At 36.7% G+C, this 60,948-nt stretch overlaps 5 protein-coding genes and 1 long non-coding RNA gene across 9 annotated transcripts; 1 reads left to right on the top strand and 5 right to left on the bottom strand.

Annotated features, from left to right (window-relative positions):
* Nucleotides 1-21,539: 21,539 nt before the first annotated feature.
* On the bottom strand, nt 21,540-22,335 carry LOC116140922 (UDP-arabinose 4-epimerase 1-like; the record flags this gene model as incomplete). Its single annotated transcript, XM_031426491.1, has 2 exons — nt 21,540-21,871; nt 21,960-22,335. Coding segments are annotated over 2 exons (477 nt in total), but the record flags the coding sequence as incomplete, so codon positions are not given.
* On the bottom strand, nt 22,335-23,803 carry LOC116140921 (putative UDP-arabinose 4-epimerase 2). Its single transcript, XM_031426489.1, has 5 exons — nt 23,610-23,803; nt 23,385-23,479; nt 22,809-22,962; nt 22,533-22,609; nt 22,335-22,401 (listed from the first exon to the last, which is right to left on the bottom strand). The coding sequence occupies exons 1-4, from the start codon at nt 23,760-23,762 to the stop codon at nt 22,580-22,582; spliced, it is 432 nt and encodes a 143-aa protein (XP_031282349.1). The 5' UTR covers nt 23,763-23,803; the 3' UTR covers nt 22,335-22,401; nt 22,533-22,579.
* A 139-nt stretch (nt 23,804-23,942) lies between these two features.
* Nucleotides 23,943-24,987, bottom strand: LOC116140923. Its single transcript, XR_004129715.1, has 3 exons — nt 24,562-24,987; nt 24,239-24,353; nt 23,943-24,136 (listed from the first exon to the last, which is right to left on the bottom strand). It is a non-coding gene; the product is annotated as an uncharacterized LOC116140923 (long non-coding RNA).
* Nucleotides 24,988-25,104: 117 nt separating this feature from the next.
* LOC116140926 (transcription factor bHLH91-like) lies at nt 25,105-27,050 on the bottom strand. 3 transcript variants are annotated; one of them, XM_031426495.1, is made up of 4 exons: nt 26,836-27,050; nt 25,947-26,746; nt 25,437-25,853; nt 25,105-25,350 (listed from the first exon to the last, which is right to left on the bottom strand). In XM_031426495.1, exons 1-4 carry the CDS (start codon nt 26,837-26,839, stop codon nt 25,249-25,251), a joined length of 1,323 nt encoding a protein of 440 aa, XP_031282355.1. In that variant the 5' UTR covers nt 26,840-27,050; the 3' UTR covers nt 25,105-25,248. The 3 variants fall into 3 exon arrangements, with proteins under 3 accessions (XP_031282355.1, XP_031282356.1, XP_031282354.1); XM_031426496.1 differs by having other exon boundaries at nt 25,947-26,710; XM_031426494.1 differs by having other exon boundaries at nt 25,947-27,050.
* A 2,013-nt stretch (nt 27,051-29,063) lies between these two features.
* Nucleotides 29,064-31,884, top strand: LOC116140927 (serine/arginine-rich SC35-like splicing factor SCL33). 2 transcript variants are annotated; one of them, XM_031426497.1, is made up of 6 exons: nt 29,064-29,175; nt 29,854-30,027; nt 30,468-30,545; nt 31,117-31,281; nt 31,379-31,501; nt 31,612-31,883. In XM_031426497.1, the coding sequence occupies exons 2-6, from the start codon at nt 29,879-29,881 to the stop codon at nt 31,709-31,711; spliced, it is 615 nt and encodes a 204-aa protein (XP_031282357.1). In that variant the 5' UTR covers nt 29,064-29,175; nt 29,854-29,878; the 3' UTR covers nt 31,712-31,883. The 2 variants fall into 2 exon arrangements, with proteins under 2 accessions (XP_031282357.1, XP_031282359.1); XM_031426499.1 differs by having other exon boundaries at nt 29,092-29,175; nt 29,860-30,027; nt 31,612-31,884.
* An 809-nt stretch (nt 31,885-32,693) lies between these two features.
* LOC116140925 (F-box/kelch-repeat protein At2g44130-like) lies at nt 32,694-33,846 on the bottom strand. The gene has a single exon (XM_031426493.1). It carries the CDS (start codon nt 33,795-33,797, stop codon nt 32,769-32,771), a length of 1,029 nt encoding a protein of 342 aa, XP_031282353.1. The 5' UTR covers nt 33,798-33,846; the 3' UTR covers nt 32,694-32,768.
* Between the last annotated feature and the right edge of the window lie 27,102 nt (nt 33,847-60,948).

The following is a 60,948-nucleotide window of genomic DNA, read 5'->3' as shown; positions in this document are numbered from 1 at the left end:
ATTCTATCGGATGGTGGAGAGATATGAACGAATAGAGAGTTCGTTAGCCGAACCAAGCAGCACAACCTCGACTAGTACCCTCGTTTAATAGCCCGACTAGACAAGAAATCATAAAAGGGATGACCATGATCAGGGATACCGGGACAGGCATCAACCTCTGAAGAGGCCGCGAATAGAGCCAAGGAAGGATCACAAGCGTGTTCCTTGCTTTGCTGACTACACACCCTTGGTTGCTCCTTTCGATGAGATTCTTGCAGTCACCAACGATGCAAACATGTTGCCACCACTGAGTAAACTGCAAGGACCACATAGCAAACGAGATCCCTAAAAATATTATAAGTACCACAAAGAAACTGGCCATAACACTAACAAATGTCGGGCCTTGAAGAACGCCATAGAAGAACTTATTCAAAAGGGACACTTGAAAGGATACGTGGAAAAACCGTGAGCCCACGAAGATCGAGAGGAGTGCGACGACCAGCAACCGAAGACCTTTAACCATAGGTTGTAAGTAAATTGACAGGTAAACGCAGTGGAAAACAAAAATTATTTCCCATCGATTTCTCTATTTAACCCAAGATCAAGGTCTGATATGTATATATTTTACATGCTTAAATTGAAAAGAACAAAGATAACATCAATCTAGACAAAGATTAGAGATCTTACGCACGTTTGGAGGCTCCTTCAAATATCTCTGGATTTACTTCGCTACCGATTCAATGTAGAACCGAACGAATGGTGATCCACACGAAGACAATCTGAAGAACCAAAGAGGGATTTGCTAGATCTTTTTTGGCTTCAAGAATCAACTTGAATAAAAGATTTAAGCACTGAGGGAAAACGTGAGGGAGAGAGAAAGGAGAGAGGGCTGCCTCTTTTTCAATTCAATGAATGAAAATGACTTGAGTTAATTCCTTCAACACACATGCACTTATATAATGCATGTGTCAAAACCCTAATCCTTTTAGGAATAGGAATGAGCTCCAACCCTAATTCACCCTTGTATCCAAACACTCTCCTTTTGGTATTTTATTTGAATTGATTATTATTATAATTAAAAATCAATAAATATATTTATAAAATATATTAACATTTAATTAGCAATAATAATTCATGCAAATATATGCGTACATATATTTAATCATAATCTCACTAATTTAATTTTAATATTAAATTAAATCTAGGCAACAACCTTAGCAAATTTAATTGCATAGTGAGATTACTAAAATACCCTTTCATCCTAAAAGACGAAAATACCCCTTGTACAAATTGATTCTTAAATTATCTATAAGTGTGTGACCCGTGAGCTCCTCATCATATCGGCAGTGAGTTGTATCGCGATTAATACCAATAAATTGTCTCACTTCACACAGACCAAGATTAGCCCATAGCAAGGCATCATGGCCACCCAATAGATTGAGATTCAGAGAAATAGCTACCTATCAACGATATGGTTATCGTGCAATCAAATCCTTTTATCATCTGTTATCTCATTGAGATTGAGGTACATAAATAGTGTCAACCTCAGTTATTCTTAATGTGTTTGTATTCAGTTATTAGACCAGTGGCCGAAATAATAAATTAGATTAGGCAACAACTCAATCCCACTGTGGCCACAGATTTGGTGTCATTGTCATTTACTAAATTGCACAATGAGATAACTTCTTCCTTACCCAAGAGTGATTAATCCTTTGTCGATCCACCATCATCCTGATACACTCCTTGATGCAGCCAATCACTACCGTATTGATAATTAGACCTGGCAAAGTGTTGCCCATACCTGTGGATAAATGGGTACTCGGTCCAAACGGGCGGGTACGGGTAACACCATTAATTACCCATCTGAAAATTACCCATACCTAGCCCGCCCATGAAAAAAAAGGGTGGGCTGGGCAATACCCGTTGGTGTCCGTGTGTACCCGCACTTATTTAAAAAAAAAAAGCTAAAAAATAGAAAATTTTAAAAGTAAAAACTTAACTCACTCAACTCTCACTCTCTCACCTCTGCTGAACTGTAGGCTGCAGTCTGTAGTAGCCTCACGTTGTCACGCATCATTTCTCCACCAACGTTTCTTCTTGGCCTTGTTGTGGAGGGTCTTCTTGACCTTGGACTCATCTTTTGAAATGGGTTTCTGAAGCTTGAAGTGCAATGAGTATATGGATCTTGATGACTCTTTCTTCTACTTCCTCGCTTCTTCTAACACCTTGTTTTCAAAAAATGAGTCAATAACACTACACTACAAAGCTTGTGCAACAAATAAGAAAAAGACAAAGACCAAGAAAACAAGTAAATGAGACCTGAAAGTAATCGATTTGGGGGTCAAAGCCATAGTCCGATTTGAGGGTCAAAGCCATAGTCATTGAAGTGTTGAGGCTTAGGCATAGGAAAAATGGGAGACTTGTTTGACATTTTTTCTTCAAAATCCTTTATGGTTCTGCTTGTCTCCTTTGCGTTGGTGATAGAAAATAAAAAAGGAATGAAAAAGAAGACTTTGGGGGCTCAAGATGCCATTGGTAATGGTAAACCCAGTAAACTAAATGAAAAACCTCATTTTTGCAGGTCGACCTGTACCCATACGGGCAGGTACAGGTCATACATTTTTCAACCTGAGAAATTTTTTTACCCATGGACCTGATAATCCTATTTTTCCCTATGATTTTGCATTGAATTTCAATAGGATTTAGCATACTTCTCATACAATTTGGGCCATAATTGCTACCTAATTCTATTAATTTTTCTTTACAGGCCTAAACAATGATTTTGAGCAAAAATGACAATTTTGAGCGTAAATTTCGTAACTTGAGCTTGGAAACTCGGAATGACCTGAATTTAGAAGCTTTAGAAAGCTAAGAAGCAGAGCTACAACTTTCATGTTTTTGGTTTTTCCTAATTCTGACTGAAAAAGGGTATAAACTAGGCTTTAAGTCGTGAATAGTACGTTGGGAACTGGAGAAAAACGTCTTTGGATGTTCTTCAGTATTTTGCATATAACTTGAGCTGTGGACCTTGTATTGGGCTTATTCTTGAACCAGTAGAAATATAATTGAAAGGGCTACAATTAATATGTTACCAACTTTCCAGATTCAGATTCTATCATGCTCAAATTTGGCCCGAAAGATCCTCGCCGCGGCAAAACTGCTTCAGATGTGAAAAATAAAACAACCCGTTTTGGCTTGCTAAGGCTTCATCCTTAAGTGAGAGAGGTATAAATTAGCATGAAAAGGAAGGGAAAAGGATCTTGGTTCATCATTTGGAAGGCAGCTCTTGGAAGGAGAACATTATTGAAGATTTGGGCTTCAAATTAGAGAAGATTTCTCTATCTTTTGCTTGTTTTTAAGTGATGAACCTTGATTCAGTTTGTTTTTGTTATTTTATTTTGTTTTTGAGTATGAACTGAGTTTTTTAGATAGGGTTTGTTAAAACTTGATCCAATAATTCAAATTTACGTGAATTGATTTACTTTGAGTTTTAATTTTATGATTGAGTGTTTATTTCTTTGCTTAATGACTTTTGGATGCTTGATCACCATTCAAATGTATGTTGTTCACAATGGGAATAAAAAGTGATTTGTGATTGTGCCTCTTGGGATAAATACTATAGATTGAGTGAAAACTAGAGATAGATAAACGCGATCTATGAAATCTAGATAGAATTCCTCAAAGCTTAAAAGACCTTGAACTATTAATCTTCATTCTGTTGGGTGCGGAAGCTTAATAGAGATAAGTAGGAAAATATAGCTTGAGAAGGTATGTTTTACAACTTAGGGAATTCGATTTTCAATCAAGGAATTAAAACTTGGATAATAGATTCTATGATTTGGGTTAGCGTATCTAGGTGAAATCAACACCCTAGCATTTTTTTTTATCATTGTTTAATTAGTTAAGTTGTTGGGTTTTGCTTTAATTTCATTATCATTCATTTATATTTTGTTAATTTGTATTTAGTTGTTAATTTTCTATCAATCCAATTTATTGTTGCTTCAATTAGGACTTAAACTAGAGAAATCAGTACTTAGTAACACTATCCTCATGGGAACGATACTCTACTTACCACTTTATTACTTTTTGCGACTAGTACACTTGCTACATATGCATGTTTGTCAGGACCCGTGCCCGTTTTACCCATAATTATTCGGTCCATACCCACCCGACCCACCCATTTGCCAAGTCTATTGATAACTCTAAATAGAACTATGTTAGGCTAGTGTCAGACTACACCAATCGGTGCACAAGGCGTTTTGATGATCTCAAGTCTAAGGATCACATGCACCACCATTCGTTAGAGGATTTGTTTTATAGACACTGGGGTTACCATATTTATGGAATCCTCTGGTGGGCCAGTCCAGTGAACTTGCCTACAGCAAGCACTCATGTGTCACACCAGGTTGTCGGCAAATAATGTTGACAAGTGAGATCAGTCACTATCTTTCGACAGGGTCGTTCAATGATGCGTGTTTACTACAACATGCAAAACTAGCAAGTGCACTATTCGTTCAAGTAATAGAGTGATGGGTAGGATATCGTTCCCACGAGGACTGGTAGCAAAGCACTAAGTTCCTAACGTTAACAAGTTGAAGCAACCGAAAATCTTGGATTTGTGGGAGCAATTTGTAATTAAACGAAAACAAAATAAAATTTAACAAAGAATTAATTCTTAAAAGGGAAGCAAATGAAACACAGAAATTCAATTTATAAATTCTAGGCAATTCTTGTGTTGAGTTTGAGTCTAATTTTTGTTTGTTCATTTTCAGTTTTGTTGTTTTGTGTTTTTGGTTGTTTGTTGCTTTTTTTTCTTTGAGTTTTTATTCCTTTTTGCTCGAGGACGAGCAAATCTTAAGTTTGGAGGTATTTGATAATCATATTTTATACTATGACTTTGCATTGAATTTTGATAGGATTTAGGATACTTTTCATACAATTTGGGTCATAATTGCTATCTAATTCTATTAATTTGTCTTTGTAGGCTTAAATGATGATTTTTAGCATAAATGACAGCTTTGAGCGTAAATTGTGTAACTTGAGCTTGGAAACTCGGAATGACCTGAATTTAGAAGCTTTGGAAAGCTAAGAAGAAGAGCTACAACTTTCATGTTTTAGGTTTTTCCTAATTCTTACTAGACCAGGTGAAAACGTGGCTTGAAGTCGTGAAAAGTACGCTGGGAACTAAAGAAAAACATCTTTGGACGTGCTTCAGTATTTCTGCCATAACTTGAGCTGTAGACCTCGGATTATGCTGATTCTTGAACAACCAGAAATATAATTAAAAGGGACACAATTCATATGTTTAACACTTTTCTAGATTCAGATTCTTTCATGCTCAAATTTGGCCCGAAATTCTTCACCACGGTGAGGAAAAAGCGTCGCTGCGGCGAAACCTGCATCAGATGTAAAAATAAAACGACGCGTTTTGGCTTGCTAGGGCTTGGTCCTTAAGTGAAAGAGGTATAAATTAGAGCGAAAAAGAAAGAAAAAGGGTCTTGGTTTGTCACTTCTCAATCGCGTTCCCGAATTTCCCATCTTAAACATCAACTTCAAACATTGACTCAAGGTACCAAATTTTGTAACGAGTATCTTGACAATGCCAAAAGTCTTGCAGATCAATTGGCAGTAGCTGGTAAGCCTGTTGACGATCAAGACTTGATCTCCTTTCTTCTTGGTGGCCTGCAATCATCCTACGCACTATTTGTCACCTCTTTTAATTTTGCATCCCATGAAACTGACTTCACATTCGAAGACTATGAAAATCTTCTAGATGTCAATCATTCTGTTCCTGGCACGGATAGTACTCACTTTGCATTTGCTGCAAACAAATCTAAGGCACCTACTTACGTGAAAAAGAAATGACCTCCACTCCCTCCCACCAAAATGCAGAATGCAACTTCCTCTAATTATCGGTCACACCAGTAGACTAGATCTACTCCTCCATAGTTCCCCAACAACCGCTCGGTTTGTCAAATATGTGGTAAATCTAGCCATACTGCTATTGATTGTTTTCACCGTTTTGATTATTCATATCAGGGTCGGTTTCCTCCTCAAGATCTCTCAGCAATGGTCGCTGAGACTAATGCCACATTTGATCATCAAGTTTGGTACATGGACAGCGGCGCTAATGCCCATATTACATCAGATACAACTAATCTCACTTATCAATAGCCCTTTTGTGAATCAGAAACTGTAACTGTCGAAAATGGTTCAGGTCTGCAAGTTCTAAATACTAGTTCTACCACCTTTAACTTCGGCCAATCCAATTTTCATCTAAACAAAATTCTCCATTGCCCACAAGTAGCTACCAATCTTATCTCTATCAATCAATTTTGTTTAGATAATAATTGTTACTTTATCTTAACTACTAATGATTTTATCGTGAAGGGGAACCTAACAGGCAGAACTCTACTTCAAGGTGTGGTTGAACATGGCCTATATCCACTAGCTGGGTGCAAGACTTCTCATAAGAGCCTCACATGTCTTTCAGCAACAATAGGGGTTCGAGCTAATGCAGACACTTGGCACTCAAGACTAGGACATCCCTCTAATGTCATTTTAGATAGTTTGTTTCATTTAAATGAACTCTCTGTCAAAAGTCCTTCAAATAAAATAGAGTTTTGCTTAGCTTGTCAACTTGGCAAAGCTAAGCAACTACCTTTCCCAGAGTCTAGTCATCAGTCTTCTGTTCCTCTTGCTTTAATCCACTCTGATGTATGGGTTTCCCTTGTACAATCAACTAGTGGTTGTTCCTACTATGTTTTGTTTATTGATGATTATTCGATATTCCTAGCTATATCCTTTGCACAAAAAATCTGATGTGTTTGCAACTTTTGTTAAATTTAAAACCATTGCAGAAAAAATTTTCTCAACATCAATAAAGCAAATACAAACAGATAACGGTGGAGAGTTTACTTCCAACCAATTTAAAAAAATTTTGATTGCACAAGGGATATTCCATAGGCTGACTTGCCCACACACTTCTCAACAAAATGGAATTGCCGAGCGGAAACATAGATACATCTAAGAAATGGGACTAACACTTCTAGCTCAATCAAGTTTGTCCCCCCAATATTGGGTTGATGCATTCCTTACTTCAGTGTTCTTAATAAACAGATTGCCTACCAAATTCTTAGATAATATGACACCTTATTTTTTACTTCATAAAACTGAGCCAACTTATATGGACTTACGTGTTTTTGGATGTGCTTGCTATCCATTCCTTCAACCATATAATGACCATAAGTTGGCATTCCGAAGTAAAAAGTGTCTCTTCTTAGGCTATTCCAACTGTCAAAAAGGATATAGGTGTCTTGACTTAGCCACTAAATGGGTATACATCTCACGACATGTCATCTTTGATGAGAAATCTTTCCCAGCTAAGGAACTAGCCGAGCACACCACATCTCAAAGAACAAATCCTATTGTAGGTGAACCACTGATAATTCCTAGTTCAGTTCTATCTAGTAACTTATTATCTAACATTTCTGCAGCCGTGCCATCTCCAAATGATATATTTGTGTGGATAATAATTAATTTTACAAGCCATATACACAATTCCGACATTTGTTATATATATTCTCGTTTGCTCTCAGTCTTACTATATAAAAAATAAAAATACTAATGTGACGTTTATTTACATTTTTGTTTTCAAAAATAAAATTGAGAATGAAAACAATAAGTTTGATTTTATATTTTCAAATTTTGAAAATACGTTTCTCATCATTTTCTAAAAGCAGTATTTGAAAATGAAAATAGTAAACATGTGTTTGTTAATATTTTCTTATGATACATATGGAACATTGTAGTAAATTAATAGAAAATGAAAGCATAGAAAACAACTTTTTTTATGTTTTACGTGTTTCCAATTTTTTTTAGTTATTTAATAATTTTTATGTTTTCCATGTTTTCTACTCTAGAAAACAGATATGATAAGTGAACAAGTATTACGTATTTTGCGAGATAAAATAGAAAATGAGAATATAAAAAATGAAAATAAAAATGAACAAATCCTTTATTTTAAATATATATACAATTAGTAACTAATCTCTGGTCTCAAGATTCTCAATTTTAATCATGTTAATTAAAGATTAACAATAAGCTCTTAGTTTCACAAAAGACAAAAATTAAAGCTAGAGACAACTGGATAACCTTTAATCTGTACATTAAAAACTTAAACCAAGTTTCGCCCTTCTCTTCAATATTCTGACACCAATGAACAACTCACATAGCTGTCTTCTCATCTTCCAGTTTTGATTTCTTAGATGAACGATACAATAAGAGTTGTCTCAACAAAAAATAGAAGTCTAAGGCAAAAATTTTTAATTTCTCACTTTCTGGCCACCATAGTTTCTAAAATTTACACTCTTGTCCCCATAATGTATGTTCATAATTCCTCACTAACAACATTTTGGCCGCCCTAGAATAAATTTTTGGACTCATTAAATGTGGATAGAAAAGAGAATCACACATAGTTAAACCCATGGCAGATGGAGCCAACGAAGTAGGTGGTGGAAGGGAGGAGGGTGAGGTGGTGCATCGAGGTTTGACCGGTGTGTATATGCATGGTTATCTTGATGAAGTGACCGGTGTGTATACGCATGGTTATCTTGATGAAGAAAACTATAAATTTGACTTAATTGCTTAGGGATCTTTCTAAATTTAAAGATATATTTGATCATTTTCTTAAAAAAAAAAACCTATGAAGATTTCAGTAGCTTCAAAAACAATTATGATTTGTTTCAAGACCTATAGAATTTCTCAAAAAAGCATTTTTTCAAATTAGTAACAATATATTTATAAAGTTTAAATCTCAACTTTGTTGAATCTCAAACCTTGTCAAAATACACGATTTAAGTTGGTAAATAATATTAGTAATTAACCACCCCTAGGTGGCCGGGTGAGACAATAGGAACTCTTGAATATATTACTTAAGAGATCTTGAGTTCATGGTTGTTGATTGGGGTGGCCACTGGATGATATACCCAGTCGTTAACTTCAGGATCTCGGGGGATTAGTCAAGGTGCTCTTGAGCTCCAATTGTGTTAACATTAACTCGTTCAAGATCAGACTTCAGAGTGTCCAGGATGTTGCCGAATGGACGGTCCGGGCTTCTATGAATGGGTCCTAGCTATTGCTGAATGCATGATCTATACTGCCTGCACTAATGAACCTGACATCAAGACTTCAGCTTTTGCTACTTCATTGAGACCTTGAATAAGGTGAAACACAACTTACCTTTACCCCAAACCCTCCCAGTTCAGCCACCAAGCTCTTCACCAACCCCAATATCCCTTAATTCAAAACTACATAGGTCAGAGTCGAAAGCCCCCACAATCAATGGACAAGCACTAGCAGTGAAAATTATGCGGCATTTGCGCTGTAGTGCCATGACTCTTGTTGCATGTTTTGCTGTAAGAAAAGCTCCAATGATGTTAGCATTAACTCGTTCAAGATCAAATTTGGGATTGTTAGGAAACGACCCGGTTGCGCAGCGAAAAACAAAAATTACAACCATGGATCGTTCCTTAGAACCCAAAATCAGGGCATAGAAAATTACAGTTTATTTTTATAAGAATCTGTAGAAAAATAAATCCAAAGGTTTAGATTCATACCCACGTTTGGAGGCTCCACCAATATTGTCTTTGAACGTGTTTGCTACCGATCCAAGTATAGGATCGAACCAAGAAGTCCACACGAAGACAACCACCAAGAACCAAGGAGGGATTTGCTAAATCCTCCTTGGCCTTAAGAAATCAAGAAGAACAAAAGGAAAAAGTTTGATTTTCAATCAAACAGTGAAAGTGGCGTGGGAGAGTCAAAATGAGGCTATTGTGTGTGTTTGTTTTTAATTGAAAAATGAACTAAAAGAAACTTGTTTTGTTCACACACACACATTTTCTTTTATAGGCAAACTAAGTTGCCCTATTCCCACATGGAATGGGCTTGGGCTCCAACCCAAACACCCCATGTTGCCAAACACTCCGAAATTAGATATTTTATTTATTTCATCATTATTTCAATTAAAAATCAATTAATATATATTTAATATATATATTAACATTTAACAATAATGATAATTTATTTAAATATGTGCGAACACACATTCAACCGTAATTTCACTTATTTAATTTTTTAACAAATTAAATAAAAGGCTACGACCTCAGCAAATTTAATTGCACTGTGAAATTACCAAAATACCCTTTCGCCTAAAAAGACGAAAACGCCCTTCTTTCTTCTTGGCTCTTAAATTATCTTCTATGTGTGTGACCCATAGGCTCCTCATCATACCGGTAGTGTATAGTATCGCGATTAACACCAATTAATCGTCTCACTAATACACAGACCAAGATTGGCCCCTAGCAAGGCATCATGGCCACCCGATAGATTCGGATTCAGCAAAGTAGCTACCTGTCAACGATATGGTTACCGTACAATTCGATCCTTTCATCATACGTTATCTCGACGAGACGAAGGCATAGAAATAGTGTCAACCTTCGGTTACTCTCGATATTATATATTCAGTTTCTGGACCAATGACCCGTATTATAATCTGGATAGAGCAACAACTCAATCCCACTGTGGCCACAGTTTTAGTGTCATTGCCATATACTGAATTGCGCCGTGAGATAACTTCTCCCGTACCCGGGAGTGATGAATCCTTTGTCAATCCACCATAGTCTTGATACACTTCTTGATATAGCCAATCACCACCGTACTGACAGCTCTGAATAGAACTGCGTTAGGCTAGTGTCAAACTGTACCAGTCGGTGCACAAGGCACTCCGGTGACCTCAAGTCTAAGGATCACATGCACCACCATTCGTTAGAGGATTTGTTCCATAGACACTGGGGTTACCATCCATATGGAATCCTCTGGTGGGTCAGTCCAGTGAACTTGCTGCGGTATATCCGCCTACAACAAGCACCCATGTGTTGCACCAGGTTGTCACCAAACAACCTTGACAAGTGAGATCAGTCACTGCCTTTCGACAGGGTCGTTCAACACTATGATAGCCTTACCGTATTATCTGTGCCCTTACTTCAGAATAATACTAGGGCTACGGACGTTTCTAGAATGGCCACCATATGTGCTCATAGGGTTCTCACTATCAAGATTTGAAACACAGATACCCTCGTCACGATTCTACCATTCTAAGGATATATATCAATACATATTGCAATAATAATGATTTACGCGATATAGAATAAAATGCCTTTTATTATTGATTAATGAACATTATTACAAAGAGTCAATTCTACAATAATTGATTGGCTCTAGGGCATCTACTCTAGCAGGGACGTCTAGTGATACGTTTACAAGTCCTAAAACACTTGCTAATTCGGTTGAATCAAAGAGTTTCATTCCAAGTCCTAAAGCACTTGGATTGTGGAATGTGGAAAGCAATGGAGGAAATTCGGCCCAAGCAAGTTCCAAGGGGAGAGAGAGCCCAAGCACTTCGGCCCAAACCATTCCAAGTCCAAGCCCAACAAAGGAAGCTCAAGTCCACCAAGAGAGAAGCCCAAGTGTTGAAGTAAACCTATTCGGCCCAATTCTCATTCCAAAGGGGAAAGCCTACTTGAACCCTTATTGGATTCATTTGCAAGATCTTCAAGGCCCAATCTCTTACACCCTTATTAGTAGACTTGATTAGGATCATTGATCAAGTTTTGAGCTAATAAAGTGAGTTTTTTCAACTAATGGGGTGGTTAAAGACATGAATCCTAGAATTAGGGAACCATGTCCCTTTTTGCATTAAATGGGTATGGCCTTATTTTTGAATGGAAGGCTTGTAATTATTTTGTGTAATATTTATTATTTTTCATTTTCTTGTATTCTATTTATTGATTACTCTTTTAACCTTGTAATTGCCTATATAAAGCCAACTATTCTCCTTGTAAAGTTGGTTCATGGAATATCAAAAACTTGGTTTAACCATTGAGGGAACTTTGTGTTCTTGTTGTGATTTCTTTATCCAAGTCTTGGCAAGGAGATTTGGTGGTGAATCAATTCAAGTTGGTGGAGAATTCCTTTATGCTTGAAGTGTTCATACTTGTCTTAACCCAAAATTGCAAGTAAGTGTGACATTGCCTCCTTAGTGTTTTGGCCGAATATAAGCTTGAGTTTAAGGCATATTTTATGTGTTTTGTTGTTGCAAATTGGTTGGAATTGGATCATCTAGGATGTTGCCGAATGGACGATCCGAGCTGCTGCGAATGGGTCGTGCATTAGGCAGCAACGCAGACCGTGCATTTGGTAGCAAATTTATTTGAATGTGTGATTGTGGGATGATTTGTTCATTGTAAAATTTTGTTTGATTTTATTTGAATTGATTGCAAGAAGATTGAATGAAGGTTTGAAAATTAATTTATTTGCGGCTTTATTTGTTATCCTTATATTGATATTTAATAAGATTTTCCTCTTTTTTTTTGTGTGTGTGTGTGTTTATGATTGAGTTTTGGGAATGATAGTTTCTTTGATTGAAACTAATTGAGTTTTGCGAATGAAAGTTTCATTTGATTGGACCGTGCATTCGGCAGTAGCTCGAACCCATTCGTAGCAGCTTGGACCGTCCATTCGCCAACATCCTAAAAGCTCCAATTATGGTAACATTAATTTGTTAAAGATCAAACGTCAAAGTTTCTAGGATGTTGCCGAATGGCCTGTCCAAGCTAGTGCGAATGGGTCCGAGCTGCTACCGTGCACGGTCCGCGTTGCTTGCATTAATGAATATGACATAAAGAATTCAGCTTTTGCTACTTCATTGAGACCTTGAATAAGGAAATCCAACTTACCCTTATCCTAGAGCCTCCTAGTTTAGCCGCAAAGCTCTTTGCCACCCAAAAATCACATAATTCAATACTGCATAAGCCAGAGTAGAAAGCCCCGCAATTGATGAACAAGCACTAGCAGTGAAAATTATGCAGCCTTTACGCTGCAAGGCCATGACTCTTGCTTTGTGTTTCGTTGTAAGAAAAGCTCCAATGATGTTAACATTAACTCGTTCAAGATCAGACTTGGAGTGTCCAAGATTTTGCCGAATGGACGGTCCGAGCTGCTATGAATGGGTCGTGCATTAGGCAGCAGCGTGGGTCGTGCAGTCAATGACGGCTTTATTTGAATGTTTGATTGTGGGATGATTTGTTCATTGTAGATTTTTGTTTGATTTTTATTTGAATGTCCTTCTAATAGAACGCAAATCATTTTTTGAAATGATTTTTACCCGAACAAAATATAATATTATGATTGATGTTATGCAATCAAATATTAATTAATTTAGTGAATAGTGCCCCTAGTTATGGGTTCTATAAGCTGCATGCAAGAGGTTCGATATGTATTAAAAGATTTCTCAGATACAAATGTCTTGTCACCTTTTAATTAAACTAGTTACACAGATTAACATGATCATGAAATGAATTCGTTTAAATTTAGCCCTAACTCACTTAAATGGTATCTTATTTCTATCAGTTTGACCACAATAGGTATAGACTTTAATTCAAAAAGGGCTTGGGCTTTGGGCCTTATTAAGAGATAGGTCGGGCTCTTCTATTAGAAAGCAAAAAACGCATGGGCCTCAATTAACGAATCCTCACCATACACTCACACTAGGAAAGCCACAAATCAACGACTAAGATAACGGAACTCAATAAAGAGCTTGGAAAAAAATGTTTGCTCCATCCATTGTGATATAACAAACGAAGAACACATTTGCAAAGTTGTAGCCACCACCACTGCGAAACACGAAAATCATGATGTCATGTTCATTACTGCAGGCAGCGTGGACCGTGCATTCGACAACAGCATTGACCATGCATTCAGCAGCATCCTGGACACTCCGAAGTCTAATCTTGAACGAGTTAATGTTGACATTATTAGAGCTTGTGTGATGCTGCTGTATGGACGGTCTAAGCTGCTATGAACGAAAATTTCTTTTATTGAAATTGATTGAACTCTGGGATCATTTGAAACCCTAAAGAAGAGTTGTACGGCTGGTGAATGGGCAAATTGTTAAATTTAATATAGTTTTGACAGGAAATTATTAGTTTAGTGCACTGGATTTATCATTGAATTTTATAAAGCATTAGGAATTTTATATGACTACTGACAAATAGAAATAAAGCCAACTGTATGTTTTATTTAGCATGTTAAGCAGTTTTTATTGTCAATATTTTTAATGGGTGTAATGTTGAATGAATTTCAATCTTATGAAAAGCAAAAACGAAATAAATGTGTGTTTTACTGAACACTTATAAGCTAATTTAAGTATTTTCTTTTGTCAGTTACAGGTTATTATATTGTGGGCAACTTAGGGGTTAAAGCTCTTGTTATAGACCTTCACCACCAAGGCATTATAGCAAGAGGCATCACAACCCTAGCCCTATGGGTCGTGGTAGGGACATGCCTACCAGTCTTCTGGTTCAGAACGTATACCCTGAATGCAGGTTTGTATATGTGATTTGTCCTGGTACTTGCTAGTCTTGGGATGTAGATATTGTGTTTTGGAGTTTCAGTTTTTTTTCAAAAAACAATATGAATTGTTAGAATGTAAGGTTGCGTTTGATACATTTTTCATACTCTATTATATTCTATTATCCTATCTAATCCAGTGAGAATTGTGTTTCTTTTAACATCATGAAATGTTATAGGTGTGTTCCTTAGAGTGATATAGGATAGGTTTATCACTTCTGTTAAATTTTGTATAATTATTTTTTAGTTTATTTCTTTTGCTTAACTCATTCAAATCCAAGAGTTGGCAGTTGAACTGGGTAGCTTGGCTATATGGTTTGTTTCTTATATAATGAATTATATTTTTATGTATAAAGCCAGATTTGTTTTTTATTGCTTATATAAGCCAAACACAATTGTTAATTGACGAATGTAAGTTTAATATATTATCTTTTGTCCATCAAACTAAAAAGCTTATATAATTATAGGTCTGAAGATCTACGTGGACCATTTGAGTGTTTGGTCCTCTAAAGGACATTTACTTGCCTCGGGACTTCTACACTAGGTAATTATGTCAGACTTCAAAGTATCCAGGATACAGCCAAATGGACGTTCCAGGTTACTGTAAATGGGTCCAAGCTGCTACCGTCCAGGGTCCGAGCTAGTGGCAAACCCAAGATGTTTGCCCATAGAGGGGCCTCTGCGGCTTCGCCATTATTTACCAAACAATTAATGAAAACTTTTAAAAAATCACCAAACTTTAAGTAAAAGAAATAATACAATATCAAGAACCTGAAAGAAAATAATATAATAACACAATACTTTTTTACTTGAATAAATCTATAAGAAGCAAATCCCTGAGCAAATATGTTGAAAATAACATCTAATTCACAAGAAACTTTTTATGTGGAAAAACTTCTTCAATATAAAGAGAATAAAAAACCACGAGAATCTAACAACCCACTTAAATCCAATATAATCAAAAGAGTTTATAGCAACCACAATCTACCAAAAATATTCCACATAAATTTCTAATTTCTCCTCTTTTTTCTTTTAATTTTTGTTTTGTTTGGCTTCCCAAGATTATACTATAAATTTTCATGACTTTGATCAAACTTACTCTAAGCTAAAATCAATCAAAACTTAAATCAAGTCAACGTTGCGTTGACTTTTAATATGAATTAATAAAAACATGGGGAATTTTCTTAGTATAAATATAGATGGTAACTCAAATTTCTTTAATAATATTAAGCAACTAAATGGTGACGTTTGAAATGTAGGAAAATAGTGGTGAAAGGTAAAGAATAACATCCAGTACAATATAGTTAATGTTTAATTTGGGAAAGCAGGAATATTCTTAGATACAAAACACAAAATAAACTCACAAGATCTATACATTTTTCCATCAAATTAGAATTAAAAAACCTCTAAAAAAAGCATGATTTAATCCTAAAATAAACTAAATTGAAACGAGTAATACACATATCTAAAACTGATAAAACGAAAAACGGAGCTAATTGTGGCACCTTGAGTAGTGAAAACTTCAATAATTTCAGTCTTCAAAAGTTTTAAGAACAAACAGCATGAGAAAAAAAAATGAGAGAGTAAATAGTTTTGTGAATAAAATCATAAAAAGCATGTTGAGCCATAGAGAAGAGTGGAGAGCATTTTAAACTTTTAATATGATGTGAGCCTCGAATATATATATATTAATAGCAAGTTTTTGTGGGCCTATATATATATAACTTACGAATAGATATATATATATTATATAGATATATATATATATATATATATATATATATATATATTTCTTATATTCTCATTTTAAAAAAATATAAGAATAGGTATGGATATATATATTAATAACAAAAATTTTGTGGGGTTATATAAACAATTTTTTTTAAATGTGAGGGTAGGCCCAAGGGGGTTGGGTCCGCACCTATCTGAGCTACTATTGTGCACAGTCCAAGCTGTCTGCATTAATGAACATGACATCAAGACTTCAGCTTTTGCTACTTCATTGAGACCTTGAATAAGGTGAAACACAACTTACCCTTACCCTAGACCCTCCCAGTTCAGCTGCCAAGCTCTTCGCCAGCCCCAATATCCCATAATTCAACACTGCATAAGCTAGAGTCGAGAGCCCCACAGTCGATGAACAAGCACTAGTAGTGAAAATTATGTGGCCTTTGCGTTGCAACGCCATGACTCCTGCGTGTTTCACTACAAGAAAAGCTCCAATGACGTTAACATTAACTCGTTCAAGATCAGACTTTGAGTGTCCAGGATGTTGCCGAATGGACAGTCCGAGCTACTGTGAACGGGCCATGCATTAGGCAGTAGCAGCTCGGAGCCTTTATGTACGGAGTTATTCTCGTAGTCTAGATTATTATTCCCCTTCTCTTAGGCAAAGGCGACATTCAAATTTGTGATGTTTTTTTTTTCTAACAAAACTGAAATTTTGATCATCTTCCAAAATCGTATCTAGTTCATATCTCCCCAGAGCAACCAGAGACTGCACGAACAATTTGTACATATCAGGCATATTTAACTTCTCAAATTTATCATTTTGCCCTTTCATTAAAAGAACTCTTGTGGCCCAAATTAACAACCCGACCCACAAACCAAGGCCCACTCATCCACATGTACCCCGCACGTCTCGATCTGGATCTCTGGCTCACACTTGGCCCAAGAAAACAACACCCACTTTGACTCAATTCCCATAAGCCCTCAACTCGCTTCCACTCACCTGTCCCGAGTTGATACTACTCAACACTTCTCTCGAAGATGCCTTGACTCTTTGTCTTGTACTCGCTGACGCTCAGTACCCAGAATACGGACTTGATTATGACCCCCTTGCACTCGTCTCGCTCTTGACTCATTGAGTCAACTCAGTCCACGGGGTCAAAAACCATCACTCCTATAAATATTATAGTTTTGCCTAATGAATATGGAGGGTTATATCAATGAATATCCAAAATTGAAATACCAAGTTTCGAAATATAACATATTATTATCAAATACCAACCTTTTTTTTTTTTTTTTTTTTGTGTGTGTGCGTTTTGAATTTTTTTGTTATTTAATAAATTTTATGTATTCCATGTTTTCTGCTCCAGAAAATATAAATGATAAATGAACAATGCATTTTACGTGATAAAATAGAGAATAAGAATAGAAAAAATGAAAATGAAAAAATATACTTAATCTCCGCTTTTGAGATTCTCAAATTTTATCGTGTTAACTAAAAAACAAAAATTAAAGCTAGAGACGAGTGGATAACTTTCAAGTTTCAATCTGTACATTAAAAACTTAAACCAAGCTTCTTCCTTCTCTTTAATCTTTTGACAACAAGGAACAACTCACACAGTTGTCTTGTCATCTTCAAGTTTTGATCTAATGAGTAATAGAGTGACAGCTGTCTCAACAAAATAGAAGTCTAAGGCAAAAAAATTTAATATAGGCATTCTCTTAATAATAATAAAAAAATTATCTAAAATTTAAATCTAAATTCACGAAATATACTGTATTACTTGATTAAAACAGTAGTACAAATTAAACTGAAAAGTAGGTTATGGAGAGCATTGTTATTTAATTCATGTATTTTTTGACTTAATTCAAGAAAGAAAGTTAATTAAATTTTAGCAGCTATTAAATATATATACAAATAGAGGCCTTAAACTCAAGGGGAGGCCGGGGAGGCCTAAGAGTCTGCTTGGGAGTTTTTTTTTTTTTTTTACTGGTTTTGGTGGGTTTTTAATTAGACTGGTTTTGAGGTATTTAAAAACCATTACTTGCCAGATTTTTTATGGACTGGCTTAAAAATCCCCCAAAACCAGTGTAGTGTATTTTTGAGGGGTTTATAAAACACCCCAAATCGGGGTGTTTTGGCTGATTTAAAAATTTTATCCCAAAAAACCCCTTTCCACTATTAATAATCCATTTGCTGCTAAAAAAAAAAGTCATAGAATAGAGGAGTCAGTCAGCCTCTTCATTTGATTCTTCCTTCTCCAGCTTCTTAATTCTCTCAACAAGGTTTGTTTCTCTCTTTCTCTCTCATTTTTTGTTTGGGTTTACCATGCCATGCTTAAATGAGGGAAGAATCCTTTGTTCTTCTTAATTGATTTGCCCTAGATTTGCAATAGGTTATTTTATTAATCACATTTGAGATGAATTGCCGCTTGTTTGAAAGGTTATACTTTTTTTAACTCGTATTACTTCATTCAATCTTTAACTTTTAGATGACTGTTACAATGCTTTTGAATATTTTATTTATAGAATAATACGTTAGAGTCCAATCATAAATCAGGCTCTTTATTTTTATTTTTTCAATTTGTTTTGTGCGAGCATAGGTGAGACTAAAACCTTTTATTATTTGAGTTCTCTTTTTTCCGTACTTGTGCTGGCTCTGGCTAATATAAGTTGCCAATTAATCACATTTTTATTTAAAAATACTACAACAGATGTTAATCCAAGTTGATGATGACGAAACATTTATGGAGAGAAACCCCCAAGCCTTCTACCATTTTTTATAATGCAATATGCTTCCAGTTAAGACAAGAACAGAAAGCCAAAGTACCATTTACATTGAAACAATGATGTCCCTTTTAATAGACCCACAACTTCCAAAACCAACGGCTGCGTTTGGTTTAAAATTTGGGGGTTTTGGGAAAAGTTTTTTGAAAAAGGTTAAAAAAAAGTTGAATTGGGCGGGTATTACGAGGTAAAATTTATAAATTAATAAAATCTCCTTTATGTTTGTTTTTTTACAAAATACCCCCTATAATAAAACATTAAAAGTTAACAAAAATACCCCTAACCCACCCTCAAACACCCCCAGCCGGCGACCACCACCGGAGGTGGCCGGAGTCGCCGTATGGGCGCATGACTGGTTGGATCTTGCCGGTCATGCGTCGCTATGGCCTTTTCCGGCCAGATCCACAGTGGATCTGGCCGGAAAAGGCCAGATCTATGGTCAGATCTGGCCGTCAACGGCCAGATCTGGCCGTATTTGCTCTCAACGACGGCCAACAAACGGTCGTCGTTGATGGTCAACGACGACCGTTTGTTGGCCGTCGTGACCGAGTGTTACGGCCAAAGATCTGGCCGTCAACGGCCAGATCTTTGGCCTTAGATCTGGCCTTTTCCGGCCAGATCCACCGTGGATCTGGCCGGAAAAGGCTAGATCGGCGCACTGCCGGCCAGATTCAGCCGGTAGTGCGCCATTCTACCAGATTCCGGCCATTTTCCGGTGGTGGTGGTGGCTGGAATCTGGTAAATGTGGATTATTGGGGTGTTTTTGTAATTTTAAAAAATATTTAGGGGTATTTAATTAAATTATCAAATTTAAGGGGTTTAAAAAAAGTTGAATAATTTTGGGAGTAGTATTCCCAAAAATCTGAATTTTTGGGTATTTTACTGTTTAACTTTTTTGGGAATACTAAAAGTAGTATTCCCAAATGTGAAACAAACGCAGCCAACATTTTTTAAGGTTGTATTTAAGTTGGTTTCACAATTAATTATTGATATTTTGCACATTTTGTTAGGCTTTTGTTATGGGCATATATGTAAATTTATCATTTTAAAAAACTATCAGAACCGCTGGAAAATAAACTCTCAAGCACAGGTTAGGTGTTTTAAAAACAGCTACTAAAAACCCCTCAAAACCGCTACGGTGATTTATCCTCAAAACCGCTACGGTGGTTTACCCTTAAAACCGCTACGATGATTTACCCTCATAACCGTTACCATAAAACTCCCAAGCAGACCCTAAGGCAATTGCAGTTAAACGCAAACCAGGCCCCACAATTTTTTTTTTTAAACTTTATATATAAAAAAAAAAAAAGGTATTTTTCAACCCTTTATTTAAGTTTTTAACATCTGGCACCCCCACTTTCTGAAATTCACACTCGGATCCCCATAATGGGTTTTCATATTTCCTCACCAACAACATTTTGCCCTCCAGAATGAATTTTTTGACTTTGCCTCTGGTTAAACATCGAATAGAAAAGAGAATCACACGCAGTTAAACCCATGGCAGATGAAGGAGCCGACGAAGTAGGTGGTGGTGGAAGGGAGGAGGGTGAGGTGGTGTATGAGGTGTGTCTAGTGTGTATATGCATGGTGATCTTGATGAAGAAAACTATAAATTTGACCTAATTGCTTAGGGATCTTTATAAATATATGAAATTTAAAGATATATTTGATCATTTTCTTAAAAATAATAATAAAAAATAAAATAAAAAAAATAAAAAACAACCTATGAAGATTTCCGTAGCTTCAAGAACAATTATGATTTGTTTTAAAATCTATAAAATCTATCAAAAAAGCATTTTTACGAATTAATAACGATATAATTATAAAGTTAAAATCTCAACTTTGTTGTATCTCAAACCATGCCAAAATACATGATTTAAGTTGGTAAATAATATCAGTAATTTCGTCACCCTATAAATATTATAGTTTGCCTAATAATATCAAAACACATGATTTAAGTTGGTTTCAGCATGACTGAAGTATATGGTATAGAACCTCTGGTAGAACACTATGCATGCTAGGTTGATTTGCTAGGCCGAGCTGGGAGATTACATGAAGCCTTTGGCATGATGAGGGGAATGAAGATGAAACCAAATGCTGGAATATGGGGACCTAGAGCTTGGTAAGATTGCTGCAGAGAAGCTTTTGGAACTTGAACCTCAGAAAACTCAACATTATGCACTCTTGCCAAACATGCATGCTGAGGCAGGCAGATGGTATGAGGTTGAGAAAGTGAGGGGCTTAATGGAAGGGAGTGAGATACAGAAACAACCAGTATACAGCTGGATTGAAATTAGAAATCAGATACTTTTCTCTCTGATGATCCAACACACTCTAGAACAGCAGAATCCGCAGTACATTGAAGACTTTAGCCGCACAGGTCAGATCTCTGGAAGTGAAAATCTACTCTATGAATAACATTGTATTGTAATGTACTAGGAACAGAGTCTTGTCATTTCAGTTATATGTGTACTATTAGGGTCCCGTTTATTGGAGCATACATAATGTACTTGTCAAATCTTTGCAAGTGTATATAATTGTAGGTATTTTTGAAATTTAAGCTGAATCCAGAACTATTACTCTTCCCCACTGCATTCACTTTATTAGATACTCATAAATAGTAGTGGATAAGTTTTCATATACTAGCATAAAACATCTGCTTTTTGGTAGACATGGCTAATAATCTAATACAATGAACTCTGCTATATAACGTTTAATCTGTGGCCGAGGAAGGACCATAGCCATTCACCTGTGACTTCTGGCATCTCCAAGGTCTGTATACCTGGCTGTCCAATTCAGCTCACACCTTATTTTTGTTGGATCACTATATACGTCCGGCAGCTCAGATATTCAACCTTTATATCCACCCCTGTTGCCTTCTTACATGCCTCCACAAATTCTTTCACTCCTGCAATTCATCCACACATGCATGCGTTTTTAAATTATTTTCGGATCAGAAATTCAAATGACTTATTAAAAAGACGAGCGTGAAGTACCTTTTCCTGTGCCAACATAGTAGATTCTAACTTTCCCAGGTTTTGCATTGGCAAGAGCAAGCACACGAGCACCAACCAAGTCGGTGACATCAATGTAGTCCCTTATACAAGTCCCATCAGCTGTTTTATAGTCTGTTCCTCTAAACTTGAGTCCAGGAATTATCCATTGAGCTACATTGAAACAAGCACCTGATATACAGCCACACTCTCTTGGCTCAGCACGAGGAGCTTCTCCTAGTCTTCCTTCTGGTTCTGATCCAATCACATTAAAGTATCTAAAATTATAGTCATATGTACAAAAACTCAGTCCCTTCCTATATATGTATACATGTGTCTTTTGAGATGAGGCGATTAAGGTACTGAAGGGAAATAATGATTAAACCTTGATTCCAACCACAAACATTTGAGACAGCGTGATTTGTGCTACATAAGTATATTTTGCCTGCTCATTCAAGAAGTTAAAAAGTAATAAAAGAACAATTATGTTAGTCAATAACATAACTAAGAAAAAGTGAATGGTGTACAACAGTTAATTATTAAATGCCTAAATAACATCAAATTCCAAGAAATCACCTCTGTTATGTGAACCCTCCCACGGAAACCAATTCCTAATTTCAATCTCAGTTCCAGAGGCTTAATTTCAGTAAAATCTGAAAACCAAAACATGAAAAAGAGTATACATATAAGCATCCTTTCTCCGTTCCAAACAGAATATTCTGATTCTTATTAAAAATCAAAGTACTCTAAGCAAACAAGCCATGCCTAGCAAAAGAAAATTAAAGCTCTTCCTACACAGTAACACAAAATATTAGGAGAGAAGAGCTCATAAAATATTTCAAATTTATCTACCTCTGCCTGAACCAAAGATCCAATGCTGTATGCAGATTTCTTTTTGGACCTCTTGGAACTGGAAGTCTCACTGACTTCACCAATAGATTTAAGAAGCAAAAGCAACCTGCCAGCAGTTGAAGGACTTGGAAGGGACATAATGGTAGCAATAACACTGCACAAAGTATCGGAAATTAGCAGAAAGAAAAAAAGCAATAATATTGAAAAACTTAGAAGGAAACAAATGATAGTTGTCAAAAAAAACTCCCCAGGGCCAAAGGAAAAAGCCCAAATTATTCAGAAGTTGTGTGCATTTATAATGTCAGGTTCCCTTTTTTCCACGAAATCAGAGAAACATGATGCAAGTGAGAACAAGAGAAGAGGGAACAATAAACATAATATCATTATCCTCAAAAAAAATTGAAGGAGTGTTGCCAATTTATGTGGCCATGTTTGCAGACAGGAAAAGAAGAATACAGCAGAAATCATTAATCATTATTTTCATTATTTTCACATATACAATTTGTGAATGGACAAAGGTGATCATTCATTTCAATGAAGAATAGAAAGACAACAGAAATTCATAACATCACCAACCTTAGGATCATGACAGCCATGTTGGTGGTTTTGAAGAAGTCGATTATGATATCTTCCGACATTTTCTTGGCTTTTCCATATGGGTTGATGGGCATCTGCATTGACAAATTGATGAGAAATACAGAAACTTGTCAAACTTAGCTGCAAGGTCGTTTTTTTTTTTAAACAAAGTCTTAACTTGTAAACTGAAATATACACAAAGGAAATTGTATGAAGAAATCTCACTTGAGGAGTTTGTTCTGTGATAGGCATCTTCAGAGGCTCTCCATAAGTTACACAAGTACTAGAATACATTATTGTCTTCACATGATGTTCTGCCATTGCCTCTAAAACTACCGATGTTATATTATGATAGTACCTGCAGAGAGAAATTCCCATGAAACTTAATGACCTGAAATCTTCAATGAATCGGTTCAGAGAATTGCATCACTTTAATCGAATTAATGCCTAAGAGGTTCAAGTGTACTTTCACCAACATAAGCAACAGCTGCAAAATGGATCACAGCATCAAACGCATTTTCTGCAAAGATTTTGTTGACCTGAAACATTTCTTAAAGAAAATAAAGTCAAATATGTATCTGTATACAGTTTCTTATAGGCACACTAAGCATTAACAGAAATGATACATTAATGTTGCTTAGTACTGATTTCGCATCTCCAAGATCAGCATAGATGAGCTGAAGATGTCCGGGCTCTGGAAATAGCTTTTGGAGAATTTTAGCAGCACCCATACTGCCTCTGGAAAGATTATCCTGTTGCAGTAAGCAAGAGTTTTCAAATTAATGAAACATAGTGACATATTTATAGAAATTGTTTTTAATGACTGAGAAAGCTTCTTCCAGAATGAAATATACCACTATAGTTACAGAGTATGAATCTTTGAGGAGTCGAAGCGCCCGCATGAGAGCCTATACAGCCAGCACCTCCAGTGACTAAGACATGTGTCACTCCTGTTTCATGGCAGGAGAACTGGAAAAGTAATGAAAAAGTTAATGTTACATTGCAAAGAAAACTGTGTCAAGATATAAAGAAAGGGTCATTTTCAGTACCCATAACAAAGAAAGCAGAATTCTTCTGAAGAAAAGCATTGGAAATAAATCAGTTGTAATACAGAATTTTTAACAGAAATTTGGGTGCTAAAAGATCAATGAATGATATTAAAGGATCAGAAACATACTGCATTGGTGGTGCTAAAATCAGATGAAGTTGTGAAGATAATAATGGAAACAGTTGCCGGAGGGCAGCCACAAGAATTCTGCCAGTAAAATTCTCTCCTAGTTATGCATTCACACTATCCATGCCTGTTTATTAAGAATAAACTCCATTAAGATGTGAAGAAATAAATCCTTAACAATCTAATAACGCCACACATCCATTGCCAGATATTCAACTTTCACTGCAAGCTTCTTCGCTCCATGGCCATGTTTACACAGAATTTTAAGCTAAGAATTTGAGATCCTACAAACAGTCGGCCATTTCCAACTTTTAATAGTTATGAGACACCACTTATCTCAAATTTCATTTTCAAAATGACATATATATATTTACTTGTTCAGCAATAATATAATGTGGAAATAATGAAAACTCACCTTTTGATACATGATCAAACAAAAACCAAAATTGAGTATATCCAAGATTAATCCCAAAAAAAATAAAACCAAAATCGTGCACAAGAAATGAGCAGTTATCTTAGACTGTTCATTGGTGTTACAACTTACAACCAGTTAGCTTGAAAAGCATGAAGCCTGGAACTTGGGAATAGCCATCCTCCAACCAATATTTTTAAATGTTAAGTACTACCAGTCTATGACATTCAAGAAAGCAAAAGATCTTAATATCCAGTAGAATCATATCTCGTTTAATCCTAATAGCTACTTGTGGTTGGAACAGCTGCATATTCTCTGTCCATAACCTCAATGACCTTATTGGCTATCGCGCCTGCATAAACAGAAGATCCTTCATATATCTGCAAAATTAGAAATAAATATAAATCTCTCAGAAAACACTCCATGGAGAAGATGGGTTTGGTAAAGAAGAGTAATCCACATCCACCTTTGTGTTGAACAGAAAGCTGTAGTAATCGCCAGTGTGGCCACCGGCAACATGGTGGAGATCCAACTGAAGCTCGTCAAGAATTTTGGAAACAAACAACAAGCAGTCGATCTTCTTTCTCTGAACGAGTTTGATGGTTACTTCGTCATCAATGATACGAACATCAACCTCGGTATCCTTGGATTTTCTCTGAAGCCAGGAACTCCTTAAAGAACCATTATAGGACTGCTCGGGATCACCAAGAGGCCTTATGTTACAATTCTCAACATCCCCTGCAGCATCGTCTTCTGTCTTGTGCCTCTTGCTTCTCTCTCTACCACATCTTTTTTTCTCTACTAGTAATTTGAGCTCGTTAACTGTCCTAAGAAGCTCGTTGATGTACTCGTTAGCATCTCCCACAATTGAGGCTCTATCGGACTTTGTTATATATGTGTAAAATTGTTATATTAGCAGCCGGTATGATATAATATAAACATTACCATGAAATTAAAGAGAAGCAGAAACGTGTACCTTGCTAGGGTTAGGAAGCAAATTCCTCAAGGCCGTGAACTTATCAGTCCAGTGTTCTCTCCTTTGCCGCTCCGTAGTAAGGGGCTTTTTCTTCTTGCCAGTTTCACTCCCTTTAACAATACAAGCCATGTCCCTTGTGAACTCCAGCATCCCTCCATCCCCATCTTGGTAAGCCGTTACTCCGCTTGAATCTCTCTCATCCCCGAACAAAGAATTAGCACCACTTCTTAAGGTTGGCAAACTGTACCCTTGGGGTATAGATTGGAATAATTCCCTGAACAAAGGAGGTTCTGGGGGCAGGTTGAGATGAAATAACGGATCATACAAAACGGATGTGCTATCTGAGGCTGGGAGGTTTCCAATAAAGCCCAAAGGAGTAGTGTCATGGTTTGAGTTTGCGAAGGAAATGGATGAATTTGGAAGCAAAGAGGATCCGGGCAAGTGAAAGAGATTGAGAAGGTCTTGTGTTTGGGGTAATGAATTGATATTGAAACTCCTATGGCCATTTTGTTGTGGGTCTTCTTGATTAAAACCTATATCACCGGTGTTCCAGTTGGAGTGATCAAATGAATGGAACTGATTTGGCTCGTCAACTACTTGTTGTATCATATGGGTATTGTTATCGCAGTTTTCCACATTGAAGGCCATATGCTTTTGAAGCTCCAGTTCCATAGCGCAGAGTTCCTCAGAAGAGAGCTTCAGATTCTCTTCAAACTGCTTCTGGCTGTTTGCCACAGCTCGACGGAACCCAGAATCTGCACCCTCTGCCATGGAGTTATTGGGATCGAATTCGAAGCATCCTGGTTCCTCATACATTGTAATAAACTAGTATTGGAAGCACAAAATTATTCCAAAAATGCCAGAGTGGAAACCAAGAATAAAAACGTACCCATTATTATGATCACAAACGAAATTCCAAAAGGAAGCGGACCTTTTCAAGAAAGGTTCATGAGACTTAAGGTTTAACTGCTATTCGGGAATATCTTTCTGTGTTAGCCGATCCAACACCAAGCGGCCACACCTCAATATGAAACAGAAAGATGACCCTCCGATTAAACTGAATGTCTTTTCTCTATTCTCTCACTGTTACAGAGAGAGGAGTGTTCGGAATAACGCAGACATATAAACAGGAAGGAAAGCCTGATGGATTTTGTTTCCTTTTGTAGAGTTAGTTACTGATATTCCAAGCTCTGGCCCCCACTTGATACAAGCCACGTGATTTACCGTTTTGCCTTTTTTTCTGCTGTTTCTTCAGAGAGAATAAAATTGAAGGAGGACAAAATGGTAAATTCAGTTTATTTTAATCTTTTTTTAATTAAAAATCAAGATTCCTGGGAAAAATTACTCAGGCAAAACCTTGGGTGGGAAATGTCATTCTCCCTAATTTTAAAAGAATGGCATACCTGTAATTTGAGTGTTCACACCATTTGTGTAGTCTGCCAATGTGTGTTAGTTTAGGTCGGAGAGATAAATCAGTGTGTTTTAATACGTGTGTATGGGCCCCACCTTCTCAAACTAACTACTATAACCGTTCAACCTTCAACACCCACAAAGACGTCCAAGTTGAAGTCATTTATAGGCAGAATAACATTTTCCCACTCAAGGTTTGGCGAAACGACATTTCCTCACCCATCAAGCTTTAAAATGATACTTTTTCACCCTTTATCAGGTTCTGTTACTGTTTTCTATTAATGTTAGATTAAAAAGATAAAAATACTCTTAAATAGTTTATTTCTTAATAGATTCTTGACTGTTTTTTTATAATCTATTAAGATTTTTTATATTAATTAGTAAAAATAAAAAACATTATATTATGAAAAATATTATAAATTTAATAGATTATTAAATAATAGTGATGAGATATTGATGACATTATAAATAAATAAATATTAAGGTCAATTAATTTTAAACAATTTCATAACATTATTCCTAACTTTTTAGTTAGGACTAACTATTTTTTCTTCTTAGACTTGTTAATATTTGACTTTTTGACTAATTAAAAAACATATGAAGTCAAATATTTAAGGGTATTTTTATCTTTTTAGTCAAATATTAATAAAAAAACATAACAAAACTTGCGAAGGGTTGGGAAAGTGTCATTTTGAAACTTGATGGGCGGGAAAGACAGCTTCACCAAACCTTGGGTGGGAAAATAATTCTCCCTCATTTATATTAAATTCATGTTATTTTACTATTCATGGAAAGTTTGTGTCACGCTAGCTACTCTCAATAATATTTATATTCACTTATACATACCGTTTTTCTTTGAAATCATTTTTCAACAGTAAGAGGATATTACGGTGTAATTTACTTAAATTACGGTTATTCTTCTAATAGGACATAAATTTTTATTTTTTTTTGAAGTGATTTTTACCCGAACAAAATACAATATTATAACTGATGTTATTATACAATCAAATATTAATTAATTTAGTGCCTAGTGCCCCTAGTTGTGTGTTGTATAAGCTGCATGTAAGAGGTTCACCCCTTTACTAAACTAGTTCCACAGATTGACATGATCACGAAATGAATCCGATTAAATTCAATCCCAACCTGTTTAAATGATATCGTATTTTTATTAGTTTGACCATAATTGGTATTAGAAGTATTCAAAACCGGTTAACCAATTTTGTGAATCGAACCGATTAAGGGAAAACTTGGTTTTTCGGTTAACCAGTTAACTGGTTTAGAACTTGTTTTAATTTAATATTTAATATTTTATATACTTTTATAATAAATCAAGTATTTTATTTTAATTTAATATTCTTATAATACTAATCGGTTTCAATATTTTCCCAAACTGGTAATCGAACCAAAAATTCGATTTTTTTTTTTTTTTGAACTGAAACCGAACCAGTTTTTCATATAACTGAAAATTCGGTTTGATTGGTGATTCTGTCCGATTCTTGCATTTTTTTTTTTTAACACCCCTAATTGGTATGGACTTTAATTCAAAAAGGGCTTGGGCTTTGGGCCTTATTAAAGAGATGGGCCAAGCTTTTTTATTAGAAAGCTAAAAACGCGTGGACCTCAATAAACGAATCCTGACCGTACACTCACTCTACTAGGCTACAAATCGACGGCTGAGATAACAGAATTCAATAAAGAGAGCATAGAGAGAAGCTTCTCGAAATAGTAGAAAACATATAAAGCAAATTCGAACCAAGCAGAAGAGAGAAAGAAACAAAAACAAAAATTCAGAGCAAACCCTAGGTCTCGTGATTCTGAGGTAATCTTATTAATTCTATATTTCTTGTTTAAATTCTTGATAATTAGTTGGTGATTTTTATTTTTATTTTCTCTTAGATTTTGAAACTTCGCGGTAAAAATTGGGAATTTTTTGGTAGATTTTTATTTTTGTTGTTTAAGTATCTTTTATTGAAATTAATCGAGTTTGATGGATGGAAGTTTCTTTGATTGAAACTGATTGATTTTTGTGAATGGAAGTTTCTTTTATTGAAATTAATTGAGTTTGATGGATGGAAGTTTCTTTGATTGAAACTGATTGATTTATGTGAATGGAAGTTTCTTTGATTGAAATTAATTGACTTTTGGGATCATTTGAAACCCGAGAGAGGAGTTGTATGGCTGGTAAATGGGCAAATCGTTAAATTTATTATAGTTTTTGATAGGTAAGTATCAGTTTTTGTGTTGGATTTATCATTGAATATTATAGAGCATTAAGAAGTAGTTATTTCATTGGGTTTGATGTGAGAAATTTATGCCTACTGACAAATAGAAATAAATCCAATTTTATGTTTTGTTTAGCATGTTAAGCAGTTTTTATTTTCAGTATCTTTAATGGGTGTAATGTTGAATAAATTTCAATCTTTTTGAAAACAAAAATGAAATAACTGTGCATTTTACTGAATGTTTATAAGCTGCTTCAAGTATTTTCTTTTGCCAGTTACAGGTTGTGATATTGTGGGCAAATGAGGGGTCGAAGCTACAGTTACAGTCCTTCACCACCAAGGCATTATGGCAGGAGGCATTGCAGCCCTAGCCCTAGGGGTCGTTATGGAGGTCGTGCTAGGGACATGCCTACCAGTCTCCTGGTTCGGAACCTACGCCATGACTGCAGGTTTGTATCTCTGATTTGTCCTTGTACTTGCCAATCTTGGGATGTAGATATTGCCTTTTGATGTTGCAGTTTTTTTTTTCCTCTCCAAAAAACAATCTGATTTGTTGGAATGTAAACTCTTTTTTAATTTTAACACCATGAAATGGTATAGGTGTGTTCCATAGAGTGACATAGGGTAGGTTTATCACTTCTGTTACATTCCCTATATAAAGATATTTTAGTTGTATTTCTTTTGCTTGGTTCATTCAAATCCAAGAGTTGGCAGCTGAACTGGGTAGCTTGGCTGTATGGTTTGTTTCATATATAATGTGTCTTTTTGTGCGTAAAGCCAGATTTGTTTTTAACTGCTTATATAAGCCAAGCATAATTGTTAATTAACAAATGTAAGTTCAATATATTATCTTTTGTCCATCAAACTGAAAAGCTTATATAATTTGTAGGCCTGAAGATCTACGTGGACCATTTGGGCAGTTTGGTCGTCTGAAGGACATTTACTTGCCACGGGACTATTACACTGGGTAATTATGTCTGTTGCGACTGTATAGTTTTCTTGTCTGTTAGTGAGTGAGTGCAGTGCTTTAAATAAGAGCGTCAACTGGTTTGTCTCCCTCCCATCTCACGCAAGTGTTTGGGGTGGGATTGTTTCTTTATTATCTATAATTGGTTTATGGGAATTTGGTTGTGTTTATTGGAAGTGTTGAAGACACCAATGAAGTAATAAAGAACTATGTTGAAGAGAACAATGAAGTAATAAGAGTACTCTGTTGAAGACACTTTCAAGTAATAAGAGTAGTGTTCAAGATGATCTTAATGTACATCAAGATGGGAAGAAAAGGTGGGTTTGAATACATTTTGAAGAAGTTCAAGTCTTGAAGAATTGTCAACTCATTAGATTTTTGGCTCTCACAAGGTTAGCTGCCACATGATTGTTTTGTTGAATAGTGTGGAGTATGGGCTTGTGCTTATCATGATATTTTCCATATTACCCTGTAGTCAGGATCATGTTTGTGATTTTGGCTATCAGCAATATATGTGGTTAAATGTCTTTGCACGTTTATTTTTGTGATGCTTAACATGTGTATGTTGCAGGGAACCTCGTGGTTTTGGTTTTGTCCAGTATCTAGATCCTGCTGACGCTGCTGATGCCAAATATCATATGGATGGTTATTTACTTCTTGGCAGAGAACTGACTGTTGTATTTGCGGAGGAAAACAGGAAAAAGCCTTCAGAAATGAGGGCAAGAGAACGTGTTAGGTAAGCATAGGTTCTTTGGCTTTATTGAAAAGAAAATAGCAAGTTGGTTGTTCTGTTATAATGACATTTATGGGTGATTTTGATGAATAAATATCAGGGGTCAATCATATGATCGTAGGCGGTCTCCTTTTGAATACTCGCGATCACCACGTTATGTACGGAGTTATTCTCGTAGTCCAGATTATTATTCCCCTTCTCCTAGGCGCAGGCGATATTCAAGGTATTTAAATTCTGTTTTATCTTTTTGGTTATTGTCTACTCTACAATTTCTAGTTCTTTATCACTTCCAATTTAAGTATTCACTTACAGAATTGCCGTGTGACAATTCAGGTCGATTTCACCCAGAGACAGAAAGTACAGAGGGCGATCTTACTCGAGGTCACCTTATGGGTCAAGGAGCAGGAGTGGAAGCATTGAATATTCTAGATGAGTTTGCTTTGATGATATGATAATAAGTTGAACCAAGGGATGATGAAGCTAATTTGTAGACATTGTGCTTTATGGAAACATTACATTTGCTAATTTTAGACATTGTATTTTGTTGAGTCAACACATGACATAATACGATATTATATGATATGTTATTTCCACTTTATCCAAATACTTTTGCCTCACGCTCGTTAGCTGAAACGACTACATCTTTAGTGGAACTTATGTAATCATATTTACCTGCACCAGTATATCATATAATGTTAGTAGGATTAGCCTATTGTTATTGGGTTAAGTAGAGCTGGAAGCAGTGGTTTAAAACCTAGCCCGGCCTAGTTGATTGAATCGAGACTTGAGGCCTTTACTGGGTTGGGTTATAAATTTTCTTATATACTAAAAGCTTTAGAAATTAAGATGACAATCAATGGACAATTAAAGGTTGAAATATGAGGGGTTTTGAAGAGGAAGGGTGGATGAGTGTACTGGTGACAAAGAAGTTAATTTCTGGTGAGTGAATCGATCGAAAATCGTAAAACTAAAGTTGTTGCTAACCCTTGGCGAGGCAATAGGGCAAAAGATTATATAAGTTTTGGTTAGGAGGCAGAGGGGTGTGTTTCCGTGATAACGAAGAGTGTTATCGTTGTAGAAAACAAGTCTTATATGTCCTGGTTTGTTGATGTCAGTCAAACCAGTTAAACTGGTTAACTCCAGACTCGACTATTTTGTCGTGTTTCACCGGTTGAATATTAAAAGATTGGCAAAAAAGTCATCTGGTTATTAAAACACTGGCAAAAAGTCACCGTTAAATTTTTTTATCAACCTAATGAATTAATTTCAATGTTAAATGATAAATATTTATTACCAGTAATAGTGTTATAATAGTGTAATTCTTAACACCTGTTATGTCACGTGACATGTAATTTTAACGTTATCCCATTTAAATCAACGTCAGTTAAACTTACTTTTCAACCATTAGATCATAATTTAGTAGTAAATAGTATTTATCTTGGTACTTTACAAAACTGAAATTTTGATCGTCTTCCAAAATCTTATACGGTTCAGATCTCCACAGAGCAACCAGACTGCACAAACAATTTGTATTCATCAGGCACGTTTAACTTCTCAAATTTACCATTTTGCCCTTCAATTGAATAGAACTCTTGCGGCCCACCTTGATAACCCGACCCACAAACCAAGGCCCATTCATCCATCTGGATCCCACACGTCCCCACCCCGATCGCAGGCTCACACTCGGCCCAAGAAAACAACTTCCCTTCTTTTCCCACCCCAACACACGACTTAGGACACCCACTCTGACTCGGTTCCCATACGCCCTCAACTCGTTTCCACTCACCCGTCCCGAGTTGATACGACTCAGCACTTCTCTCAAACACGCCTTGACTCTCGGTCTTGTACCCGCTAACTACGCAGAACATGGACCCGATTACGACCCCCTCGCACTCGTCTCGCTCTTGACTCATTTGAGTCAATTCACTCCACTCGTTGTTGGTTAAGTCATAAGCCCAAGCGGAACTCAACGCGTTCTTGTTCTCGTCATGGCCTCCGGCGATTATGACTCGCCCGTTTAACTCACCAGCTGCGAAAAAGGACCGAGTGTCTGGCATCTTCTTGCCCTGAGACCACCTCCGAGTGGTGAACTCGTACACCAACACGTCACTCACCGGCTGGTAACTCGCCGGGTCCCATCCTCCCATCACCACAAGCTTCCCTTGAGAGCTTGCGACTTGACAGAACAACGGAAGCCCATCTGGGTATTCAGGAGCCGGGTCAACTCGGTCCCAAGCCTGACTCACAGGGTCAAAAACCGTCACTCCATAACTCACAGAACAAGCCGGTTTCACCTCATCCAAACCGGGTTCACCCGGAAGCGACTGAACCAGGCAAACGGCTTTATGGGTATGGCCGGTTTTTTTTCTCTGATCGTAAAAAGCTCCGCTTTGAATGAGGTGTTGCCAGCGTTTGCAAACTCGGGCGGCTACTCGGTGAGCTGAGTAGTGCAGTCGAGTCAAGCACTCGAGAGCAAGTTCTTCGGGTAGACCCGGAATCAAATCGGGAAATTGAATCATTTGGTTTTGAGTTTTTTATTTTTTTTTTTTGGTTATGGAGTGGCTTTGTGAAGTGGGGCGGTTATTTATAGTTAAAAGATGGATGATTATGGCGGCAAATTGACGGTGATACGTAGCGTTTTGCTGACTTTTTGTGTAAAAAAAAGTAGGCAAGTGGATGTTGAGTGGGGTATCTATCTCCATTTGGGTAATGATTAAGTACGTCGGATCAGAATTCTCTCATTATATCAGTTGCGTCTGAGTCAGGATTCTATCATGATGTAAGCTTTGTATAATTATCTTACGATGATAGCTTTATGTCGGATCTGAATTTTCCCGTGATGTGAGCTTTTACACACTCTTGAAAATTAATATGAAAACCTCATACGTGGGTCCGTTTGCCACAATATTTCATATTTTATTTTTAGCTGTTTGTTTTATTATCTTCGTAATATTATTATATTTTATTAAACTTTATTGATTTAACTAAACATTTTTAAAAAATTTAAAAATTAATAAAAATATCCTTACCGCTTATATTTATCAGATTCCGACCACTTGAAAATTAATATAAAAACCCCGTATATGGGTCCGTTTGCCACAATATTTCATATTTTATTTTTAAGTGTTTGTTTTATTATATTCATAATATTATTATATTTTATTAAACTATTTTTAAATCCTTTAAGTTTATTGATTTAACTAAATACGTTTAAAAAAAGTTTAAAAATTAATAAAAATACCCTCACCCCCCATATTTGTCAGATTTCGACCATCACCGTTGAAAGGTGGCCGAAATCTAGTATAATGGCATACTACCAGCTGGATCTGACTGGTAGTATGCTGATCTATTATATTTCGATCAGATCTTTGGCCGTAACTAGTAGTCAACGATAGCCAAAATATGGCTGTCGTTGACCATCAATAACGACCAGAAATGACCGTAGATCTAACATTTTTCGACCAGATCCATTGTGAATCTGGCCGAAAAAGGTCATATCAGCACATGAATGGCCAGATCCCACCGGTCGTGCGCCGTAACACTAGATTCCTTTGGTGGTGGCTGGAATCTGGCGATTGTGGGTGGGGGTGTTTTGTTATTTTACAAAAAATTTATATATTGGGTATTTAGTAAATTAGCAAACCTAGAGGGGTGTTTTTGTTAATTTTTAAATTTTACCTCAGTTATTCTCACCCAATTCTAAAAATATCAAAAATCCTATCCATATTAACAAAACAAACGGACCCAAGTTATTACTGTTATATGTATATTTTATCACGTATTTTGTCTACATACGATGTTTGACTACGAGAAATTAATAGAAGACTGGTATGTTGCAATTTTAACTTGGATTAAAGAGAAAATCAAAATTTTGTTAGAGCACGATTTACACATGTTTATTAAACGTAAACCTTCTTAGACGTTTTAATCCTATTCTCAAAATTCTACTTAAAAAATGAAAAAAAACAAAAAAATAGTTTTTCACAAATCATTTTCGAACAATGGAATCCACAATAAGGTTAACTGCTAAAAAATGAACCTTCTATTATCATATTATTTTTATTATTATTATGTCTTAATCTTGGCGATTAGATTAGATGAAATCTCGAATGTCTTTTCTTTTTAGGTGTCTAATCTATTTAGAATATGTATCATAAAAATAATGGTATAAATTGAATCCCTTTATTTATATATTAAGATTATGTATGATCGAGAATTGTTATTTTTTTTTCAATCTTTATTTATTATTCATTGTTTATAATTATTTTTTCAAATATGTTTGACATATAATATTACTATTTTAACCTCCCACTGTGCTAGTTTTATAGTTAACATAATCACTTTCTGTTTAATTAATCTTTTAACATCAATATCATAAGAGTAATACTATGTGCACTAATTAAATTGTACCAATTTAAGTACTAACAATTGAAATTTTAAATTTTTTTTTTTTATTTTTGAGAAAATTGACGTGATAATAAGAAAAATTTATACTTGGATTATATAGATTTTAGTTAGTACACATAACATAATTCATATCGTAATCTACAAGTTGGCCATTGAATGAGGGCATATCTAATTCAGCCGTCACAGAACATGTTTTCTTGAAGAAGATATGACAAGTTGAGTAAATGTACACGTTTACACCTTAAGGGATGTGGATAAGTCCACGATAAGTGCTACTTTTAGGGCCACGATTGAGATGGGTATATGACATTTTGAAAATGAAATTGGAAGTGTCAAAACTTATTGGATAACTATTGAGGAATGAGGATTACTTGATAACTTCAATTTTTATTTTAACCAATTTGCATATACTACCATTCAACCAATGAATGATTTACACGTCAGTATCGCTATTGAGTCAAAGACAAAAACTATATATATATATATATATATATATATGGATTGAAACATTATCATATATATATGAAATTAAACTTTAAATTTAATTTTACTGAAATAAGAAGTTTAGAAGAATCGATAAATATCAATAATCGTCACATTCAAAAATCGATATTTTAATGGTATTTATTTGTAAGGGTGAAATGCTAAATTGTGAGATTACCACAAAAACTATGTAGAGTAGATGCCCTAGAGCCAATCAATTATTGTAGAAATTGCTCTGGTAATCATGTCATTAATCAATAATAAAAGGCATTTTATTCTATATCGCGTAAATCATTATTATTGCAATATGTATGATATTGTCCTTAGAATGGTAGAACCGTGACGAGGGTATCAAGGTTTCAATCTTGATAGTGAGAACCCTATGAGCACTATGTGGCCATTCTAGAAACTCCGTTACCCCAGTATTATTCTGAAGTAGGGCACAATAATACGGTAAGGCTATAAGTGTTGAACGACCGTCGAAAGCAGTGCTGATCTCATTGTCAGGTTGTTTAGTGACCAACCTGGTGCAACACAGGGGTGCTTGTTGTGAGGATATACGCAAGCAAGTTCACTGACTGACCCCCAGAGGATTCCATAGGATGGTACCCCAGTGTCTATGAACAAATCCTCTAACGCATGGTGGTGCATGTGATCCTAGACTTGAGATCACCGGAGTGCCTTGTGCACCGATTGGTACAGTTTGACACTAGTCCTAACGAGTTCTATTCAGAGCTGTCAATACGGTGGTGATGGCTATATCAGGAGTGTATCAAGACTATGGTGGATTGATAAGTATTCATCACTCCCAGGGGTACGGGAGGAAAGTTATCTCACGGCGCAATTCAGTATGAAATGGACAATACATAAACTGTGGCCACAGTGGGATTGAGGTTGTCTCTATCCAGATATATATGGGGTCTTGGTCCAGAAATGAATATATAATATCGAGAGTACCGAAGGTGACAGACATATTTCTATGCCTTCGTCTGTCGAGATACGTATGATGAAAGATCGTATTGTACAGTAACCATACGTTGACAGGTGCTACTTTCTGAATCCGAATCTATCGGGTGCCATGATGCCTTGCTAGGGGCAATCTTGGTCTGTGTATTGTGAGACGATTATTTGTGGTTAATCGCGATACTATACACTACCGGTATGATGAGGGAAGCCTATGGCCACACACATAGAAATAATTTAAAGAGCCAAGAAGAAAGAAGAGGCTTTTTCGTCTTTTTAGGCGAAAGGGTATTTTGGTAATTTCACGTGGCAATTAAATTTGCTGAGGTCGTAGCCTTTATTAAGTGTTAAAAAATTAAATAAGTGAAATTACGGTTAAATGTGTGTCGCACATATTTAATTAAATCATCTATTGATATAATGTATTAAATATTAATTGATTAATTAATTTTTAAATTAAATATCAAATTGGGAGTGTTTGGCAACATGGGGTGTTTGTGGGTTGGAGCCAAGCCCATTTCAGTGGGAATAGGCAATGGTTTGCCTTAAAAAGAATAGTGTGTGTGTGTTATTAAATTCAATTTTCTATTAAATATTAGAAAACAAAACCAGCCCCATTTTTACACTGATTCACCCCCTTTCACTGTTCAATTGTAAAACAAACATTTTGTTTTTCTGTGCTTGATTTCTTAAGCCAAGGAGGATCTAGCAAATCCCTCCTTGGTTCTTGTGATTTGTCTTCGTGTGGACCTGTACGGTTCGATCCATACACTTGATCGGTAGCAACACATAGAGACAACATGGTGGAGCCTCCAAACGTGTGTATACCTAAACCTTTGATTTATTTTTCTGCAATTCTTATATGCATAAACTTGTAAAATCTGTGCCTTGATTTTGGGTTCTAGGAACGTCGTGGTTAGTAAATTTATTTGTTTTTCGCTGCGTCAACCGGGGTCGTTTCCTACAGTGGTATCAAGCCTAGTACTAGATTCAGTTATTGAATGGTGTGATCATGTATGTTGTTGATAACTGCTGCCTTGATGAATCTGCCATGAAAACCCAGTTTTGAAAAATCTGTAATCACTGTTGATGATTGATTCAAATGGGAAACTGGTTTAACTGAGTTGATTAAAGTGTGATTATATTGGTGGTTAATATTCCTGGTTGTAACGTAGGCGTTTGTTGATTTGATGATTAGTGTTATATACACAAAAACTGCAAAAAACGAAACTGAGTACGAATTGGGATTTCCAGGTTTCGCCGCGGGCAAGAGTTGCCGTATAAAATAACCTTCGCCCGCGAAGTCTGAATGGGGAGGCTAGACCTAATTTAAATCCTGCCGCGGCGAAGATAAACTCTTCGCCACGGGCGAAAGTAGGCAACAAGGAATGCATACTGTAAGTCCTCGCCGGCGAAATCAAAACCGGTGCAATACGCGCGACGGCTAGTAGGTTATGGTCAATTTTGTATTGATTTCAAGGACTAATACTAAGCGAGTTTTATAACCTATAAAGCCAATGTACATTCTGCCACATTTAGAGGTAATTAATTAATTAACCACACCCAATTCAAAAAATGATTGTTGTTTGAAAGTGTGCTTGTACTGTGTTTGTATATTGCTTTGCGCGGTACATGAGCTCTTAGACCTAAGTGATGTTGTTTAAATAGTTTGGGTATGTATGGCTGTAATAAAAATGATAGGCCTCGGGTGTCCTGCCTCTCTCTTCGATCGAGAATAATACATTCTTTTCTCATCTCATTCCCCTCGAATGTAATCGTTTCTAATTGTGTTGAGTAAAATTCATTTATATGTTTTATTGTAAATTTGAATGAAATGTTATTTTGATAGTACCTGAGACGTAAGCTAAGGACGTGGCAACCAGTACGTTGAAGGACTCAAGATATTGTAAGTTACACAAGATCCCGATGTGACCCCCGATCCCTCTAGGCTCGAGGAGATCGGTTTTAGTTAGGCCATGTACCGGCACGTTTATATTTTGTTTAGAATGCATGCTAAGGTTGATGTTGAATACTGCAAACAATGTCATTCTAACAAATATAATATCTGAGTGAGCATTAAATAACAAACCCCTCACTAAGTATATTAAGTCACGAATGCCTTCCATCACCATGGTTTTAATCAAACCACGTTTCGTCGAAACCTTGTTCGCCAAGCGAAGGGTACACTTCTACCATGGGAGGTTAAAATTCATTGGAGTTTCCTTAATGGTGATGGGGTCGACTTAAATGACGTTTTGCTTGTTCGCCAAAGCAGGTTGTAAACGCTCATAGGCATAGTAGAGCAGTACACATATTATGTTGTACATGTGACATGTAGTGTCCACTACTGATACTGAAATCACACTTGAGACAATGGTTGGAGCCATTGAATTGTGTGATTGGCTTGTTGGCTTTTTCCACATTTGAGGTTGATAGTGGAGAGCTATCAATTGGTGTGGATTAGGTTTGTTGGCCTACCTAATCAACCCATTTTGGCTTGTCGCCAAAGCGAAGGTTTGAAAGGGGGCAGGATGGGATCTCAGTCCACTAGAAAGCCAACGGGCTTTCCCGAGTTAATAGTGGGGGCTATTGGCTTGATAAATAGTGGGAGCATCGTTTAATAAAAGACCTTATTAAATACATAACTTTATAACTTTATCTTTTCTGCAATTGTAGATTCAACGCAAATGCGCATTATGAACCTGCGACCGATAATCGAAAAAAAAAACAGGTTGGATGGATCCAATTTCTCGACTGGTATCGTAATCTTGCGATTATACTTAAGTCAAAAAGAAATTGTATATCCTTGAAAGCCATACATGGCTAGCCTGATCCTGATGCCACTCAGGAAGTTGGAAACTTATCCAAAGTTCCTTGATGATGCTGATAGCGTACAATGCTTGATGTTACATCGATGACACCTATGCTGCAAAAGAGCATGAGAATATGGATGCTTCTTCCATAATTCACCTACACCTCAGGCTTAATGAAACAATGCTCGACATGAGAGGTACAAGTGTCGAAAGCACTGTTTGGAGTGTGTCTGACTGGTGCCCAATTGTCCTCATGTCTCAAGATGATCGAGCACATGAGAGGCTTGAGACTTTGGGATGTGGCTTGGATGCAAATTCAAATGGATTTAATTCTGCAATCCTTGCCTGACTCATATGCTCCTTTCATAATGAACTTCAATATGAACACGATGGAGAAACCCTGTCAGAACTTCTGAACATGCTGAGGACTGCAGAGCAGACTTGAAAAAGTCCAAGCCTGTTTTACTGGTTGCTGCCAGTAAAGCAAAGGCAACGGCAAGGGTAAGGCCAAGGCCAAACCAACCCAAGCCCAAGGACAGGTTGCTCTTGGCCTGAGAGTGGCATAGGAAAGGGCAAGGTAGTCTGCTTCTTTTTTGGCAGCCTGGCCACTGAGGAAACACTGCAACTTTCCTCGCAAGCAGAAGAGTCAGAGGCTACGACTCAGTCTCATGATTGAGATTAACTTCTCTCCCTCAACATCTTGGGTCATGACACGGATGTGTACTCACATTTGTACTGATGTGCAGGCTAAGGCAAGTAGAGTGCTCGCCAAGGGAGAGGTGGACCTACGAGTTGGAAATGAGCACATGTGGCTGCATTAGCTGTAGGGACTATTGTTTATCTTTGCCTACGGCTTATTGTTGGAACTACATAACTGTTTCACGTACCTTCATTTCTAGAAATATTATCAGTATCCGTTGGGATAATATGGGGTATCATTTTGAGATATCTAATGGATTGTTGTCCTTTAGTTTGAATGGTATTCTATTTGAATTGCAAGTTTATATAATGGATTATATGTTCTTGATTAAACAATAAAGTATTCTCAATATTGAAACAAAAGCTAAACATAGCGATCAAACCAAACATACTCTGGCTTGTAGATTGTGTCATGTTAATAAGACCGCATTGCAAAACTTCAAAGGGATGGAGTTTTGGCCCTTTTGACTTCCAGTCATTTGAGGTATGCGAGTCATGCTTTTAGGCAAGATGACCAAGTCTCCTTTCACAGACAAAGTGAAAGGGCTACTGAACTGTTAGGCATCATCCATAGTGATGTATGTGGTCCACTAACAGTTGAAGCCAGAGTGGATATTCATACTTCATCACATTTACTGATGATTTCAGTAGATATGGTTATGTCTACCTTATGAGACATAAATCTGAAGCCTTTGATAAATTCAAGGAATTCAGAATGAAGTACGAATATGTTGGCAAAATTATTAAAGCTTTTCGGTCGGATCGAGGAGGTGAATACTTAAGCTCGGGGTTTTCTGAGTACCTGAAGGAATGTGGGATAGTATCACAACTCACCCCCTTATACACCCCAACACAATGGAGTGTCGAAAGGAGGAATAGGACCTACTTGACATGGTTAGGTCCATGATGAGTTTTATTGATTTACCTGCATCTTTCTGGGGTTATGCCCTAGAGACTGCGACTCTCACGTTTTAAACCTTGGTGCCGTCAAAGTCTGTAGATAAGACTCCATATGAGCTATGGAGTGGGCGAAAGCCCAACTTGTCTTATCTAAGGATTTGGGGTTCGAAGCTATGTTAAAAATTGACTTCGAACAAGCTGGGCCCAAAATCCTGTAAATGTATATTTGTGGGGTATCCAAAGAGACCAAGGATACTATTTCTACCACCCAGAAGAGCGCAAAATTTTTGTTGCTCGATCTGGTGTCTTCCTAGAAAAGGAACTTTTCTAAGAATTACTAGGGAAAAAAGTAGAACTCGATGAAGTTCTAGAACCACAAGATATACTAACGAAGGCCGGGATGATGTGTGCCACAAGGATGGTTGAGCATAAGGGGAGTTACTCCACAAATTGTGGTCAAGTGAACCACCTCAGGTAGCACAGGACTACGTATATTGGGAAGTACGCCATGAGCCCGAGAGATACGTTATCTCGTGACTCAACATGGTGACGTACTATCTATCAAGACATGAACCCAGACCTACGAAGACGCTATATCAGATCCATATTCCATTAATGGCTTGACCCATGAAATCTAGATGGACTCCATGTACCAGAACCAAGTGTGTCTCTGGTGGAACCACCTGAAGGGTAAAACCTATAGGTGTAAATGGTCTTCAAGAGAAATGCCATGGATGGCAACGTGCATACTTATAAAGCACGGCTGGTTCCAAGGTTTCAAACAAATTCATGGCATTGACTATGAAGAAACCTTTTCGCCGGATTGCCATGATTAAATCCATCCGGATTATGCTTGCAATTGCTGCATATCATGACTATGAGATTTGGCAATGATGTCAAAACTGCTTTCCTGAACGGAAACCTTGAGGAGATGTGTATATGACACAACCTGATGGTTTCTTCTTAATGTCAAGCTAATAGGTATGCAAGTTGCGAGATCCATTTATGGACTCAAGCAAGCTTCAAGGATTGGAACATTCGCTTTGATGAGCCGTAAAAAATCGGTTTTATCAAAAACGAAGATGAGCCCTGTGTTTAACAAGAAAGTGAGTGGGACGAGTGGCATTCCTAGTGTTGTATGTCGATGACATACTTCTGATCGGAATATACCGAACTTGCAGTCGTAAAGACTTGGTTATCCAAGTGCTTCTCCATGAAGACTAGGGGAAGCAGCCTACATCCTTGGTATAAAGATCTATCGTGATAGATCGGTAGGTTGCTTGGCCTAAGTCAGAGTGCATATATTGACAAAGTACTGAAACGTTCAGTATGAAGATTCCAAGAAAGGATTTCTTCCGATGTCACATGGTGTTTATCCTCTAAGGAATTGTGTCCTAAACACAAGATGAGAGAGATAGGATGAGAGGATCCCATATGCATCAGCAATTGGATCCATCATGTATGCCATGCTATTTCCTCGGATTGATGTCTCATGTGCTTTAGCACTTGTAGTAGATATCAATCGATCCAGTTGAGCTCACTGGATGGCTGTCAAGAATATTCTTAAGTACTGAAGAGACTAGGATAGTTTCTTGGTTTATGAGGGAAGATGAGCTCACTGTAAGAGGATACAGTGATGCTAGTTTCCAAACGGACAAAGACGATTATCGATCGCATCAGGTTTGTATTTTGTCCATTGCGGTGCAGTGAGCTGGAAGACTCCAAGCAAAGTACTGTAGCGGACTCTACAATGGAGGCTGAGTATATTGCATTGTCAGATGCGCCAAGGAGGCAGTCTGGATTAAGAAGTTCGTCATTGAACTTAGTGTGGTTCCTACTATTGTTGATCCTATAGACATCTATTGTGACAACAATGGAGCAATTGCAAGCTAGGGAACCACGGTCTCATCAGAAGTCCAGACACATACTCAGACGATTCCATCTCATGAGAGATAGTTGAGAGGAAAGTGCAGATTAGTAAGTCATACTGACAAAATCTCGCAGATCCACTGACAAAGCCTCTGTCGCAGCAGAAGCATGAAAGGCACTTGAAATCATTTGGTATAAATACATGAATGTTGGCTATAGTGCAAGTGGAGATTGTTAGAGTAGATGCCCTAGAGCCAATCATTTTGTAGAATTGACTCTTTGTAATAATGTTCATTAATCAATAATAAAAGGCTTTTATTCTATATCGCGTAAATCATTATTATTGCAATATGTATTGATATATGTCCTTAGAATGGTAGAACCGTGACGAGGGTATCAAGTGTTTCAAATCTGATAGTGAGAACCCTATGAGCACATATGGTGGCCATTCTAGAAACTTCCGTAGCCCCAGTATTATTGAAGTAAGGGCACAGATAATACGTAAGGCTATCATAGTGTTGAACGACCCTGTCGAAGGCAGACTGATCTCACTTGTCAAGGTTGTTTGTGACAACCTGGTGCAACACATGGGTGCTTGTTGTAGGCGGAATACCGCAGCAAGTTCACTGGACTGACCCACAAGGATTCCATATGGATGGTAACCCCAGTGTCTATGGAACAAATCCTCTAACGAATGGTGGTGCATGTGATCCTTAGACTTGAGATCACCGGAGTGCCTTGTGCACCGATTGGTACAGTTTGCACTAGCCTAACGCAGTTCTATTCAGAGCTGTCAATACGGTGGTGATTGGCTATATCAAGGAGTGTATCAAGACTATGGTGGATTGATAAGGATTCATCACTCCCGGGTACGGGAAGTTATCTCACCGCAATTCAGTATTGGCAATGACACTAAAACGTGGCCACAGTGGGATTGAGTTGTTGCTCTATCCAATTATAATACGGTCATGGTCCAGAAACGATATATAATATCGAGAGTAACCGAAGGTTGACACTATTTCTATGCCTTCGTCTCGTCGAGATAACGTATGATGAAAGGATCGTATTGTACAGTAACCATATCGTTGACAGGTAGCTACTTTGCTGAATCCGAATCTATCGGGTGGCCATGATGCCTTGCTAGGGCCAATCTTGGTCTGTGTATTAGTGAGACGATTAATTGGTGTTAATCGCGATACTAACACTACCGGTATGATGGGAGCCTATGGGTCACCACACATAGAAGATAATTTAGAGCCAAGAAGAAAGAAGGCGTTTTCGTCTTTTTAGCGAAAGGGTTTTTGGTATTTCACAGTGCAATTAAATTTGCTGAGGTCGTAGCCTTTATTTAATTTGTTAAAAAATTAAATAGTGAAATTACGGTTAAATGTGTGTTCGCACATATTTATTAAATCATCATTATTGATTAAATGTTATTAAATATTAATTGATTTAATTATTAAATTAAAATATCAAATTGGGAGTGTTTGGCAACATGGGTGTTTGGGTTGGAGCCCAAGCCCATTTCATGTGGAATAGGCGACTTGGTTTGCCTATAAAAGAATAGTGTTGTGTGTTATTAATTCAATTTTCTTTATTTTGAAAAAAACACACAGCCCCTTTTTACACTGATTCCCACGCCCCTTTCACTGTTCCATTGAAAAACAAACATTTTGTTTTCTTCTTGATTTCTTAAGGCCAAGGAGGATCTAGCAATCCCTCCTTGGTTCTTGTTGATTGTCTTCGTGTGACCCACGGTCGTCCTACACTTGGATCGGTAGCAAACACATTCAGAGACAACATTGGTGGAGCCTCCAAACGTGGGTATGAATCTAAACCTTTGGATTTATTTTTCTGCAGATTCTTATTATGCATAAACTGTAAAATCTGTGCCTTGATTTTGGGTTCTAAGGAACGATCCGTGGTTGTAAAATTTTTGTTTTCCGCTGCGCAACCGGGTCGTTTCCTAACAAGGCATTAATAGGTAAAGGAATTAGTTCAATGGGAGTGATAGGGTTCATACCATAAATGACATCAAATAGAGTGTGGCCAGTTGTTGCACTTGGTGACCGGTTGTAGGCAAATTCGGCATGTGCAAGCTTGATATCCTAATCCCTCATGTTCTTGTTTACCATGGTTCTAAGGAGAGTCCCCAAAGTTCGGTTGGTCACTTTGGTGTGGCTATCGGTTTGGGGATGGTGAGAGGTGCTAAACAACAATTTGGTCCCAAACTTGCTGCATAATGTTCTCTAAAAGTGAATAAGAAACTTAGTGTCTCAGTCAAACACATTACTCCTAGGAACCCCATGCAATCTCACTATCTCTCTAAAGAACAAATCAATCACACTTGAAACATCTTCGGTTTCGTGAGAAGGGATAAAGTGAGACATTTTAGAGAATTAGTCAACTACCACCATAATTGAATCCCTACCCCGTTGGGTTCTAGGTAAAGCCACCACAAAATCCATACTTAAATCTTCCCATGGTTGACAAGGGATGGGTAATGGAGTGTATAGGCCGAGTTCAAAGTGACTTTTAGCCCTTTGACAAGTACCACATCTAACAATAATGGCTTGGACATCTTTCACCATATTCAGCCAATAAAAAAGTTCCTTAAAAATCTCTAGGATTTTATGGACTCCAAAATGACCAACAAGAACTCCCCCACATGTGTTTCCCTCACAATCAACTCCCTAAAACTACCGTTAGGCACACACACCCGGTTGCCCTTGAAAAGGAACCCTTCTTGAATTGTATAATCCTCAAAACTACCCCTCTCACACTTGGCCATAATCAATTTCATATCATCATCATTTGCATAACACTCTTTCATCAATTGAAAACCAAGAATTCTTGCATCTAAAGTGACAAGTAAAACATGCCTCTAGACAAGGCATCCGCCACCACATTGTACACCCCTTGTTTGTAGTTGGACACAAAGGAGAAAGTGTAAGTAAATGATTAGATTCGTGCAACGGAAAAACACAATAAAATAATTTAAAATAAATCGATCATTACTCTAAATCCAAGATCCGAGCAACAATTATAATGTTTACATGATAAAAATAAAATCATTGTAAATACAAATCCATTCAAGATTAGAATACTAACATACGTTTGGAGGCTCCTTCAAATATCTCTGATTTGATCTCGCTTCCCGATTCAATGTAGAATTGCACTCACGTTGTCCACATGAAGATAATCCATAGAACCTTTGTATTGTTTTACTAGAACAATAAAAGGCTTCAAGAATTAAGGAAAAATCAAAGAAGAAAATCCTTTGATTCACTTTATGGTAAAACGCGAGAGAGAGAGAGAGAGAGAGAGAGAGAGAGAGAGAGAGAGAGAGAGAGAGAGAGTGTGGCTAGGGTTTTTCAATTAATGAATAATGTGTTATATGTTTTAATTTTAAGTTGCACTTATATAGTGCAATTTAATTAAAACACTATTCCACTAAGAAATAGCCATGGGCTCCAACCCTAATCCACCCTTGCAACCAAACACCCCTTAATTGGTATTTTAAATTTAATTATTATTATTATATTATTATTATTATTATTATTATCAATTAATATATTATATTAACATTTAATTAACAATAATAATACATTTAAATATATCCGCACATATATTTAAATATAATCTCACTAATTTTAATTTCAATATTAAAATTGAATATAGCCACAACCTCAGCAAATTTAATTGCACTGTGAGATTACAAAAATACATTTTCATCTTAAAAGATGAAAATACCCCTTTCACAAACTGATTCTTAAATTATCTTGTAAGTGTGTGACCCGTAGACTCCTTATCATATCAATAGTGAGTAGTATCGCGATTAACACCAATTAATTGTCTTACTATACATAGACCAAGATTGGTCCCTAGCAAGGCATCATGGCCACTCGATAGATTCGGGTTTAGCGAAATAGCTACCTATCAACAATATGGTTACCGTACAATCAAATCCTTTCATCATTCCTTATCCCATCAAGGATGAGGTACATAAATAGTGTCAACCTCAGATATCCTCTTTGTATTCAATTGCTGGACTAATGATCGGAATAATAAATTGGATTGAGCAACAACTCAATCTCATTGGGGCCACAGATTTAGTGTCATTGTCATTTACTAAATTGCACAGTGAGATAACTTCTCCCGTACCCGGGAGTGATGAATCCTTTGTTGATCCACCATAGTCTTGATACATTTCTCGATGTAGCCAATCACTACTGTTCTGATAGCTCTGAATAGAACTACGTTGGGCTAGTGTCAAACTACAACAATTATTGCACAAGGCGTTCCGATGATCTCAAGTCTAAGGATCACATGCACCACCATCTGTTTGAGGATTTATTCCATAGACACTGGGGTTACCATCCTTTGGAGGGCCTGTCCAGTGAACTTGCCTACAACAAGCACCCATGTGTTGCACTAGGTTGTCAGCAAACAACCTTGGCAAGTGATAGTAGTCACTATCTTTCGACAGGATCGTTCAACACTATGATAGTCTTACCGTATCATCTGTGTCCTTGGTCAGAATAATACTAGGACTACGAACATTTCTAAAATGGTCACCATATGTGATCATAGAGTTCTCACTATCAAGATTTGAAACACTTGATACCCTCGTCACGGTTTTACCATCTTAAGGGCATATATCAATACACACAATTATGATTTACACAATATAGAAGAATATGTCTTTAATTGATAAATATACGTTATTAGAAAGAGTCAATATTACAATAATTGATTGGCTCTATGGTACCTACTCTAACAATCTCCCACTTGTACTATAGCCAATAATTCATATATTTAATGCCAAATGACCTTAAGTGCTTTTCATACTTCTGCTGCAACAGAGGCTTCATTAATGGATCAACGAGATTGTCATTAGTATGTACTTTGCTAATCTGCACATCTCTCAACAATAGTGGAGACCACACCAAGTTCAATGATGAACTTCTTGATCCAGACTTCCTTTTTGGCCGCATCGGATAATGCAATATACTCAGCTTTCATTGTAGAATCCACTATAATGCTTTGCTTGGAGCTCTTCTAGTTCACCACACCCCCGTTGAGACAAAATACAAACCCGGATTGTGAGCGATAATCATCTTTATCCATTTGGAAACTAGCATCATTGTATCCTCTTATAGTGAGCTCATCTCCCCCTCAATAAACCAAGAACTATCCTTAGTCCTTTTCAGGTACTTAAGGATGTTCTTAACAGCTATCTAGTGCTGCTCACTTGGATCCGATTGATATCTATTACAAGTGCTTAACCCATATGAGACATCAATCTGAGTACACAACATGACATACATGATGGATCCAATTGTTGACACATATGGGATCCCCTTTATCCTATCTCTCTCATCGTGTGTTTTAGGATACATATCCTTAAAGAGATAGACACGATGTGACGTTGGAAGAAATCCCTCCTTAGATTCTTTCATATTGAATCTCTTCAGTACCTTGTCCATATATGTACTCTGACTTAGGCCAAGCAACGTACATGATTTATCATGATAGATCTTTATTCCAAGGATGTAGGCTACTTCTCCTAAGTCCTTCATGGAGAAGCACTTGGATAACCAAGTCTTTACCGACTGCAAGTTCGGTATATCATTCCCAATCAGAAGTATGTCATCGATATACAACACCAAGAATGCTATTGTGCTATCTCTTACTTTCTTGTAAACACAAGGCTCATCTTCATTCTTAATAGAACTAGATTCTTTTACGGCTTCATCAAAATGAATGTTTCAGCTCCTTGAAGCTTGCTTGAGTCCATAAATGGACCTCTGCAACTTGCATATCTTATCAGCTTGTCCATCAAGAATGAAACCATTGAGTTTTGTCATATACACATCTTCTTCAAGGTTTCCATTCAGGAAAGTTGTTTTGACAACCATCTGCCAAATTTCATAGTCGTGATACACATCAATCGCAAGCATAATCTGGATGGACTTAATCACGGCAACTAGAGAAAATGTTTCTTCATAGTCAATACCATGAATTTGTTTGAAAATTTTGGCAACCAATCATGCCAGTCTTCTTCTTGAAGACCTATTTACACCCTATGAGTTTTATCCCTTCATGTGGATCCACCAGAGATCATACTTGCATCTGGTACATGGAGTCCATCTTAGATTTCATGGCTTCGAGCCATTGAACAGAATCTAGTTCGGATATAGCATCTTCCTAGGTTCTGGGTTTATTGTCTTGGTAAACCAATACGTCACCATGTTAAGTCAAGAGAAAACCATATCTCTTGGGCTCATGGTGTACTCTTCCAGACCTACATAGCTCCTATACTACTTGAGGTGGTTCACTTTGATCCACAGATTATGGAGTAACCTCCTCACGATGTTCAACCAATTCTTGTGGCACATCTTCCTGTCCTTCGTCTAATGTATCTTGTGGTCTAGAACTTCATCGAGTTCTATTTTTCTCCCACTAGTACTTTTTAGGGAAAATTCATTTTCTAAGAAGACACCAGTATGAGCGAAAAAAATTTTGTGCTCTTCTAAATGGTAGAAATAGTACCTTTTGGTCTCCCTAGGATACCCCACAAAAATACATTTGTTAGATTTCGGGCCCAGCTTGTTCGAAGTCAATTTCTTGACATAGCTTCACAACCCCAAATCCTTAAATAAGACAAGTTAGGCTTTCGCCCACTTCATAGTTCATATGGAGTCTTATCTACAGACTTTAATGGCACATAATTAAGTACGTGAGTTGCAGTCTCTAGGGCATAACCCCGGAATGATGAGGGTAGATCACTAAAACTCATCATATACCTAACCATATCAAGTAAGGTTTTATTCCTTCTTTCAGACACCATTATGTTGGGGTGTATACGAAGGGGTGAGTTGTGATATTATCCCACACTCCTTCAGGTATTCAGAAAACCCTGAGCTCAAGTATTCACCTCCTCGATCCGACCGAAGAGTTTTAATAATTTTGCCCAACATATTATGTACTTCATTCCTGAATTCTTTGAATTTATCAAAGGCTTTAGATTTATGGCTCATAAGATAGACATAATCATATCTACTGAAGTCATTAGTAAATGTGATAAAGTATGAGTATCCACCTCTGGCCTAAACTGTTAGTGGACCACATACATCACCATGGATGATGTCTAATAGTTCAGTAGCCCTTTCACTTCTTCTTGTGAAAAGTGACTTATTCATCTCGCCTAAAAGGCATGACTCGCATACCTCAAATGATTGAAAGTCAAAAGAGTCTAAAACTCTATCCCTTTGAAGTTTTACAATGCGGGTCTAATTAAAATGATCCAATCTATAATACCAAAGATATGTTTGGGTTTGATCGTTATGTTTGGCTTTCTTAGTTTCAACGTTGAGAATATCCTTATTATTTAAATCAAGAACATATAATCCGTTATATAACCTTGCAATTCCAAATAGTTTACCATTCAAACTAAATGACAACAATCCATTAGAAATTTCAAAATGATATCCTATATTATCCAAAGCAGACGCTGAAATAATGTTTCTAGAAATTGCTGATACAAAATAACAATCCTTGAGTTCCAACAATAAGCCTATAGGCAAAGTCAAACAATAAGTCCCTACAGCTAATGCAGACACATGTGCTCCATTTCTAACTCGTAGGTCTACTTCTCCCTTAGCAAGCAATCTACTCTGCCTTAGTCGCTGCACATCATTACAAATGTGAGTACCACATCTTATGTCAATGACCCAAGATGTTGAAAGAGAGAAGCTAATCTCAATCATGTATATACTTGAAGTCGAAACGTCTGACTTCTTCTTGTTTGCGAGGAAAGCCTTGTAGTGCTTCCTCTAGTAACCAAACTTGCCACAATAGAAGCGGACTACCTTCCCACTTTTCCCAATGCCACCCTCAGGCTTGAGAGCATCCTGTCCCTTGGGCTTAGGCTTGGGATAGGCCTTGGCCTTTCCCTTGCCCTTGCCTTTGCCTTTTCCTTTACTAGCAGCAACTAGTAAAACAGACTTAGACTTTTTCATGTCTTACTTCGCAGTCCTAAGCATGTTTAGAAGCTCTAACAGGGATTTCACCATCGTGGTCATATTGAAATTCATTATGAATAGTGAAAAAGAATCAGGTAATGACTGCAGAATTAAATCCACTTGTAAGTCTACATCCACAGCAAACCCCAAAGTCTCAAGCCTCTTTATGTACCTAATCATCTTAAGTACATGAGGACCAACTTGGGCTCCCTCAGTCATACGACTCCTAAACAATATGCTCAACACCTTATATCTCTCATGACAAGCATTTCCTTAGAAAAGCTCCTTAAAGAGTAGAATTATGGTAGCAACGTCTATATTATCGTGCTGCTTTTACAACTCAGGTGTCATTGATGCTAGCATAATGCATTGAACACTATCAGCATCATCAAGGAAATTTTGGTAAGTATCCTTTATTTCCTGAGTGGCATCAGGATCAGACTCAGCCAGATAAGGCTTGTCAAGGATATACAATTTCTTTTCAGACTTTAGTACAATCTGGAGATTTCAATACCAGTCCAAGAAATTGGATCCATCCAACCTGTTTTCTTTTTTGATTATCAATCACAAGTTGGTATTGCTCATTTTGGTGAATCTACAAATGCAGAAAAGTAAAAGTTATTATAATGTTTATTATTATTTAATAAGGTCTTTTATTAAAAAATGCTCCCACTGTTTTCCTCAAGCCAATAGCCCTCACTATTAACTCGAAAAAGCCCGTTGACTTTCCTAGTGGACTGAGATCCCATGTAGCCCATTTCAAACCTTCATTTTGGTGAACAAGCCAAAATAGATTGATTAAGTAGGCCAACAAACTTATTCCACACTAGTTAATAGCTTCAACTACCAACCTCAAATGCGAAGTAAGCCAATAAACCAATCACACAAAACAATGACTGAAGCCACTGTCCTCAAGTGTGATTCTTTGTATCAGTAGAGTGGACACTACATGTCACCACGTACACACAACAAATGTACTTCTATACTATGCCTATGATATGCTTATCAAACTTTGCTTGGGTGAACAAGCAAAACATATCATTTAAGTCAACTCATCACCATTAAAGAAATCTCCAATGAGCTTTAACCTCTCACTAGTAAAAGTGTACCCTTCGCTTTGGCAAACAAGGTTCTAACAAACAGTGGTGTGATTAAAGTCATGGTGATGGAAGGTATTTTAATTACTGACTTAATATCCTTTATTTCAGGGGTTTTATTTTACATCTCACCATTTATCTTTGTTAAAATGACATTGATTGGGATGTTATTAAATAGTCAACCTTAGCTAAGGCAAAAATTAAACGTGTCGGTACATGGCCCATAAAACTGATTTCCTCGACCCTAGAGGAATTAGTAGGTCAATCTAGGGTTTAAAAAAAAAAAACTTAGGTCTTCAAGTTTTTCCTCTTCATTGCTCCATTTCTTCATCACGATCATTACAAAAATAAAATCATATTTTAATTTACATCAATAAAATAGAAACCTCATGTTACATACGAGGGGAGTGAGATGAGAAGAAGAAATACATAAAGAATTTAGAAAGAGGCAGGACACGTAGGTCTTATTTATTTAAAAAAAAAAATACAAACAAACCCAAATTAAAACAAGCCATAGGTCCAAGTTGTTGGCAAATTATTGTGCGGGACAGTATTAATTTCATGGTGGAGTCTTCCGAAAATAGTGTGCCTATCGTGCATTGGGTATGAAAAATCCGACCTTCGAATTTTGAGTTGAAATTTTGTGTGGTGGTAAAGAAAAATCTAAAACTTTGAACAAAAAAAAAATAGGGAGGAAAAATTAAGGGTAACCACTTCCCTAGCAAATGGCGCAGTTCGCGCATTGGGTACGAAAAAACCTACCTACAAATTTTGAGCCTAAATTTGGCATGGTGGTAAAGAAAAATCTAAAATCTTGAACTAAAAAAAATGGGTAAGAAAAATTCAGGGTAAATTAACTTTTATCTAAAACTTTGAACTAAAAGAAGGGGGTAAGAAAAATTTAGGGTAAATTAACTTTTATGATTTTTTGAAGGATAAAAGTTTTAAAAATTATAGAAAATAGGAGAACAGGATTTTTTTTTGTTGGGGTTTGTTTTGTTGTGCTCCTAAAATCCCTAATTGAGTTGTTAGAAAATTATTGTGCGGGATAGTATTAATTTCGTGGGGGAGTCATCGGAAAACAGTGTGCCCAACGGTTGGCGTAGTTCATGCGTCAGGTACGAAAAAACCAACCTTTTAAATTTTGAGCTGAAATTCAGCGTGGTAGTAAAGAAAAATCTAAAACTTTGAACAAAAAAAAGGGGGGGAAAAATTAAGGGTAAACCACTTCCTCGGCAAACAGCGCAGTTCGTGCATCGGGTATGAAAAAACTGAACTTCGAATTTTGAGTTAAAATTTGACATGCAAGGTAAATTAATTTTATGATTTTTTGAAGAATAAAAGATTAAAATTCGTAGAAAATAGGAGACTAGGAATTTTTGTTGGAGTTTGTTTTGTTGTGCTCCTAAAATCCCCAATTGAGTTGTTGGCAAATATTGTGTGGGACAATATTAATTTTTGGGGGAGTCCTCTTAAAATAGTGTGCTTGGCGGTTTGTGCATGGGTACAAAAAAACCGACCTTGGAAATTTGAGCTAAAATTTGCAGGCTGGTAAAGAAAAATCCAAAACTTAAACCAAAAAAAAGGAGGAAAAATTAACGGTAAACCACTCCAAAGCAAATGTGCAGTTAATGCATCAGTACAAAAAAGTTGAGCTTCGAATTTAGAGCTGAAATTGGCATGGAAGTAAAGGAAAATCTAAACTTTGAACCCAAGAAGAAGAGGGGGGGGGGGGGGGGGGGGGGGGGGGGGCGGGCGCGATGGTGTGAGAGGAAAAATTCCGGGTAAATTAACTTTTATTGTTTTCTGAAGAATAAAAGTTTTGAAAATGTAGAAAATATGAGAATAGGAATTTTTTTTTTAGGGTTTGTCTTGTTGTGCTTCGAAAATCTCCAATTGAGTTGTTGGCAAATATTCTATAGGACAGTGTCAATTCATGGTGGAGTCTTCTGAAATATGGTGTCTGTCATGCATCGGGTACGAAAAACCGACCTTTGAATTTTGACATAATTTTTGCATGGTGGTAGAGAAAATATAAAATTTTGAAAAAAAAAGTGGGGGAAAAAATAGGGGTAACCACTTCCCTGGCAAATGGCGATGTGCGCGCTTCAGGTACAAAAAAACGACTTATGCATTTTGAGCTTAAATTTGGCATGGTGTAAAAAAAAAATTGGGGGGGGGGGGGGGGGGGGGGGGGGGTGGGGGGGGCGGGCGCGATGGTGAGAGGAAAAATTCAGGGTAAATTAATTTTATTGTTTCTGAAGAATAAAAGTTTTGAAAATTGTAGAAAATATGAGAATAGGAATTTTTTTTTAGGGTGTTGTCTTGTTGTGCTTCGAAAATCTCCAATTGAGTTGTTGGCAAATTATTCTATAGGACAGTGTCAATTTCATGGTGGAGTCTTCTGAAATAGTGTGTCTGTCATGCATCGGGTACGAAAAAACGACCTTTGAATTTTGAGCATAATTTTTGCATGGTGGTAGAGAAAAATATAAAATTTTGAAAAAAAAAAAGTGGGAGGGAAAAATTAGGGGTAACCACTTCCCTGGCAAATGGCGCTGTGCGCGCTTCAGGTACAAAAAAACCGACTTATGCATTTTGAGCTTAAATTTGCATGGTGGTAAAAAAAAAATTGGGGGGGGGGGGGGGGGGGGGGGGCGGGTGGGGGCGGGCGCGATGGTGAGAGGAAAAATTCAGGGTAAATTAACTTTTATTGTTTTCTGAAGAATAAAAGTTTTGAAAATTGTAGAAAATATGAGAATAGGAATTTTTTTTTTAGGGTTTGTCTTGTTGTGCTTCGAAAATCTCCAATTGAGTTGTTGGCAAATTATTCTATAGGACAGTGTCAATTTCATGGTGGAGTCTTCTGAAAATAGTGTGTCTGTCATGCATCGGGTACGAAAAACCGACCTTTGAATTTTGAGCATAATTTTTGCATGGTGGTAGAGAAAAATATAAAATTTTGAAAAAAAAAGTGGGAGGAAAAATTAGGGGTAACCACTTCCCTGGCAAATGGCGCTGTGCGCGCTTCAGGTACAAAAAAACCGACTTATGCATTTTGAGCTTAAATTTGGCATGGTGGTAAAAAAAAATCTAAAACTTTGAACTAAAAAAAGGGCAAGAAAAATTTAGGGTAAATTAACTTTTATCTAAAACATTGAACTAAAAAACAAGGGCTAAATAAAATTCAAGGTAAATTAACTTTTATAATTTTTTGAAGAGTAAAAGTTTTAAAAATTGTACAAAATAGGAAGACAAGATTTTTTTGTTGGGGTTTGTTTTGTTGTGCTCCTAAAATCCCCAATTGAGTATTTGACAAATTATTGTGCAGGACAGTATTAATTTCATGGGGGGGTCTTCGAAAAACAGTATGCCCAATGTAGTTCATATGTCAGGTACGAAAAAACCGACCTTTGAATTTTGAGCTGAAATTCAGTGTGGTGGTAAAGAAAAATCTAAACTTTGAACAAAAAGAGAAGGGGAGGAAAAATTGAGGGTAAACCACTTCCCTGGCAAACGGTGCAGTTCGCACATCGGGTATGAAAAAAATTGATATTCGAATTTTGAACCAAAATTTGGCATGGTGGTAAAGAAAAATCTAAAACTTTGAACCATAAAAAGGATTTTAGGAGCACAACAAAAAAAAAAAACCCAACAAAAAATTCCTATTCTCCTACTTTCGACGATTTTTAAAACTTTTATTCTTAAAAAAAAATCATAAAAATCAATTTACCCTGAATTTTTCCTCCCCCCTTTTTCTTGTTTTTTTTTTTTGGTTCAAAGTTCTAGATTTTTCTTTACCACTATGCAAATTTTTAGCTTAAAATTCGAAGGTTGGTTTTTCCGTACCTGATGCATGAACTTCGCTGTTTGCCGGGGAACTGGTTTACCCTCAATTTTTCCTCCTCCCCCCTTTTTTTTCACTTCAAAGTTTTAGATTTTTCTTTACTACCACGCCAAATTTCAACTCAAAATTCGAAGGTCAGTTGTTTCATGCAAGATGTAGGAACTGTGCTGGGCACACTATTTTCAAAAGACTCCCCACGAAATTAATACTGTCCTGCACAATAATTTACCAACAACTCAATTGGAGATTTTAGGAGCACAACAAAACAAACCCTAACAAAAAATTCATATTCTCCTATTTTCAACGATTTTTAAAACTTTTATTCTTAAAAAAAATCATAAACGTTAATTTACCCTGAATTTTTCCTCCCTGTTTTTTATTCAAAGTTTTAGATTTTTCTTCACCACCATGCCAAATTTCAGCTCAAAATTCGAAGGTCAATGTTTTCATATTGATGCATGAACTGCACTGTTTGCTGGGGAATGGTTTACCCTCAATTTTTCCTCCTCCCTTTTTTTTTGGTTCAAAGTATAAGATTTTTCTTTTCCACCATGCCAAATTTCAGCTCCAAATTCGAAGGTCAGTGTTTTTGTACTTGACGCACAAACTGCTTCGGGCACATCGTTTTTAGAAGACTCCCCCCATGAAATTAATACTGTCTTGCACAATGATTTGCCAACTGTTAGAGTAGGTGCCCTAAAGCCAATAAATTATTGTAAAATTGACTCTGTATTAAATTTGTATTTATCAATAAAATGCATATTCTACTATATCGTGTATGTAATGATATATGTCCTTAGGATGATAGAACCGTGACGAGGGTATCAAGTGTTTCAAATCTTGATAGTGAGAACCCTATGATCACATAATTCTAGAAAGGTCCGTAGCCCAGTATTATTCTAACCAAGGACACAAATAATACGGTAAGGCTATCATAGTGTTGAACGACCCTGTCGAAAGGCAATGACTGATCTCACTTGTCAAGGTTGTTTGCTGACAACCTGGTGCAACGCATGGGTGGTTGCTAGAGGCAAGTTCACTGGACAGACCCATCAGAGGATTCCAGATGGATGGTAACCCCAGTGTCTATGGAATAAATCTTCTAACGGATGGTGGTGCATGTTATCCTTAGATTTGAGATCACCAGAGCGCCTTGTGCACCGATCGGTGTAGTTTGACACTAGCCCAACGCAGTTCTATTCAGAACTGTCAATACAGTAGTGATTGGCTTCATCAAGGAGTGTATCAAGACTATGGTGGATCGATAGAGGATTCATCACTCCCGGGTACAGGAGAAGTTATCTCAAAACGCAATTCAGTGAATGGCAATGATACTAAAACTATGGCCACAGTGGGATTGCATTTTTGCTCAATCCAATTTATTATTCCGGTCATTGGTCTAGTAACTAAATACAAAGATATCGAGGATAACTGAGATTGACATTATTTATGTACCTTAGTCTCGATGAGATAACTGGTGATGAAAGGATTGGATTGCACGGTAACCATATCGTTGACCGGCAGCTGTTTCGCTGAATCCAAATCTATTGGGTGGCATGATGCCTTGCTAGAGGCCAATCTTGGTCTGTGAGTAGTGAGACAATTAATTGGTGTTAATCGCGATACTACTCACTGCCGATATGATAAGGAGCCTACGGGTCACACGCTTGGAAGATAATTTAAGAATCGTTTTTGTGAAAGGGGTATTTTCATCTTTTAGAACGAAAAGTATTTTGGTAATCTCATAGCGCAATTAAATTTGCTGAGGTTGTTGTCTGTATTTAATTTTAATATTAAAATTAAAATTAGTGAGATTATATTTAAATATATGTGCGCATCTATTTAAATGGATTATTATTAATAATTAAATGTTAATATATATATTAATTGATTTTAATTATATTAATAATCAATTAAATTAAAATACCATAAAGGGTGTGTTTGGTTGCAAGGATGGATTAACTTAAGAGTCCATGGCTATTCCTATTGGGATTAGGGTTTTTAATTAAGTGAAACTTAATTAAAAACATAAGATAATAATTTCATTCATTGATTGAAAAGAAAACCCTAGCCATCTTTTCTTCTCTCTCTCACATTTTTCATAGTGAGTGAATCAAAGAATTTTTTGATTCACTTGATTCTTGAAGCCTTCTATTAGTTCTAGCAAAACTATAGTAGGTTCTGCGGATTATCTTCGTGTGGACGATGTTTGTGCGATTCTCTTCTTGAATCGACAAGCGAAATCAAAGTATTGAAGGAGCCTCCAAACGTTGGTAATGTGTTCTTAATCCTTGTATGGATTATTTACTATGATTTATATTGTACATATTTTTTGTTTATTAACATGTAAGCAATTTGATCTATACTCGGATCTTGGCGTAGAAAGAGATTGATTTTTTTTGTTTGAATTTGTTATTTTTCCGCTGCCTTTTCAAGATCAATCACTAACAGTGGTATCAGAGCCTCGAGTATTAGATTAAGTTGTTTAATTGATGTTTGATAACATGTTATTGCATGATTTGAAGGTTTTTAAATCTGGAAAAATTATGTGTGTTGAATGTTTTAATTAATCAATTGATTAAATAATGTGTTGATTAAATGTGTATTGGTTGGTTGGTGTCCTGGTCGAATGTTTAAGTATTCGATTTGATTTGGATCTGTGTCGTTATGTGAAAAACTGCAAAAGACATTACTGTGTGATTCACTGTTTTGAAGCGTTAGCCACAACGAAATAACATTTTGCCACGGTGAGATGCAAAAAGTGAATCTGGCCGCGACGAAAAAAACCTTCACCGCGGTGAAATGCCGGAAAAGTAGATCTAGCTGCGGCAAAATAAAACTTCGCCGTGGCATGAATCTCTCTGAAACGTTTTTGTTTTCTGGAAGTTCACGGCAGCCGCGACAAAATAAAACTTCGCCGCAACGACCATGTGTATGAACTTCGCCAGGGTGAATAATTTATTCATCGTGGTAAGAAACCTATTGTTCCATTTTTGCTTTTCGTTTTTCGCACAGAGGCTAAATATCAGTTTTTGAACCTTTAAAGCCAATATTCATTCTGCATGTTTAAGAGGGTAACTTGATAATTCAACCCACCCAATTCAAAAATTGATTGTTTTGAATGTATGCAATGTTCTTGTTTGATAATTGCATGGTACCCGGTACATGAGTCTTAGACCTATTGTTTATTGTTTATTGGGTTTGTTTGTAAATTTTATAAATAAATAGGACATACGTGTCCTGCCTCTCTCTCTCTTAAATCTCCATATATTTCTTCTTCTCATCTCAGTCCCCTCGTATGTAACGCGAGGTTTCTATTTTATTAATGTAAGTTAGAATATGATTTTTATTATAAAATTCTTTGTAATGATCGTGAAGAAGAAACGAAGGAGCTTTGAAGAGGAATAACATGAAGACACAAGGTTTATTTTTAAACCCTAGGTTGACCTACTGATTCCTCTAGGCTCAAGGAAATCGATTTTAGTAGGCCATATACCGACACATTTTATTTTGTTTAGAATGCATGCTAAGGTTGAATGTTCAATAACATGCCAAACAATGTCATTCTAACAAAGATAATAATTTGATGAGACATTAAATAAAAACCCTCAGACAAAGGATATTCAGTCACTTGAAATGCCTTCCATCACCATGTCTTTAATCAAACCATTATTCGCCAAAGCGAATGGTACACTTCTACCAGTGGGAGGTTAAAGCTCATTGGAGTTTTCCTTAATAGTGATGGGTTAACTTAAAATGACTGTTTTGCTTGTTCGCCAAAGCAAAGGTTGATAAACATGTCATAGACATAGTAGAGAAGTACACTTGTTTTGTGTACGTGGTGACATGTAGTGTCCACTCTACTGGTACTGAGAATCACACTTGAGTACAATGGCTTTGGTCATCATATTGTGTGATTGGCTTGTTGGCTTGCTTCACATTTGAGGTTGATAATGGGAGCTATCAACTGGTGTGAATTAAGTTTGTTGGCCTACCTAATCAACCTATTTTGGCTTGTTTGCCAAAACGAAGGTTTGAAATGGGCCAGATGAGATCTCAGTCCACTAGGAAAGCCAACGGGCTTTCCCGAGTTAATAGTGAGGGCTATTGGCTTGAGGAAAATAGTTGGAGCATTTTTTAATAAAAGACCATATTAAGGAATAATAAACATTATATTGACTTAAAAATGAGCATTATGAACCTGCGACCGATAATCGAGAAAGAAAATAGGTTGGATGGATCCAATTTCTTAAATAGGTGTTTTGATTGGTGTATGTATGCATATGGAGGATGATTATGCAAATTAAGAGATTTGTAGTTGGACGATGTCTTGGCACATTTTGGTTTTGTAAAAAGGGGAGGTTTTTACGGCCTTATATACTCAGAGTGATATGGCATATATATATATATATTTGGTAAGTAAGCTTTTATAGAAAGGGGGAAAGAATGCACAAAAGGCACAAAAGGCCTGAAAGTCGGCCAACCTACCTTAGGACAAGCCTTGGGTTAGGAGCAAAAGAATGATACTATCTAAGTCTACCCCTAATCTTCTGTTTTTCCCATTC

Source organism: Pistacia vera, unplaced genomic scaffold (assembly GCF_008641045.1).
Source record: "Pistacia vera cultivar Batoury unplaced genomic scaffold, PisVer_v2 Contig387, whole genome shotgun sequence".
Lineage (NCBI taxonomy): Eukaryota > Viridiplantae > Streptophyta > Magnoliopsida > Sapindales > Anacardiaceae > Pistacia > Pistacia vera.
The sequence above is the reverse complement of the archived record's forward strand: the minus strand, read 5'-3'. Positions and strand labels throughout refer to the sequence as shown.

What these genes read in the sequence shown, in the direction of transcription:
- LOC116140925 (XM_031426493.1), bottom strand. Translation starts at nt 33,797, where the DNA reads ATGATTCAATTTCCCGATTTGATTCCGGGTCTACCCGAAGAACTTGCT.
- LOC116140921 (XM_031426489.1), bottom strand. Translation starts at nt 23,762, where the DNA reads ATGGGAATTTCTCTCTGCAGGTACTATCATAATATAACATCGGTAGTT. An exon ending in ATGGCTGTCATGATCCTAAG is followed by an intron (nt 22,963 to 23,384) that starts GTTGGTGATGTT and finishes TACTTTGTGCAG; the next exon opens with TGTTATTGCTACCATTATGT. An exon ending in GATCTTTGGTTCAGGCAGAG is followed by an intron (nt 22,610 to 22,808) that starts GTAGATAAATTT and finishes TTTGGTTTTCAG; the next exon opens with ATTTTACTGAAATTAAGCCT.
- LOC116140926 (XM_031426494.1), bottom strand. Translation starts at nt 26,762, where the DNA reads ATGTATGAGGAACCAGGATGCTTCGAATTCGATCCCAATAACTCCATG. An exon ending in TGCTTCCTAACCCTAGCAAG is followed by an intron (nt 25,854 to 25,946) that starts GTACACGTTTCT and finishes TATATAACAAAG; the next exon opens with TCCGATAGAGCCTCAATTGT. An exon ending in GCTTTCTGTTCAACACAAAG is followed by an intron (nt 25,351 to 25,436) that starts GTGGATGTGGAT and finishes CTAATTTTGCAG; the next exon opens with ATATATGAAGGATCTTCTGT.
- LOC116140927 (XM_031426499.1), top strand. Translation starts at nt 29,879, where the DNA reads ATGAGGGGTCGAAGCTACAGTTACAGTCCTTCACCACCAAGGCATTAT. An exon ending in AACCTACGCCATGACTGCAG is followed by an intron (nt 30,028 to 30,467) that starts GTTTGTATCTCT and finishes TATAATTTGTAG; the next exon opens with GCCTGAAGATCTACGTGGAC. An exon ending in AGGCGCAGGCGATATTCAAG is followed by an intron (nt 31,502 to 31,611) that starts GTATTTAAATTC and finishes GTGACAATTCAG; the next exon opens with GTCGATTTCACCCAGAGACA.